This window comes from Gymnoscopelus microlampas (assembly GCF_963454915.1).
Source record: "Gymnoscopelus microlampas genome assembly, chromosome: 3".
Lineage (NCBI taxonomy): Eukaryota > Metazoa > Chordata > Actinopteri > Myctophiformes > Myctophidae > Gymnoscopelus > Gymnoscopelus microlampas.
Window position 1 is genome coordinate 24,869,648 of NC_139940.1, and position 52,190 is coordinate 24,921,837.

Consider the following 52,190-nt stretch of genomic DNA (forward strand, 5'->3'; position numbering starts at 1 on the left):
GCCAGCCCAGCCCAGCGCCACCGCCATTATAAGGCCAATGAGCCTCGGGTTCAAAGTAGGAGAAGTTCAATGCCTACCACAGACAGACAGACAGACAGCCATAGAGTCTTGTGATTGTCTGGGTGTCAAGTTCTCCTGACATTCCGTCTGGCTCAGCCTGCTGCATTTTGATCTGCCCTGCTGCTGAGCGGGAAGAAGTAAACTCAGGCGATCTTTCAACCAACATCACCACTCCCTCTCTCTTTTTTATGACCCCCTCCCTCCATTCCCCCACTTGTATTTCTTTCCCTACTCTCGGGCTTTGCCCCTACAGTTGCTCATGGTGAGCTAATGGCCAGCACATTGATCATGCTTGCTCAACCTCCAAATTGGGGTCAACCACAAAAGAGGCCCCCTTCTCCAGTGTCAGGAAACAACTGCCGATTTCAACCGTCATCTGTGCGTGTTTTCCTGAAAATAACAGAGATATGTCCTCGATTTGCTCCCGTGTGGACACTGACTACACTGAAGCCTGGTTTGCCTGTGTCCTTCAACTCACACAGGGAGGTCACCAAAAACGAGTACGGTCTCCCATTTTTCACCTTTCCTTTCTGCACGCAATTAACCTTTATGTAATTTCTTTAATTGTGGACGTTGACGTGGGGTAGACCCCCATCACCTTTGCATTCATTTCCCTGACACTTTCATTATCACAATAGGTATATGAAATAGACAGGTGCAAAATACATGGCAGCCTCTGTCCTCGCGCTCTGCGAGTTGCCATGGAAACGGCTGATAGAGTATGTTATCGATCGCTGTGTCCAGTCGGAATTGTGTAGCCCCCTGAACCGACTTTTTTTCTGCAGTGATGGGCGTGGATCAATAGCCCGATATTGTATGCTTTTCTCGCCTTCCGTCCTCTATAATAGCAAAAAGGAGAGAAAAAATAATTGGAAAATGTAAGTGATAGTATTTTTGCACTATTCTTGTTGTGAGATGGAAAAAAAATGGCTGGAATTTGATTATATTAAAGGCAGTAAAGCGTTTGTATTTTGAGCATTTGGGACTCCCTCTTCCATGAATGAGGCGCGCGCCTATTTAGCAAAAAAGCAGAATGAGCATGCAGGTGCACAACCCTTTCACCATTTCAACTGTCATTCTGTCACTCTCACTCCAAAATCACTCCTTTTCCTCTGGCACACTATTTACCTATAATGTCATGGTGCATTTACCCTTATTTTTTTTATCCATGTATCCAAATCTACACTTTGTATTCGAATAAATATTATAATCAACCGTTAGAGAGTCTTTTAAACGTGACGGTGAAAGAGGAGCCGCTGTAGACCTGGGGGAGCTCGTTTAAATCTCGCCTGAGGGAACCCTCCAGCTAGGGGTCATGGTTGAAGTCACGGAGCGGCGGATTTAAAGGTGGGCGCTCCTCAAGGTGTCTCTGTCGCCCCGAGGCACGGTCATCACAATTCCTAGAGAGGTGGATATAAAAGTACACGGAGGACAAAGGCTTTTGGACACTTCTATAGAAATTAGCTGAGGAGCTGGGTGATGGTCAACAACCTTGGCTGCCTACAAACAGCTCATGCCCTTTAAAGCATGAACCCATATATCATAATTCATCTCAACAATTCCATTCATTTCTCAATGCAGCTCATTGATATACAATGACAAATGGCTGGGTTTAAAAGAGATAGTTTTGAGTGAAGATAACAGTGGAGCACAGAGAGTAGTGTAAAAAGCAGGGAACCTGAAGAAATAGGATATTGCATACATTCTTACTCAAACATGCCAGGTTTTCCATACATGCACCATCTCAGCACTCAGTTTCACAGATTGTTTAGTCATATTTACAGAAAAGGGGGGGAAGCTATATATATATATATATATATATATATATATATATATATATATATATATATATATATATATATATATATATGTATATATATATATGTGTGTGTGTGTGTGTGTGTGTGTGTGTGTGTGTGTGTGTGTGTGTGTGTGTGTGTGTGTGTGTGTGTGTGTGTGTGTGTGTGTGTGTGTGTAATATACAGTCTCTCCCTCAACACACATGTCAATATGTTTGGTCTTCACTAGGAGGAATGTGCCCTGAGGCTCCCATATGAAATTAGCAGACCATTCCCATGTTGGCTCCCTTTCATGCCCCCACTCGCAATGCGGCCAACACCATTGTATCAATAATTCAGCCACAATTTAGTTGTAGTTGAGCCACATGTTACGGGTCAATTGTAACGGGCACTGTTGCCAGTGTATGCCTGTATGTCTGATCTGTTTGATAAGCTTTCATTCAGTTTGAAACTATTGTGGTTTGTCTAATGCACACATAGGCCGGCTGAGGTTTCAAATTATGTTTGAGGATGTACACTATGCTTAATAATTAAAGTTCCCATTGGGTTATGTTATAATTTTACTTAGCGACCAATGCAAAGTACTTTGCCTGAACAAAAGCTTGCAGCTATGCGTATGGACACACTATGAATGAGCTAAATATGAGGTAATCAACTGGAGAATATTGTGAAGTGACTAATATTGTCACTTCAAAAGGCAGTACATCTTACCAATACCTAATTAGCGGTTTGTCCTATGACCATGTTGTTCACTGAAAACAACAGATTTTGAGTTATTTTCGGTGAACAACGTGATCATACAATGTATACCTACATATAAGAATTCATCCATAGGATCTAGAGTGGGTTCAAACAAGTCTCAGGAGGCCTTCTCCCCCACATACATCCCACCAACACTGCTGGATATCCGCTATGTCTTAAGCCAGCCTAGGGGTGGTGTAACTGCTAAACTTGCACACTGTAGCAGAAATGGAAATCTGCTGTGTGTTTATGTGCATGTGGATGGGAGGAAAGGGCTGGGAGAAGTGCAAAGTGTCTGCCCTTGCACCTCAGTGAGATGAAAAGCCCTTGCAGCCTGGAGAGTAGGAAAACACTAACAGGGCAGAAGTCAAACTCCCCAGGCCTTAGAGAGAGAGAGACAGAGAGAGAGAGAGAGAGAGAGAGAGAGAGAGAGAGAGAGAGAGAGAGAGAGAGAGAGAGAGAGAGAGAGAGAGAGAGAGAGAGAGGGAGAGAATCTATAAAACTTTTTCTTCTCTCCCGCTGGCATAGTGTATGAGCATCTGGTCAAAGTGTGAACCTGGTGTGAAAACTTTACTTATTGAATGTGAACTGTGCATGGCAGTGCAGTGAACTTCCAGGCAGCTGGTGAAAGGCCAAACTGACTGATTGACTGACCAACTGACTGACTGACGAACCTGGTTGAGTGTATTGTACGCTCTGTATGCTCTTGTTGTCCTTTCCCTCTAATTAAATTGATTAATTTAATTTATTTCCCCATTGCAGTCATTAATATTTGTCTGCAATGTCCATCTGCAGACTTGTTTTCTGTGCCCTTTATCTATCTATTGCTATTGATAAAAGCATTCAACTTTTATGGAATGTCAAATATCTTCAAATGGTCAGAAAAGCAACAATAATCTTACATTACTTTTATTTCTGTATTTGAAGCACTACATACAACATGCAGAAATTGGGTTGTTTTCATAAAGCATTGCAAGTCAAAGTCTAATAGTTAACAACACACAATTAAAGATACTTTGATAGAACATTCATTCTATCACAAATATTTCTCTCACAAAAATGAATAAAATATTTACCTTTATCATCTTTTACACATACTTAATGGAAACGCTGTAACACAGAGGGAACAATTATTTTGGTAGAGCAGAAAATAAATGTGCTTATTTAACATGTTTAACATAACAAGTAAATGGTTATGCGGTTATGACAGCAGATCCCCTGGGGAGGACAAAGTAAAATCCTCAGTGTTCATCTATAGGTCCCTTTGGTTCCATTTTGTACACTCTCAGAGTTAAATTAACACTCAGGATTTTACAGTGTACAGTGTTGTGTGAGCAACTAAAGTGAAATATATCTTCAAGCACGACAGTGTGTTTGTGCTGGACCCTTGATGAGTTGTCAGTGTGGCTCTGTGGAAAAACAAGTCTAAGTGATGTGACTCAGGCACCTGACCATCAGCACTTGCGCTGGCTGCTGTGGACCCCTAGGCTGCGGGTCGGCATGGCGACGTATAGTATAGGTATACGGCAGTCAGTAGTTATTCATCATCCATAATGTTAACGATTACAGCATGTCGATAGCAAACCCAGGAGTTAAATGAGTTTGTGCACTCAGCTACGCCTGCGCCTTGCCGGTTCAAGGTCACTCCCTCTCGTCCCTGACAGGAGGGATGATTCCCGGGCCAGGCTGGAAGCACACACATCTTGCCTCAAGGTCAAGTGTGCCACTATTTAGAACAAATAGATACATAAAACACTCAATCTTGTGGGTAGGTAAAGTATGGGCCAGGACCTTGGGCTGGGATAAAGTCGGCTGGCAGCTCGTATATTTTGTCCTGTACTTGTATTTCAGCGTGACACTCTGTCACCCCCCCCCCCACACACACACACACACAGATCTCATGTGTCTCTGGATGACAAACTGTGTTTATCACTTGGCCCGATGGCCAGCTGAATTTCCACTGTGCGGCCCCCTTAAGCTCCTCTGACAAGCATACCATGACCAAACCTACTATTCACCTATGGATAGTACAAAATGCAGGGCTATTGTGTTCGAGCAAGAGCAGGACAAGGCTTGGGCGCGTGGCGAGAGGATACACTTGATTTGGAGTCAGTTAGTAGCTCATGCCTATCGTAATGGACAATGGAGCGAGGGCAAGTGTCTCCCTCCCCTCGCCTCTCTCTCTCCATGCTTCCCCCCAGAGACACGAGCCTGGGGGCCGGGCGCTCTGATGGCCAAGCGTGACATTTAAACCCCTGCCCTCCGGTGGCTTTAAGGGGCTTTGTCGAGGAAAAGGGAGGGGGGGTGCACATAGGTCCATCTGAGCACAGAGAAAGAAAAAAAAGAGGGTACGGTCAGAAGCTCACCCTACTAAACCCCTACTATGCCTCCTCCTCCCTACCCCACTCCGACCCTGGATGCACATGCACTACTCCCCCCCCCCACCCTTGCAGAAATCCTCAGTGTGTCAGTACTGCGGGGGCCCCATTGTGATCAGGCCTGCCACTGAAGAAAAGGGCCCTTTGGTGGTAAACAATTCAGCTGTCCACTCCGATCACAATGGGGCACATCCCATTGCTTTGAGCATCTGTTTTAACTAGGTATTGGTCGCCTCACCACTCAGCAGTGTTGGCCATATAATATGCCCGGTGAGTGACTAAATCCCTACATTTGCTAGCCCACTACCACCTGCTCTCGGCCTCTTTTCTTTTAACATTCCTAATTTGGATCAATACTGTGACTCCATGCTGGCGTCAGTCAAAGGACATGCTAAATAGTCTTGTGTTGGCTATTAGTAGAATTGTATGCTTTTTGGAATAGTGTACTCTGTATAGGCCAACTGTACAAACAAAGTAAATATTTGTAAGGGAGATGCTTCTCCATGAGGATATGAAGCAAGCTGAATTATCTAGACTAGATGGGGTCTAGTTGAGCAGCCATTCCATGGCCACTTACCACCCCTTTGTGGATAGTTTTGGTATTTCATCTAAGCAGCAAGTCTACTACAAGAATAAGGTTGCTGCTTCTTTGTACTAGATAACAATTGTGTGTTGCTATGTGGTGTAATTACATTAAACATATGATTTCTCCTATACATCTAAACATTTATATAAAAAAGAAAAAATCGGACCAATTTGATGACGTTTTAGATATATTTTTTTTAAACAATTTGAATGACACATCCCCTGGATTTCCTCATTCTCTCCCTCATGTTATCTGATTCCAAAGGGTTAACAGTGCGCAGTTCTATGCTGCGGAAACGCTAATCAGCCCTGAAACATTTGCTGCCCTTCTGGCAAGGTCAAAGAGGTCACGGTCCCTGGGCTGGATGTCCACTCCTACCTTCACCCCTCCCCCCTATTGCTGTAAAGCCCTACCCCCCCTTGGGGCCCATAGGCCCTGCAGGCACAATCACCGCAGCGTGACTATAGGCTCACAGAAGCTGGCTTTAATCTATATAGAGCCTAGGGATGGACTACGGCTGTCTGTCCATCAATCTGTCAGTCTCTCTGTCTGACAGAGGGCTTGCCCTGATCGAATGTGGACGGCCCTGGACCTGGGCTATTGACTCAGACAACCCGGATCTCCGGTTTGTGATTGGCCTGCAGAGGCGTCCAGCGGATCCGGCCTGGTGTTTGACCAGCTGATTGATCTGTTAACACTAGCGGCTAGCGTGTGTCCCTGAATTTAATTTCAGAATTCATTTCTGGGAGACGTGTGTGCACAGAAATGATGTAGAGTCCCAGGACCAGAGTGAAGGATTGAGGGTAAGGGAGAAATAAAATTGCAATTTAGATTGCCCGTTTCATTGCTAATGGTAGATATTGGAATGTGCTTGACATAAACTCAGACATTTTCTCATATTTGTCTGTGCTTCAAACCAGAAATATGATTTGAAAATGGTCTATATTGGTCAAAATCATTGCCTTGCAGTAGTCGATTTCCATTGGTTAAAATGCTTTGTGTGCTAGAATCTTCTGGAGCGCACAATTTGCAATAATTGTGTTGCTCAGTATATGGTTCTTTATTTTCCGTGCCAGTGGATATGTTTTGCCTTTTGGGTGTTCTTTGTCTTATATTTCATAAAAGTGACTCAATGATTTAGGGTTTCTATAATGTCTACAGCAAAGGCACTGATAACTAAAATGGCAAATACATGGCTAGGCCTACAAAGGGACCTTTACTGCCATTGCATTTCATCACTTATCAATACTCAGAGAACCCCTGCTGTCAAAATAGTAAGAAAATTGTTGAAAAATGCCACCAGTCAGGCTAAGATGTTAGGTAACCCTTATTCATTTCACAGCTCATAAACATTGTCAACGGGTGTGTGCGTATATTGTCCACCACAGGTTTTGACTGTTATCAGCAATACCCATAAAAACAGAGACAATGAAATAAATGCAGTTTGCCAAGACAATGCCTATGTTAGGATGTGAGGGCTGATTTGATGGAGTCTCTCTCCCCCCTCTGGCCTGCTGCAGACAGAGAGAGAGAGGCCTGCTTGGATATGCATCACAAAGGCTTCCTGCAGTATTGATCCGCAGTGGGTTAAGGCAGTCTATCAGCAAATGTCCCCCTCTCTGGGAAAAACAACAGGAGATTAAAAACACACAGCCTGCCGGGCGGGAGGCTGCTGATGGCCCCTTATCTGGGCCCAAAGGTCACTGTGTACAGATATAATCCACTTTCACTTAACAGCTTCATTTAAGGCACCTCACATGCAAATGGTTCCGCGTTAGGGCCCCTTCAGAAAGGAAAGCTGTTTTTCGAGGAGTCCAAAGCTACATTTCTGTCTGTTGTAAAGTGCAAGCAAGCTGTTAAAGCTTGAAAGCAGGAACCTGAGACTGTTTAAGCTGTGACAACATTTTCAATCTTGTTCAAGTAGTTTCCTGCTACTTACAGGTCAAAATCTTAGTCCGAATACTGAACATTAACCACACATGAAAGCTGGCATCCTATTTTGGGAAAATCTTCAAATGTAATTGTTTTTTTCCCCCCAAATTTTCTAAAATAGCAAAAACAGAAGATCTACAATCTCACAGCACTTTGCAATGTGACACACTGTGAGCTTGCAGATCAGCTATTTTTGTCATTTGTCGTACAATGAGGTACAGTATGTACTTAAGTGGTTTCTCTTTTCCAACCCTGAGATAAATGCAGGTGTGTGAGGGTTTTTAATCACTGATGAAAAAAGAATAGTCTTGGACAGAGCTACTCAGTTATGAGTTGATAGTGTGCTTTTATTTCTATTCCCCAAATGTAATATTAACCATTTCAAAAATGCAATATGAACACAATTATAATGCAAAAGTAAAACACGTTATGTAAAGAAAGGCAGGCAAATCCATGCAAAGTAAAATATCAATATTATTTTAAACAAGTAAACAATCTCATATGGACAGTTAAATCATAGCCCAAACAGAGCCTGAACATTTTCACCCTTTCCAAATAATCATGGCACTTGTTGAAATAAAAGTGGTATAATAATGCATTATATATATAAATGCAACTACATTACAATGTAACAGTACTGCGGGGTTGGGTGTCATCGATGGACAGTGAAATCATTGCTGAAACAGAGCCTGAACGTTTTCACACTGAATGTGGCATGCCCTTTCCAAATAATCACACCACTTGTTGAAATAAAAGTGGCATAAAAATGTAAAATAAAAAAAAATGAAGGAAAAAAAACATTACTGTACATTACAGTTCAACAGTACTGCGTGGTTGGGTTTCATAGGGTTCCTTGGGCTCACTGAATTTGCGTTTCTTTGAGGAGGGCAAGACCACCTCCTGGCTGTTGAGAAACCTGAACTGAGACATCTGAAAAGAGCAGAGGAAATACAGTAGGTGTAAGAGAAGCTGAAGTCAAATAATTGGTCACAAACAAAGGGTTCATGTGTGATATGATTAGTGAACATATTTAGTTCAGATGCACTTCCTTCTTGACTTGTAAATTAGCAAATGGAATTGATTTGTTTTACAGTCTGTGGCTACAGCAAATATGAAATGAAATCCTACTTAACCCATTAAGGCCTGAGGTTCCGATTCTACAAAATGTCTTCTAAATCCTAACAGTTTTCTGAAAAACTTATGTTACTATATCAGTGGTTCTCACACTTTTTCATGTCAAGGAACCCCAAAATGATATGCATTTGGCCGCTGACCCGCATCTCAAAATATTTTGCTCCAGGGACCTCCCCAGAAGATTTCAGTAAAAAATGTTCGCTTTAAAAAATATATATATTCAAAGATTTACAAAATAAATCATGAATTTTTCAAAAATAGCATAATTACAAGCTCATAGTGCAGCACTCGGTGCCGCGCTATGAGCTATGCTTGTATATCTGCTATTTTATCTGTCACGGTCATGATTAAATCACATAAGAATAAAGGTATTTCTGATAAGCGACAGTTCATTAGCATAGAGTACAACATGTATTTCTCACCTGTTTGTCCTGGATGGGAGGGAGCTTCTTGGCTGTCTTCTGTACCTCTTTGGTTTTCTTCTCCTGCACACACAACAATTGTGAGAGTCATCAGCTTTGTGTGAGATACTAACATGAACTGAGCTCATGAACAGTTCAAAATAACCCCAGAGCTAGGATCCTTCATTCATTTCAGACTAGTACTGAATTCTAGGAATCAAGGTTCAGATAACGGAGATACCGGAGGTGTCGCCAAAAACTAATATATAATAATAAAAATAAATCAAATGGATGACAAGACTTAAACATATAACATAGTGTTACTCAAAAAAGTATGAAACAATACTCAAAACGTTGACGATGAAATAAAGGGATGAAATCCATAAATATTATATGGTATATACCTTATTAATATTGATATATTGTATCAAAATAATGATCATATTATGCAGCTAATTCAATACTCGATGTTGAATACTACAGTATTGAATTAGTACATTGCAGTTTTTAAGTCCTTTTACTATCAACAGTATAATGTCGCTGTTCGGAAGGAACCTTGTGCCTGTTTCACATTTTTATGCCCCTCTGTAAAGTAATGCCCTACTTCATCATACAAGAGTGTCGCACTAAAGTAGTGAAAATAGCAGATCTACAAGCTCATAGCGCAGCACTCGGTCCCGCGCTATGAGCTTGTATATCTGCTATTTTATCTGTCTCTGTAGTACAGAGATGACACGGTCATGATAAATAACATAAGAATAAAGGTATTTCTGATAAGCGACAGTTCATTAGCATAGAGTACAACATGTATTTCTCACCTGTTTGTCCTTGATGGGAGGGAGCTTCCTGGCAGTCTTCTGTACCTCTTTGGTGGTTTTCTTCTCCTGCACACACAACAATGGTGAGAGTCATCAGCTTTGTGTGAGATACTAACAAAAATAAATGTTGTTAGGCCAAGTCCAACAACATTTCTAACGAGATTTGTGAAACAGCGTGAAAGGAGCCTCCCCACACACTAGCGCTGTGTTTCATAAACAATTATAACAATATGTAGAATTATGTTTTGGTAGCCATACAGCCAACAAGTTGAAGAAATTGCAGATTTGATGCTGAAGTGGGACGTACCAGCCCTGACAAAAAAAGGATAGTCATGTTGTATTTTAAAACAAAATGCCAGACAGTTAACCTTTGCTTTTATGAAATATCTGAGACCTTTAGGATTTTCTGGAAGATTGAACATGCATTCTATTGCTAGTTTGACCACTTCAAATACTTGAATAACTGAAAATAGGCTATCTACAAGCTTACAACACGTCGATGTGTTGTATTAGCTTGTAGATCTTCGGTGTGCGGCATGCTTTCATAGAAGACAGGCTGGCTTCTATGGAATCCAAATGACTGAAATCAGTTGTGGCGACTGAGAACTTTAATCCATTATTTTTTATACTAGGGCTGCCTATTGTTGGTGACTTGACATTGTTATCCACCACATGGACCATAGTGTGATAGTACTGTATTCCTAATATATTGAGATCCTCAACTTTGTATTGTGGGGGTCTTTTTATACCTGTTATATCACCTTTAGAAACAACATTTTATCATCATTGTCATCAAAACTCAGTTAAACATAAAGTCACACTGTGTACGTTCTTCAATTAAATAAAAGTTATTTTTGACTGGGATATTTTCATAATAACCATTCCACATAAATGTGTTTTTTTTTTTTTACAACTTTTCTAAACACAAAATGTAGTTACAAGTGTGTACCCCAGAAACTTGTGCCAAAATGACACAGGCTACTGCTATGTACCAGAAATGTATTGATCTATCTTATAGCGGTTTCACACTACGGCCCCGGGTGCGCACCCTGGGCCACTTGGCTGATGTTGTGGTAGTGTGAACGTTGCGTATCGTTCCCCGAAACGGATCCCCGTTCCGTTCCCGAAACCACCTCCGGAGGCAGTCTCGGATCCGAATCATGCGTCCTCGGAGACGGTACGCTGCAGTGTGAAAGCAAGCGTACTGTTTGACGGAAGTGGCCCGCTATTTGTAATAGGTGACGGTATATAAACTCGACAAAAACAGTCAACAAAAAGACGTCGCAGATCAATCCACAGGGGTTCAACCATGGCCGGATCCCGCGGGTTAATTTTATCATTAAATGACCAAATGAACCCGCGGGATGATGCGCTAAAACCCGCAATATTTATATATAAAACGTATTTATTTATTTATATAAAACATTACATACAGAAATAGAATGAGAGCGCGAGATAGAAAGAGAGGCCGTGTCATGGCCATATAATGACAGCAACAATATATATATATATATATATATATATATATATATATATATATATATATAATAGTATATCTTGTGGATATCTTGTGGAGTTTCAGCTACTATGCATCCCAGAAATATATAGCTTATAAGGCTTTGTAATTTGAAATTTGTAAGTAAATATAACTCATTTAGATGGTAGGTTTATGGTTTCCCATGGACTATAGCCGTTTCACTCATGATGCAATTTCTCTTTCATAACAGATACATACATGTGCCAGATAATCCCCACACAAAGAGAGTAAAAAAAGAAAAGACGTTACTTCACTGACTTCACTGTATGAAGTATAGGCTAGTTGCCTTTTCATAAATTATATATTTTTGTACTTAAGCTGTCGTGAAAGTTTATAATATTCAGAGAAATGTAAGGTTTCAAATACAAAAGTAGTAGTTGTTGTGAAGGTTAGCAAACTGGACATTTAGACTGAATGTTTCCTGTATCCTCATCTTGCGCAAATGCACACAAGTGTTTCACCAGGTTTTATTTGTGTTGTTTCTCATAAGCGTGCATCCGTTGTCTGTCAACAACACGCGCGCCAACAACACAGCAGTCTGTGCCTTGACTTCTGTGCGCTCAGTGCGCTCCTGACTCTCTCCAGGCGGCAACCTTATATTTATGCGCGACCAGCACAAACATTGTCGCATAGTTGATGACGTCTGTGTCCACTGGCGAAGCACTATGTGCATGCCGCCACCTATAGGATCGGGGGTATATATGCAAGTGTTCTCGGGCGCGTTAGAGCCTTGGCCAGTGTGAATGCGGGCCAGCCAAGCGCACTCGGAAACGGAGCGGTCTGGAGTGCGCACGCGGAACCATAGTGAGAAACGGCCCTTAAAGTCAAAAAGTTTCAAAATAACCCCAGAGCTAGGATCCTTCATTCATTTCAGAGTAGTACTGAATTCTAGGAATCAAAGTTCAGATAACGGAGATACCGGAGGTGTCGCCAAAAACAAAAAGAAATCAAATGGATATGACAAGACTTAAACATATAACATAGTGTTAATCAAAAAAGCATGAAACAATACTCAAAATGTTGACAATGAAATAAAGTTTCAAAAAGATAATTATCATATTATGCAGCTAATTCAATACTCGATGTTGAATACTACAGTATTGAATTAATACATTGCAGTTTTTAAGTCCTTTTACTATCAACAGTATAAGGTTGTTGCTGTTGGGAAGAAACCTTGTGCCTGTTCCACATTTTTATGCCCCTCCGTAAAGTAATGCCCTACTTCATCATACAAGAGTGTCGCACTAAAGTAGTGAAAATAGCAGATCTGCAAGCTCACAACGCATCGCATAGCTCTTGTAGGCTATTTTCACTATTTCAAAATGCTTTTCAAATAATAATAAATAAAGGAACTGTTTTGGACAAGGTTTCCACCCAACAAAGCTACAGTCAGCTCAGACAAAGCTACAGTCAGCTCAGAATAGACTGATCAGGGTCATCCTAGGGTTAGGACCCAGATCCCATATAGGTAGGAACCAGTTTAGAGAACTCAACTGGCTCCCGGTAGAATCCAGGGTAATCATGGCCAGATTGACCATGGTTCATAAGATAATATATGGAGAGGTCCCCATATTTTTAAAGACATGTTTTACTCAGAGAAGCGAAGTACACCATTTTTTCACCAGAGCCAGTGTAGCAGACGTGAGCCTTCCGGCTTTTAAAAGTAAAGTAGGCAGGGAATCATTTACTTACATAGGAGCCACACAGTGGAATGACCTCGAAAACAGTGTCAAACTGACAACAAATCTGAGGACTTTTAAATACAAAACTAAAGCATGTCTATTAGAAAAGGTTCCCCTATAGAGGGTCTTTAGACTAGGAAAGAAAAGGTAGCACCTGTTTGTGTACTGTGTATGTTACTTGTGTTCTTGTATTGTTTGTTTGTATGTACTGTGAATGTTATTTGTGTTTTGTATTGTTGTGTAATGTGTACTGTTTCTGTACTGTGTATGTCACTTGTGTTTATGTAGTGTTACGTTAGTTACATGTGTTGTATTGTAAAGTTTTTTTAAAGTATTGATTGTTAATTGTAAGAGGACCTCAACGGAAATAAGTCTCAGGACTTTCTTGTGTTATCCTCGAACTGCGGTGACCATGTGGTGATGGCTTTTCAAATAAATCAAATAAAAAATAAAAAAAAACAGCGACGATAACTAGTTATTGTTGAGTACTTATTGGTTAACAGACCATGGTGGACTTGATGACTCTGCCACTCCTGGTCTTGGTGATGCCCATCTCCATGTCAGAGGTCCTCTTCACCAAAGTATCCATCTGAGAGTAGGCCAGTCACAATTACTACATCATTCGCTTTCTCACAATTATTTGAGATAATTGCAGTTGTTTTCGCATAATCGTCAGAATCATTTACATTAATCTGTATAAATTCATCTGTTTCATACACTTTCAAACATCACATTTAAAACAAACCTACATTTTTGATTGATTGATTGAATACTTTATTATTAAATATGGCCTGTTTTGAATGTAGTACATTATTTAAGTTGATTCGATTTTTTTGTTTACAAACCATGAAAGATGTTTTTATATGTTACATTAAATTGTTAATCGCAATTATTTCTATGACAACTAGACCATACCCGGTCGACGCATCCGTGGGGGGATATACGCACATGATCTGGCAACCCGGGAGGCAGTTCGTCCCATAGCTGGGCAGCCGCAGCTATGGGACGACATTCTTTGACACAAAAACGCTAATAAGAAGCTGAGATTTGATTAAATTGAAAAACGGGCTTCACAGTTAAGTTCAGATGGTAATGGTCAATGGCTGTGTGCAAAATCAGAGCAATTGGTCCAGCCAGTGGGGAGAACCGGGTAGCTTCACCACCACCACCACCACTACAAACGCACAGAGGTTACTAGAATTATAGTAGGATAGTAGGATTATCGTCAGGTAAAATGTAATGATCGTGACAGCCATATCTGAGAGGGGACAGATGCTGAGTAATACCATGACAACTCTTGCCGCCCTCATATCCATGCTTACATAAGATCTGCCTGCACATCTTCAGGTTGTAACCATTTGTAATGTTTTGGTCACAGTCTGTTCTCTATCATCCATTATTAAAATAACTGATGCCAAATTATGACAAAATACCTAACATTTACGTTTACACACTGTGTTTCTACAAATTTTACATTTCCAAATACAATTTCCAGACCTTAACGTTTTGAATGGATTTTGAGGGTTGACTGTAATATGACTATTAGAGTGGAAATTGTACAAGATTTCATTGGTAATCAGTGGCTCAATAATAAAATAGACTGCACTGTGTATGAGTATCCATGCATGTTTGTGTGTGTGTGTGTGTGTGTGTGTGTGTGCAAATAAATAAATTATAACACCCACCTGTGAGTTCTCTGTGATTTCTTCACGGATCTGAATCGTCTCTTGACAGCTCAGCTGGACTTCTACCAAATGTAAAATAGCAATTTTTAAGGATTTATAAGGCCTTGACATCAACTTAAAGTAAAATAAATTATTACAAAGTGGTCTTCAATATTTTAATGGGTAGAGTTCTAACTTTTAACACTGCCAGAGTAAGCAGTTTGATTCCTCAGGAGTCATCCATGATTAAAAAAAATAACATTCGTAGTATTATAAGATACTTTTCTATAAGAAAAGGTTTAACAAGTATGCTAACCAGTTGGCAAAGAATCTCATTAAAGCCAAACCACAGTGATACAGATGAAAGGGAAATACATAGAACATTTACCAGTGTTGTCCAAGTACGAATTCACTTTGATGGTGTTCTCCACACCTTCACTCGTGTGATTCTAAAGATGCAATCATTAGTAGGTCAATACAGTACGGTAATAAAGTACAGTGACCACATCAACGTACCAGTTCAGATGTAATAGTACAAAACGATACAAATATTTACATTGCACTGACACAGCAATGGCTCATTTCAAATTGAAAGATTATAATGTATCACTATTTGCCCAACGGTTAAGCCAAAATTGAGCCCAAACAGAGACATGCCTCACTGCTATGGAAAGAGAAGGAGAAAGGCAGGCACCTTGTGTGTTGTAATCTGTGTCACAGCGCCATCAACCTCCAGAAGCCACTTGTCCCTCGCAGTCACAGCCTGCTCCTCCTCCACCTGTGAACAGCAGACGAATCAATGTCAATCAAAATAACGCCCAGGGGTCTTACTTGCATGACTTCTATTAATCAGAAATCTCTTGACACCCTTATGAAGCAACATGCAGTATATGAAACAAATGGCTGAGAAAAAATATGTTTTATTTGGTGGGAGAGACAGAATGTGTTAAATCTTCCTTTTGTGCCTTACATTTTTTTCATATCAATGTTGGCACACATACGTAGGCGAGGTGTATTGTATACAATAGGTGTGTGCTCCTTTAAGATGCGATGTCTAGTTTATGACATGTTCTAGTACTTCATTTTAGAGTATATGTCGACTTTTTTTCTTTAACATAATATTTCTCCTTCAATTAGTTTCTTCTTTTTTCGTTGCAATGTTTAACATTTTCGCTTATGTTTACTAAGAAGGATTTCCCTACTTGAAATAGCATAATGCTAAAATTATCCCCCTCAATCATTACTTGTGAGTGCGTTTCTGTAGTAGTCGCTAGTGCAGCAACAGAGATCGCCCTCGTTGCCTGGCTTCCCACCCACAAGCATTACATTAGTTGTAGCGCTTGGCCAAGCTGGATGCAGTGGTGGGCAGGAACACAACTCTTTGCCAGTTGTATTTACATGTAGAAAGTGGCTGAATGCTACTTACCTTTACAATACAGATCTGTTACAATACAGATAAATCGCGTTTATAATAATAAATCGTTTGGACCCAACAGCACACAATGTTGCTGTCCTTTTCACAGCAGCCATTTTGACAGAAAGACACAGCTCAAAATAATTATATCATTAATTGTTGTGGGTGTGTTGATTTACTGTAGGCATTACTGTGCAAGCATTGAAAGCTCACGTGATCAACTCTATGTCTCTCTGTGGTCACATCGACCTTCAGAGTGTGGAACGGGGTGACCACTTCGCCCATGGTCAGCTTGACTGCCTCCTTCTCAAACTCCATGGTGTCACTGTCACCCTCCTTGAAGCCCGGTGGCTGGTAGTCTGGTGGGGTGACTGGAAGAAAAGACAAACCATAATGTACAAGCGGACAATCAGCTTCACACAAATTCTCCCCAGAACAGGGGTAGTATGTGTAACTTTAACTTATTTTGATTTAAATGCCTGACCAATGTAACTCAGTGTAACAATTAATTCTTAAGACTCTGCTTTGGGGTATTATATTGCAAGAAAGTTGTGTGTACGTGTGTGTACTGTACATGTGTGTGTTGTACCATCATCATAGTAGGACAGCTTCATATTGAGACAGACGTTTTCTGGCAGGGGACCCAGGTTCTGCATCAAAGTGTAGAGCTTTCTCACAAGCAAGATGCTGGCCTTCATAGTGTTGGCGTATGGCATTGTCACCGTCTTGTCACTATTTTTGCTGAGGTTAAGGGGAAGCAGGGTAGTAAATTAACACCATCACCAACCACTAACTGATACTGGCACATTTCTTGCTTGAGAAGCTATCAAGAAGCTGCAACATTGGTAGGTAAACAAACGCAATGTGGTGGTCCTTTTTGTTATAAAAAATCATCTGATTAACAAGAGGTTAAGTCAACAATTGTTGCATGACAATGACATCACTTACGCTTGAAGCTTATAAGCAGCTTCAAGCGTATGCCCGCTATTCCGTCAAGTGTATGGTGTCGCATAACAGTGACGTCACCCACTAATCCTTGGTATCTTTATCCTAGTCTTCAACTAGCGAAGTAGCCGCGTAATTTCCAATCGCAATCACCATGGGTGGAGTGGAACACATTAACTTGGACAGCTACGGCCAAACCCCTCACGTGACCGTGTATAAGCGACGAGATTGGTTAAAAAACATTAACCTGGCTATAGACGACTAGTATGGTTGGCTAGTCTCGCCATGCGACCTACGGTCGCTAGGGGGGCGAGACAATAAAATACTGAACCAGAAGTCTCATTACAGTTCTTCACACTTTTGTATTAGCATTCCTATTCTCATATCAAAGCATATTGTATAATTGTACCTTTCAAAGTCCATCTTGGGTCCCTTTTCAGTGTATTGTATCTTAAACTGGTAGCATTCTGTCACCTTCTGAAAGTCAAAAAGAGAGACCAATGTAAAGATGGACATAAGCTTCAAGGTCCATGTAACCTGGATGTAAAGTTGGTGCAAAACATTAATAAATACAAGGACAGATGCTGTGGAAGTACCTGTGGGTTCTCTGGATCGGTGTAGATCTAGAATGTGATGAAAAGACAAAACATTAGCCCATTGTATATGTTTGAATTTCATAATGGCCTAACATATTGTCAATCATGATACTCACAGATAGGACAACTGCTCGCAGCTGGTCAAAAAGCAAGGGAAATGTGTGTTAATGGTTGCAAAAGCAAATCATTGAGAACATACTGTATTTCAAATGTTTTGGCAGTTTGAAGAACTTCTTCAAACTAAATAATCATAAAGAAAAGTTTACATCAAAATCGCCAAGATAATATTTAAAGGGGTAACTGGCTTACATATTTTCTCTGAAGGGCATCAAAGCTTCCCTGCAACCTGAAGAGATGAAACGCAACTAATCAACACTAAACGCATGCTGACATTCTCACACACACATATCCCTTTAGGATACAGTGAGTACTGGATCGTGATAATAAAGCAAAGTCTTATAGCATCCCTGTGTGTGTGTGTGTGTGTGTGTGTGTGTGTGTGTGTGTGTGTGTGTGTGTGTGTGTGTGTGTGTGTGTGTGTGTGTGTGTGTGTGTGTGTGCGCGCGCGCGTGTGTGTGTGTGTGTGCGTGTGTGTGTGTGTGTGTGAGAATAACAACTGGTGAACTTGTTAATTGTGTACAAATGAAATGAAGAGCAAAGTTTTGATCAATGTCAATCATTTGAGAACAGGTACTACAAAGGTACTACAAAGTTGATTCATCAACAAAACTAATTATAGCATGGTTTTAATTGTCTCCTTTACCTCCTACTGATATAGTATTTTGAGTGTAGGTTATAACAAACAATAATACACAAAGGCTGCCATTTCTTTACTGAAGGGTTATTCAGACATCCTCCAGCGCTAAATGCAATTTTCTGTAATCAAGTTCAAACTAAAAATCTTTATTTTGGTTAAACTGAATGAAGGTCATGACTCATCACTCCCAAACTACCCACTAATTGTAGAACATGAATAATAACATGAACTAATAAGAAGCTCTGTAGAAATGCTGGGTCCATTCCATATAAATAACTATTTATATCACTAACATAACAGAGAAAGAAATGTATAATTTTCCTGACAATATCATTCACTCGTGTCTAGGAACTGGCTATTAACATCAAGTGTATAATTGCTAAACAAAACCACTGGTCTAATCATTAGATAAGGACTTGTTGTGTGGAACTTTTTGGGATACTGACCATTGAACAATCTGACTAGCACCGGGAGAGCTTCGCTCCTCCCTGAGAATCATCACTTTCTGCTCTGTATGAGAGGAAAAGGGAAATAAGGAGCTTGTTAGAAACAATTTGAAGCATTTACACCCCCATTATATTGTAGGCCTATGAATCACCTACAGTAGATGAAACACTAAGAGGACCAGTATTAACCCATTAAGACTTGGAACGCATCTGTGTCATTTTTAGATTTGAGCTAAAAAGCATTATTTTACACTTTGGCTATTCAAAAATAGCAGACATACAAGCTCATAGCGCGGCACCGAGTGCCGCGCTATGAGCTGGTAGATCTGCTATTTTTGAAAAATCGAGAACATGTGTGCAAATCTTATTTATATTTTTAAAGCAAACATTTGTAACTCAAATCTTTGCTTCTGGGGGTCCCTGGGACCAAATCTTTTGAGATGGGGGTCCGCGGCCAAATACATATACATTTTTTTAAACTGTTAGGATTTAGAATACATTTATAGTATCGGAACCTCAGGCCTTAATGGGTTCATGCATACTGATATAACTGAGCTAATCATCAGGGCTGGGAGCACACATTTTGAAATATCTCAAAATATCACCAGCCACTTTCTAAACTTTCCCAACTACCATATATGTTATTATAATCGAACACAAACAGAATTTGGCTTGCGTTTGGCGGTCTCCTGCTAGTCATACAGCTTACCTCCAACATATTTGTTCCCATACGCTGTCTCTGGGAAGAGCCCCCTGAGGTAGGTTATGCTGGAGACTGCAATAGCCAGAAGTTTCTTAACAACAACCAAGGATTGCTGTTCTGTGGCAACCACATTTGGTATTTGCAGTGTTTCCTGGAGGAGTACAAATTATTCACAGATTGAATGGTAAGCTCAGGTCAAAATTGCAAAAAAAAATCCATGATCACACACTAACTTCATTAATCAGTTTAAACATGCTTGCTATTTGATTGTGGCTTGTGCTTACATAAGTTTTTTTTTTTATAATTTGAAGTGATAAATAGATACAAACCTGTTTCACTGCTGGTACCTGAGCAGATCTCACACGCTGCTGTGATGCCATGGTTATGATGAACACTAGGCTGTCAGTTGTCTCCAGTCAAGCACACACTGCCCAATGAAAAATGAAAAACTGCCCAAGTTACTACTGTAAACAGTGGTGTAAAGTAACTAGTACATTTACTCAAGTACTGTACTTAAGTACAATTTTGAGGTATTTTTTACTTTACCAGTTTTCCAATATTTCCAGTTTTCAGTACTTTTAATTCTACTCCACTACATCTCAGAGGCAAATGTTGTACTTTTACTCCACTACAATTATTTGAAAACTTAAAAAGAAAATTGAATTCCGGACTTTTACTTGTTTACTTTACTTCATCTTATATTGAATCAGCATTCAATCTGAATTAGTCCATTAATTAGCAAGCTAATTCAAGACACCAATGCTAGCTAATTTCACATTTAGCTAACACAGCTACGTTAACTTGACATCCCAGAGACTAGTTTAAATTGAGTGATATTAAGGTAAATTAATGTATCTTAATCGTTATATTAGCAATGGGAAATGTATCTCATACTTACAGGACAACTCTATGAGATTGTGTTTCATTGAATTAACGTATTAGACTTAATTTAGCGAGCATTTAAAGAAATAACCCTGCAGCTGCTGTTAAATGACGGCGAACTCGTTCCCGCTGTCTGCTTGATTGACATGAGTCAGCGACGTCCCTCTCAACAAAATACAGCCAATCAAAAGGCACGAGGCTCCACCTGGACCCGCCCACTACGCAATGTTAACCTACAGACGATCTACAACAAGCCCCCCTTCCCCCCAAGCTTGGCGATCTGCTATAGTAGATCTTGTAGGTCTGCTATTTTCGATGCGATGGGGTGGAGGCTGGAGGGTGAAGAAGAAGAAAAAAGAAAAAACGAACTTAAAATATCAAAAGTAAGTACTCATTATGCACAATGTCCCATTTCATGTCCCGTTTTGAAATGTATAACAATCATTTGAAAATAGCAGATCTACAAGCGACATTGTGAGCTTGTAGATCTGCTATTTTCAAATGGCCGAAATGTATATTGGGCGGAAGTGGTTAAAGTATGTTTTGTGATAATAATCAAAATCTACAAAGTAACTAGTTACTAAAGTTTTCAAATAATTGTAGTGGAGTAAAAAAAAAACTTGAGTACTTTTTCCACCACTGCTCTGATCACATTGGACCGTTTACTGTCAGTTTCCGTTCCTGGCATTTCATTGGCTGTTTTCAGGGGCTTCTTCCGTCGCCTCCGTGTTGCTATTGGCTACTGTAAATGTCAATCACACTCGGGAAATCCCTAGTGGTGATGTCACAGACCCTCTCGCCATTTTTGTTGAGGAGCAGTCAGCAGTGTTGCCATGTCCACTTATTATAAGTGACTTTGGGATGTTTTTTTCTGTAAAGTTGCTTGTAAATATTGGTATTTTTTGGGGGCTTGTTTCTAAAGTGTAGTTGCTTATTTTGGGCTTGCTTGCTTCCTAATGTTGTTTGAACAGTGGTTCTCAAACATTTTCATATCGAGGACCCCCAAATGAACATGAATTTGTCCACGGACTCTGATCTCAAAATATGTTGTCAGGGACCCCCCCCTAGCCCTGGTCCAAAGCGTTAGTGAGTTCTCTCTAACTACTAACGCTCTGGACCAGGGCTAGGGGGGGGTCCCATACCAACCAGATGTGTTTAATTTGTCACTTTTTTCAGATTTTTTTGAAAATACCAGACCTACAAGATCACAAGCTCACAACGCATCGGTTATTTTCAAATAGCCGATGTATTGTAGGTCTACTCTAAAGTGCTCATGATGTGACCTACGTTGCTTCTTATGGCCTTTTCCCCCCCTAGACCTGGTTGCTTATTTCTGTCCAAAACCTGGCAACACTGTCTGGGAGCAGTCAGTCGTGTGTTCATGAAAGGAGGGCTGGTGTATAACCACAGGTACAGGAGCTGAGCTGAGCTGAGCATTATCCATTTCCTTGCGGGTTCTTTTGTTTTTGTTGCAAGCCGGGACATCTTACTTGTCCACCACATTAATAACACAATGTCGTCAGAGAACCTGGACCCAGACACTCAGGTGGACTATGAGGACGAAAAACAGGTGGGTTTTGATGTCAGAGCAGAGGCAGTGTTGGTTAGCCCATATAGCCTCTGAGCATGTTAGCTGGAGGTTGCTAACCATGGTTGCCATGTCCACTTATTATAAGCGACTTTGGGCTTGTTTTTCTGTAAAGTAGCTTATATATATATTGGTTAGTTGCGGGTTGTTTTTTTTGGGGGATTGTTTATGAAGTGAAATTGCTTATTTGGTCTTGTTTCCTAATGTTGTTTAATTAAACCAGTGGATCTTAAACATTTTCATGTCAAGGAAAGGACCCCCAAATTAATATGTATTTGTCTGCGGACGCCCATCTGAAAACTGTACCAGCAGACCCCCATACAAGATTTGTGTTGTTAAAATGTTTCTAAAATATTCCATTAAAAAAATATATATATCTTCCAAGATTTTTTTGGGAAATAGCCTGCGACGCCTTGTGAGCTTGTAGATTGTCTATTTTCAAATAGGCAATGTATAATATCATGTTTAAAGGGCGAAGGGCTCGCTTCTTTTGGGCTTGTTTTCATAGACCTGGTTGGTTGTTTCTCTCTCTCAACCTGGCAACGCGGGTAGCTAACTAGCTAGCACAAGTGAAGTGTTTGCATTCTGTTGAGTGGTCATGCTCAGGGGCAGGGCTTGTTGCGAACCCTAGTAGTCTTGAATTTAATCCATTCAATAATCAGGGTTATTATGACATAATGACATAATAAGGGTATGTCATTCAAAGCATTTGTTTTGCCTCTGTGTTGCTCTGTTACACCATTGCCTCTTGGTGTGTCATTGGTTTCCACAGCAGGTTGGGCCTCATTGGTTGGTCCATCTAGCCTGTCAACAGCTGCATTGTAACTTACGCATTTCAACAACAGCTATGTTGCTTTAGATGATTACCATTTGAAATTAACCGGTACCTCAGCAACCAGTGGCATCAATCACAGTAATAAAATGCATGCCCCCATTTCGTTTCTTGCAGTTGCTTTTTAATGTCTTCATCACCCATGACCATGTCTACTGTCAAATAATATCGTTAGGTTTTCCCAATGAGGATATTGACTGGTTGCACTGTCACACCGGATGGATCAATTACTGTAGCACATATGGTTATCCTTTTGTGGGTACCTTCAAAGAACTACTTGAACACCAGTATCTGCGAAATGGGCAACATGGTGCATTTATATATATGAGACATTGTGAATGCACACAGCAATCTAGTATGGTCTGCTCCACAATTTCTCTGCTAGGGGCTGAGCATAGTAGCTCATATATTTCTCATCATGGATCCAAGGCAGCCCCTCCCAATGGGAATCTGACTATAGTGGTTTGGTTTCTGTGTCCTGATTCACATCATCCAAGCCCCAGCGACCTTTGTATAGTGGAATATATGTTTATGCATGCTGAAATGTATGTATGTTTATGCATGCTGAATGGTATTTGGTGTCTGTCTGCTCACTGAACTCCTGCGTGCAGTTTTCACACATTGTATGTGGGGAAATAGTTATGACTTCCACCGACAGGGGCTATTTAGACTGTGAACACCAACAAGGTGTGTCCCATTAACCTACTTTACCTCTGCTTTCCTATCCTGCTTTCAGATACTACGACAGTTGCCTGACCAGTTTGACTATGTTTCCATTCTGGCAACAATATAAAAATATGTATGTTAGACATGGAACACCACTTTAGGTGTATGTCAGAAACTGCAATAACCTAGCCTGGTTCCAGACCATAGACCCCGCCCACTCTCTGAGTGGACTGCGCAGCTTCAGTCTGATAATCAGGCTAGCAATAACCCCCAAATTGTGGTTTGATGTGCGCGCACACACACACACACACACACACACACACACACACACACACACACACACACACACACACACACACACACACACACACACACACACACACACACACACACACACACACACACACACACACACACACAGGCTTTTGCCATTTGTGTAACCTGTACACATATTTACAGATAATAAGTAGTAATCTTGAGATTTACTGGAAAAAAGAGCCAGCAGAGCCATTTATAGCACCCATAGCAGAGTTTACCCAGAGCTTATCACAATGAATGCGAAGTGAACCTGTTGGTTGTCATGCTTAACAGGGGGATGTTGTTGCATTTTGATGTGGTATGGCTCACAGCACACCATCATATTTAAGCCATTCATATTATGTCTATTAAGGAGACTAATATAAGTTTAAAACTAGAAAAAGTGCTCCTCGGAGCACAAGTCTCCGCCAGCAGACTTGTGTTGGGAATGTTCTAATTCTTATGTTCTAATTCTTACAAAAAATAGAACATGTTACTGTGTCATAGTAACATGACACAAGTGTCCTATCCGTCTGTATAAGTGTCCTATCCGTCCTGTCTGTATAAGTGTCCTATCCGTCCTGTCTGTATAAGTGTCCTATCCGTCCTGTCTGTATAAGTGTCCTATCCGTCCTGTCTATGTAAGTGTCCTATCCGTCCTGTCTGTGTAAGTGTCCTATCTGTCCTGTCTGTGTAAGTGTCCTATCCAATTGTTACAGTATCCGCCATTTCTCAGCCATTTCGTGATTATTCCTGTTTTTCCTCACTTTGAAAGAGGCACAGACTCTTTCAAAGTGACACATGTATTTATAGAACGCTATACGTCACTAGCCAATCAGATCACACTATTTCACCGTATTGTCACGTGTCACGTGAGGCTTGACCAATGTTAGCTTGTTTCACGGAAAGTGAAAACAATTGTCTCCTGGCGGAGACAACTAGGCCTTTAACCAATAGAAATGCCTGAAAGGACATGAATTAATTGTTTCATACTCCAGTGTGGATATTTGGAACCAAATCTATTGCTAGTACAGTAGGTTGTTGATGGATTATACGTAGCTCTGTCTGGTCCATAGCGTTAGAAGGAGTTCTCCTTAACGCTATGGTAGCCTACTTTCGATTCTTTCCCCTCGCACCGCGGTAGCGCAGCCTCTCGTCTGTAGTAAAAATAAAAAATACACTTTTGCTACTCGCCAAAACGAAGACGGTTTTATGGAGTTAAAAGCCTTCTACTAAGTGGGAACACTCTGAGCCCCCCACCTCACGTCTAAAATACACTTTTTGGCCAGAAAAGAAAATATTTCACCGGAAGGAAGAATCTGGTCAATTGGAAAATTCCATTGACCAGATCTGTAGAAGGCACTGTGGAGTAACCAAAAACATGTTTTAATTCCGGTGAATTATTTTCTTTTCTGGCCAAAAAGTGTATTTTAGACGTGAGGTGGGGGGCTCAGAGTGTTCCCACTTTGTAGAATAGGCTTTCAACTCCATAAACCCGTCTTTGTTTTGGTGAGTAGCTTTTTACTACAGGCGAGAGGTTGCACTACCGCGGTGCGAGGGGAAAGAATCGAAAGTACCATAAGTTAAGGAGAACTCCTTCTAACGCTATGGACCAGAGCTAGTTTATACGTAGCAAAAACCTAGTCTGATGTGGGGATTTCAGATCAATAAAGCAGAACTCTAGAAAATGCAGACCACCCCTTCAAAACTGTCTTTGTCCCTTGTGTTAAGAGAGAACTTTTCTTACTACAATGAGGCAATGACTCATTCAATGATGAAGAGGCCTCAACTCCCATAAGTCATTTTAACGGTTTTAATCCACTTCACAAGAGATTATTTCAAGTTGCAAAAGCAAATGTTGTTGAAGAGTGAAACCCCCAAAGTCTTTTATGTTTAGCTTAAGCTTGTTGTTGTGATAACTGGATTTTTGTAAAGGCTGCAGCGATGCTGCTATTTTGTGCTTACGTTTACAGGAGACAGTCATGAAATGGTCCAATTTATTAATAATTTATATCTAGTTTGGTTTACTCTTGTTTCTACAGGACTCTCAAGAGAAAAATGGTAACCCAGTCAAGACTGAGGAGGCCAAACTCAAGGCCAAGTACCCCAGCCTGGGCCAGAAGCCTGGAGGGTCTGACTTCCTTATGAAGAGACTACAAAAAGGGGTAGGTGACGATGACTTGCAAGGTTACATAGGCCTATCACAATTATTACATAATCGCAGAATCACAATTATGAGATAATTGTCATAATCATATTCATGTTGAATCTTTTAAATACATTTTCAAACAATTACGTAAATAGCAGATCTATGTGTTGTGAGCTTGTAGATTGGCTTTACTTTGTGTTGATCCATCTGGAAATGATTGCACTACTCAAAGTGTTTGCACTAGTGCACTTCATTAAATTTCCAGGAATGTATTTGTCTACAGTCAAATGGTGACATAAAATGTAGTAACTGAGGCCCAAGTTAATGAGCTGGGGAAAATGTGAACTAAATGATATCCTAAATGGAGGTACTGTAGACCATAAAGAATATTTACAAAAATTGGCATGGCAAGTGTATTTGTATAGCACATTTCTACAGCAACATGCCAAAAAGGTGCAAGGTCAGACTCACCGGTCAGAAAAATATGGTGTACAAAGACAGCACAGAGCACACATACTCTCATCAAATTTCTGTTGGACTAATAGGAACATCTATCCCGGTCGCATGAATCTGTGTCTGGCAATCACAGGGCCCTAAGCGCAGACGCTGATTGGCTCTTCCACTTTTTGGTTTCTGCATTCCGCCCAACCAGCGTTTGGGGCCAGACCGGTCTGCAGAAGACACATTGTTAATTCACGAGAGCGGGACGGTTTACCAGGCTAAGGACCATCTGTGGTTCTCAACCTTTTTACACAGTACTTTGATTTGATTTATTAGACGTCATGGTTAAAAGAACAACACTTGTTACATACTTCTCAGGGACCACAATGGTCATACCAGCTCAAAGAATATGTGGCTCTCCAAGTACCAGCTTTATGACCGATGTTAGAACACAGTAGTGTAGACCTATCCCATCCTATTCAGCTATGCACAGTTCACACAGGAGGCACATTTATTCCTAATATAATAAGAATGTGTTATTCACAGCTGTCAGCCAACTTTACCGGCTTTTGCAATGTGGAGGCCACAGGTGTAACATGGGTTTTAATAGGGGACTTGGCCTGATTCAGTTTGTATCGTTAAGAAATCAATTGGTTTGTCTTTCAGCACTTTGTGTTTGGTTATGCGCTAAACAGAAAAACACTGTGAAAAGCAAAACATAGTCTGGACATTATAAAATGCTTCTATTCGGTGGTTTTACATAATGCCTTGCAGCTCTTCATAGTAATGCTTGCTGGAAATATGGTCCGTAGCTGAATCTGGTTTTAGAACTAACCTGTTTCTCATTCAAAAAGTACCCACAAAACTAATTTAATTAATTAAAAAATAATATTTTCATGTGTGTTTACTAGATTATTACCTTTTCGGTGTGTATCATCTTTTGTCTTCTTTCTTCTCCCAATGTGTTAATTAACTTCATGCTAAACTGGATTGCAAGGCATTATGGTCTATGTAAAACCACCAGAGCATTGATGTATAGAACTGCTTGATCATTCCATAAAGGTGTTCCTTGAGGTTTTGCATTCTCTAGATTGTCTGAAAACACACCTGCCCTGGTTTATGACAGAAACAACTTCTTCAGGTCTTTTTTTAAGGATATGAGTTTGCCTTGTCTCTCTTCCTATCCAGCAAAAGTACTTTGACTCAGGTGACTACAACATGGCTAAGGCTAAGATGAAGAACAAGCAGCTGCCTGTGGCGGGGCCCGACAAGAACAACTTGGTGACTGGGGACCACATTCCCACCCCTCAAGATCTGCCTCAGAGGAAGTCATCCTTGGTAACCAGCAAGCTAGCCGGCTAGCCTCAGTCATCTCGTGAACGACTCCCCCACCCCCGGGGCTCCCAGAGAACGTCCCCCCCCACCTGTTTCCCCAAGATGTCCACTTTCATCTAACCCTTCCTTGTTCATCTTCAGACAACACTTGGCTTTAACATATCAGACAGAGCTGTATAAGTTAAACTCCATTTGCTTGTATATGGGTGAGGTGGGGTGGGAGGGTTGGAGGTTTAGTGGCTCCCATGGCTGCAACGTCCTCTGCCTTCTCACCGCACACATCTCTGCCCTCCCTTGCACACTCTGTTCTGCCACCTCCTTTATGTCTTGGGTTTTCGGTGTTCCAAGATGCATCCTGGTAGATGTGTGTCATCAGGCAGCGGGTTGGATGGGGTGAGTTAATGCACTTTGTATCATGTAAAATAATGTTTTTGCATCCTAAATGACACCAAAATGTGTGTATATGTTAAGGGAGTTAGGAACCATGATCGCACCATTTTCTTCAGCAGTCGTGTTAACCCCTCCATTATTGCTGGTGGTGGGATAGATGTTTGTGAACAATTGCTTGCATACCAAATCTTTTAGGAAGGATTCACTGAAATTGAATCGGATAAATGTGGAAAACTGAATTGAGGCTTCATCTTATCCTGTCTTTTGGTTATTTTGTTGAAGAAATCCTGGGGTAGTCTGCTACAGCTCAACCAAAAGGGATTTAAAACTGCAAAAAATGTTTGTTCATGTTGCTTTCATTCTTGACTCCCATTGCTCATTTTCTCTATAAATATGCTGCATGATCGTAACATATGACAAACAAAACAAAAGGGAGTGGAGTGGGTGCACTAAGTTATAGGATATATTAAAGCAACCACCCAAACCCCTGGAAAGCTCATGGTCACACTTACTTCCTTCACTCTTGCTGTCTTGACAATCCACATACACACTCTTCTGTATGTTGCCCTGGACAAGAGCCAGCTGAATATATCCTTGTATCAATTTAAAGGCTAGGAATTATGCCAATCTCTGTGTTAAGTCTTAGTTTAGTGGTTGAGTTGCATCACAGGGTGAGTTTACCACAAGCCTAAAAGATTTGTAGGGAGATTCATGCACCATGCATTAAGTCTAAGTTTGTGTAAATATATATTTTTAAATTGCTCATCCATTTCTTATCTGCTTCACCAGGCTGTTTAGTTGGCTTCTGGTTAGCCGTAGCATCACTATCAAGATATATCACAACCATTAAGCCGTTTCCATGCTGCTGATAGATAACTAGTAATGGCTCTCAGTTGGTTCCCTGTTACACTAGCTAGACTTGTGTCTCTTTGGATCACGTCGGATGCCTCTAGTGTCCTGCTAAACAGCACATCATTCTCCCATAATGACAGGCTAAACAAACACCAATCTATGATCTCACTGGTGTCATAGAGTAAATGGCAGGCAACCTGATAACGTCAGGTGTCAACACAGCTCCTAAGATCATCACTGGGCTTAAATTGGGGCTCTGCATGCTTGCAGGATGTGCTTACTCCTAGACTTGGCAAAGGGGAAAGAGATATCATGGCATGAGGAGAGGGCAAAGTGTGAGAGTGTGGTCTCAGCTAACTTCACACCTGTTGTCGTGGTTCACCCTCTGAAAGAGGTAGGAAGCACACTTAATGAATTTGTGCATTCTGATTAGAGCTGAACTAGAATGCAAAGATAATGACAATTATCCTCCTTATATGTTAGTGCTTCAGGGAATGATCAAAAACGCACACTCCTCCACCATGTAGTCTAGGCAATAGGATGCATGCATCCTCCTGGTTGACAAATTAAACATTTTTTTCTCATTTGTGTCAAATTGTCAGAGAAATTGGCATTCGAGTGTGCTTGTGCTGGAGTCGTATGAATGCACTGTTTTCCCTGTTTTAGCCATTGTAAATAGACTTTAAGGGGAGAGAGATTTGTGTTTCACTTCTTTGTCACCTGCTTTCCACTCATTTCATGGCCTGAGGTATTTCTCTGTGATTCAGTGGTTCCTCTCTCCTTTTAGTTGAACACTACTTCTGCTCTATCTATATGTACTGCAGAGGCTCTGTGAATCTGTATAATATGGATATATATGTAAATGCTGCTGATTCAGTCGATGACAAATCTAAAAGAGACAACGCTCTGTAAAGAACACCTGTCCTGAATGATGCTAACAATCTGACCCTCTTCTCTGAATATCTCTGTCAATTAAATTTCATCTCAAGATATTGTAAAACAGGAATGGAAATTCTATCCATATTTTGAAGTTTCACACTTGAAATTGAATTCATTGTTGAACAAAACTTAATAGCAAGCTCTAAGTAAAGCTTTAAGCTTAAATGAAAAAATATCAGTAGATGAGGAGGGTTATGTAACACACACACACAAAGGACAGGAGTTCTTGAAAAATACTGCACTGGCTTTGTACAGAGCAATTCAATGAGAGGGATATAGCAGGGTATGTTTAAATACCATGACACAGTGTGTCTCCTGTTCAAACATGTGCCAGAATGTATAAAAAAATTAAATGACAGGCTGTGTGCTCTAAAGTACTTTGTGCTGCTTTTACCTTAACTGTTTTCTTGTTGTTTTGCCTATAAAAGTAAAGTTTTTTTTTTTTCATGTGTTCTCTTATTGCGTAATTACTATATTTCATCCTAGCCCAAGACAACTGCAGGGATATCAGGGGCACCCTTGCTTCACAAAGGGGGTTTACATGATAGGATGTCTGTGTGGAGAACACAAGATTGATTTTTAAGACATCAGAAAGTACCAAGAGTACTTGGAATGTTTTGGTTGTGTGGCAGTAGGTGAGAGGATTTTTGTCAGTATTTGAAATAAACTTTTACATTAATAAGAATTATTTAGTTTCTGTTTTTTTGTTTGTTTGAGTGACAATCCTATGTTATATAGGTTGGCATCAAAATCACCCTCCAGTCAGCCTTTTCCATCAAATGTTTGGGTTCAGTCAGTCCATAATGAACCTGCTCCCTTGTATTGGAAACGGGCTCTGCATTTGGCAGACATAATAGTGGCATACCATACAATTCAATTCAAAGGGCTTTATTGGCATGAGAAAACATACGTTTACAATGCCAAAGCAGAAAGCACAATACAGCAATACAATCAAAACAAAAAATATGTACATTTGAAAGTCAGAATCTTCAATAGATCAATTCTATGTACCAAGATCACTGGGTGCAGGTATAGTGCAGGAATATACACAATGATGTATTTAGGGTGGTTGTGTTCCGTTTGATATCCTTCTCCTATCACAGCAACTCACAAATCTTGCTGCTGTGTTTGCACATTGTTGTACTTCGCCCAGCAGATATGGGAGTTTTTTGTCATTGGTCATGTTTTAAAAATCTCCGTGTGTGGTTGTAATCTGTGGGAAGTATGTGTCTCTGATGTCTTGGTACAATGGACAGACGGTTAGGAAGTGTAGCTCGGTTTCCACTGCATACATGGTGCATACATGGTGCATACTTGTATAATTACCACTAGGGGGTAGCAAAGTCATATTGGCGAGATTGGATTCCTGAACTTTGGTGGTGTGGGCCCTCAAATTCCTGTGATCCCACCATTTAAATCATGTCAAACTTCACATTGTACTGATGTGTAGTGTATGCCTATGTAATAAAAACAGTTTTGCTGTTTAGGGTGACAAAATGTTGGTTTTACACATTGTGTACAAAGTACAAAGTATGGTGTCTGTGTGTATGTGTAATGTGTATGACACAAATACAATATAATACAAACGTATGACTTCCTCTTAAGTGCAACTGAATTAGATACGTATTTAGAAGGTATTTCTGTTTTAGGGCATTTAAGCTTCTCCGCTGCAGTGTTTTACAACGGGACTGGGAGGCAGGCCTGATTGATTGAACAGTTTGACAAAAAGGCACAAAGTACAGTTATGTCTTCAAGGTCTGCTGAAAGGATTAAAACCCAAGAAAGCACTATGGCTTGTTTCCATTGGGGTCCTGTGTATTCAATTCACCGAAACATTTAATGACAGACAAATATACAATATTATGCAAAAACATCATATAAGCGAGTAATCAAAAAGATAAATATGTACAGTAAACAGTTATTATTTAACATCACTATTTCAACAACAATAAGGAGTAAATAAAAGTATAATCTCAAATGTAGACATTTGAGAATAAAAAAATAAAAAAAAGACAAAAACAAATGAATTAAACCTCAGTAGCCATACATAGCATATTGCAGCGAATAGTTCAACGATGCAATTTATTTTTTACATCCGGTTTGTTGAAATGTACTATGAAGTGTTAGTATTATTGTTAATGACGCTATTTTGCACAGTAATGACACATTGGTTTCACAGAAAGTGAAAAGAAAATGTATGCCTGGGGGGGAGTCGTTTAATGGCAGTTACAAGTTACACATAAAAACAAAGATTTTTAAAAAACTACCAAAAGTAATGTATAAATGTCCACTTTTTTTTGTTTAGCAAGAATCCAAACAACTTAGTAATGGTAAATATAATCAAATAAATGATAACACAACAAATAAATGAAAAATATCGTTTAATGCACAGGAATCCGCTACACTCTTGACTGTGACAATATTTATGTACATACATTCAGATATCAATTAAGTAATTTAGACAATCTCAACATGTGACAAATCTTCATAATATTTTGTAAAAGTAAAGTAACTAAGTGACTGTACTCAACAATTTTGAGGTATTTTTTACTTTAGTGGAGTATTTCCAATTTTCAGTAGCCTACTTTTACTTCTACTTCACTACATCTCAGAAGCAAACATTGTACTTTTACTCCACTACAATTATTTGACAACGTTAGTTACTAGTTACTTTGCAGATTTTGATCATTATTACAAAACATACATTACCCTCTTCAGCCCTAAATATATATATTTGGCCATTTGAAAATAGCAGATCTCCAAGCTCACAATGTGTCAAGATGCGACGCATTATGAGATCTGCTATTTTCAAAAGATTTTTATACATTTATAAATTTGAAAACTTGCTAAATGGGACATTCTGCATAAGTACTTTCTACTTTTGGTACTTTAAGTACGTTTTGATACCAATACTTTTGTATTTTTACTAGTACATTTTGAGTTCCAGACTTTTACTTATAACCGAGTATTTCTGCATTGCAGTATTGATACTTTTACTTGTGAAAAAAAAAATTAGTACTTTTTACACCACAGATGTTATCATTTTTATTTTATTTACCAATTTCACAGCGGAAGAGGCATGGCGCTGAAGGAGGAGCTCAATGACGTCAGTGCGTACGCCTCTGGTTCCGCCCATACCTAATACTATTAACACTACGTCAAACGGCTTCATTTCCGTTGCAGTTCTGTCCGCCATGGGATACAGCTCAGCCTAAGCTTTTTTTTTCTTTCTCACAAGCTAGCAACAAAGCCCCGTCGTACTTTAGTTTCACTTTTAGTTTAAGCTAAACCCTCGTAGTTTTCGACACCATGATGAATTTCTCGGCGAAGTGGTCCAAACGGGCCTCAATCGTCGAGCATCTTTTCATTCCTGCTCAAAATGGAGTCGTTAGCGGAGTCGTAGAAGGGCCCATGCACTATCATGGCCAAGGAGGAAATGGCTCGTTCCAGATGGCCAGAGACACGCAGCACGGGACCGTTGGCACCGGCAGCGAGACGCCGCCACAACGGCCCAAGATGTTGTCCGTTAACGACTCACCGAAACTATCACATCTTAGTGGCTTTCACTCGAAAAACGACCTCGGCGACGACGACGACGGCTCTCTGCCGTGCACTCCGGAGCTAGATAGCGAGGTCGACCTGTCTAGTTGTTCGGCGGGGGACGAGGTCCTGGAACACGACACTAGACATCTTATCGGCTGTTTCCTTGTGGACTTCGTAGGGGTTTCTTCTCCTTCGCGCAGAAAGCAAAGCGAGGCTCATTCGACCATGAAGAGAGTCGTGGAGGACGTCATTGAAAAGCATCGATACTTATATAATGGTAGGTAGTTATTAACCCAGACGGTAGAGACTGAGGCCTTAAGTGTTGCCATGTCGGCTTATTATAAGCGACTTTTTCTGTAAACTTGCTTGTAAATGTTGGTAGTTGGTGTTTTTTCGGATTGTTTCTAAAGTTTAGTTGCTAATTTAGGCTTACTTAAAAAAAAAAAACTAGTGTTTCTCAAACATTTTCCTAAATGCTTTGTGCCAGGGAGCATTTATGTTGTTAGACGTTTAAAAAAAACCTCCTCATTTTATTGCAAGAGTTTAGAAAAAAATAGCCAATGCATAATGGGTTCAAAGTGCTCATGTAGGTGCTTCTTTTGGGCTTGCTTTCCTATACCTGGTTACTTATTTCTCTCATTAAACATGGCAACACTGACAAGGCCTTGTCAATTCCGCTGAGAAGTTGGAATATGCAGCTAATAGTTACTGAATATAGTCGTAGATTGATTAATGATGACTTGTATGCATAACTATGGGTGATGTCTGTCTGACGTGTGTTGTTTTCTTTTTAAGGCATGATAAACAAACTGGAGCTGGATGAACGGGGAGAAGACATGAGTTTCATGAGTTCGGTAGCAAAGAGCCTCTTCAGTGATGGCACCACAAATTGGGGTCGCATCGCCAGCCTGGTGGCCTTCGGGACAGTTGTGTGTCAGTACCTGAAGAAGAAGGACAGGGAACAGTGCGTTCGATTGGTGGGCCACGAAATCTCCACATATCTCCTTAATGACCAACGGGAGTGGCTGATCAAGAATAATTCATGGGTGAGTCATAATACTATGTTATGTGACATGGTATGAGTAAGAAAAGGGGGTATACTCTGTTACATAATCGATCGATTGTGCAACAAAGGGTGCATGCTCAGTCCTGTCTAAATCTAACTTTTTTTCCCCTCTTCTTCTTAGGATGGTTTTGTGGATTTCTTTCGGGTAACAGACCCAGAGTCCACAGTGAGGAACACACTGATGGCAGTTGCTGGATTTGCTGGGATCGGGGCGACCCTGGCCCTGTTAATCAGGTGAAATTGTTGGACTCAAGAGACTTTGTTTATCCTGAACCAAGTAAAATGGGACACATGCTCAAAGATTCCATTGTTTCCATATTGGACCGTCAGATGGCAATGGGCAATGTGAGGAAATACATGGGAAATTGGAGGAGAGGAAACTTTCCATAGAGTGAAAGAGTTTGAATATTTTGATTTTTTTTTTCCTACAGCAATTTCCCCTCCATTTGGAAATTGCGTCAGAGGACGTTTAAGTTTGTGCAGTATGCATCTTCATGCATCATCAACTTTTATTTAATGTACAAAATACATATTTTATTTTTTCTAATAAATCTATTCAAAATGCACATTGTTTCTATGCACTGTAAATCTAAACTTGTAGGCCATGTTCTAGACATGGTTCCCTGTGCTGCATGTTAATTCCACACAGGCATTAAACCTATTTCCCAACTGTTGGATCCTGCACTTAGTATGGATAGTCCACGCATGCCCAGTGACGGACTGTAATTTGCATCAGTCTAGCTTAATTTCCTTGTTAGGAAAATGTATGTTTAGATCTGTACAAGGCCTGAAGAATGAGCACATTGAGGATTACTGGCAGAGCAATGGCCAGTAAGGCTAGATAATAGGAGGGCATGAAACATAGATGGAAATTGGCTTTGGCATATATTTAAAGTAGATGATGAAAAACGCACCAAGACTCCCAGTCCTCATATGATCTACATACCTTAAGTGCCTGAGTTATTTTGTGTGCATGACTTCCAATACTAAAATTGATTTAGCAGTTTGTTTTCACTAGTCAAAGCAGAAGCTGTTCAACTGGTCTGAACTTTGAAACTGTCCTCAGATAATAAAAAAGCAGATGTCAGCAGTTGCTGCAACCACACTATTTGATTGTGCTGAAAACAAACCACCCCCGCTCTAAACTGATATTTCCCCTCTGTATAACTCGGTCTATATGTTTATTCACACCACACCTGTAGAGAAAGCAGTGGCTGCTATTTCCTAGAAATTGCCTTGTCTAGTACGTCACATGCCTCACAGTTGGCCACAGCTTTGTGAGTTGTACCGCCTCAAGTTCACGTCTCTCTTCACATATCTGCAAGAGCTTGCACACACTATATTTGACAATAGAGCTGCTGTAGTGAGCTTCTCAAACTGGGGTGAAGACTAGTTCAATTATGGAGAGATGCATGCATATTAAAAGGAAGGTAATGGACACAGTTTGAGAAAAGCATGCACAGTCTGCACAACAATACTCTTCAAGACGAATCTGACATTATTTGAAACTAATGCAGATCTTGCGGTTGCATAAATGCTACGTCCATTTATACTGGAGAAAAAAAAACATTTGCATTGTAATAAAAGGGAACAAATTTCTTGAGCAGTATATATTTGGAAGTGATATGCTAGCCCGTTGCAGTGGTACAATAACCTAAAGTAGGAAATATCTTTTTTTGGGACCATCATTTCGATGTATTCAAATTGAAGTAGGCATTCTTAATATCTTCTCATTGCGCTCATGAAGTTACTGATCAAGATTCATCTAACTAACTTGGACTGGTGAAGGGGTGGAAACATCACAGCTCTTTTTGCGTGCATGTCTGACACTGGTCAGCCCCTGTGGTCATCTCACAGACTGTCACATCCAGGTAGACTTCCCTGGAAGCTCTCTGGAAGATGTGGGCTATTGACAGAAATGAAGTATGGGCCAGTGAAGTAAAATCTTATCTTATCAAACCAACACTGCCAGTCAGCGGGGAAAACCACCTACTGTCTGATTTGTGACTCCCACAGTTGGACGTCGTGAGGGAAGTTGAATAGGTCATAGAAGTTTATATGGGAAGTTGAACAAATATTTTGATGTGAAACAACCAGGCCATGTTTCCTCATGCCTAATGTTGCCTATCAAAGATTGAAGACTATCACCTTCTATCAAAGAGTAAAATGATGGATAAAAATGTCTGGGTACCAGGCTACATGATCTTAGAAGCTCCTTTCAGTGGGATGGGTGTTGATCTCTGAGTTTATGTATCTACATCTGATCTCATTTTATGTAGCTTCAGATCAAAGTTTTTAATGGTATAAGAAAATATAAATCTGGACCATCTGTAAGACGCCCCTCAGGACGGGAATCCTTTCCAAATGTTACTTCTGCTCTTAGCACTGGAAAGTGAGTGTCGGCGTCCTTGTTTGTTCAGATCCTCCCCGTTGTCTTGGGTTACAGGACAAACACTCATTGAGGTCTTGGGAGGAAACGGAGATGGCTCTCTATGGAGATTGCTCACACCAGACCTCACCTAATCCTCTCCAGCAGCTACTGACGTTAGCTGCCACCGTGGTTACCATTCTACAAGTTCATTGTGAGGAACAGGTTGCGCTACAGTGGGGAATTGGAGCTGAGGCAATCTTGTAGAATGTTTGCGCCATACACCAGTGGATTGGGGGTGTAGAAAACAGGCATTAATGTAGTGTCTTGGGGCAGATATGCAAAGTGTGCTAATTCTCTAAGCAACCTTGAAGTTAGTAGCTGGCTAATTGGACTGATATAATATTCAAGCCCATGCATACATATTTTCTTCTCTTGTACCTGGAGTGAATCTTCATGATATGTTAAGCTGTCAACCCGAGGCATGACATAATGGCTGCACAAAATGGACTAATTGTATTTAGCTGAATTAAGCGGAATATGTGTGTTATGCCACAGATTTTGAATTATCATGAATCTTTCTATATAATTTAAGGATTTTATGTTCTTGACTTCATCTACAACACTAAACTACCTAATAGTAAACTAGCTTACTGTACCTTATCTCAGAGCAGATAATAGCTCAAGCAGGTTAGTTGCATTCTTTTCATGGGTTGGTTGAAGGAGTGGCAGTCTACCAGATACTACATTGGACAAAAGCTCTCTACTACACCACCCATTCAGTAATCATTGGTGTTTTGATTTGAATCCTTGGTCACACAAATAAACCAGAAACAAAATATAGTCAACTTCAAATCACGAAAAAAACAGTAAATCTCTTAATGCAAACATTCTGGAGCTGAACCATTTTGCAAGAACTTTGGCTTGCCAGAAGCAAAAGCTCATTGTTGAGCTTTTCTGACTTGAACACCGAAAAGTTTGTCAAACTCCTCACAGCACCTAGATAGAAGTCTCTTCTCAACTGGGGTAACTTGAGCTGGGCTGACTTCCATAGCCGTTTAATGAGTTGAAAGCTCTTCAACTTCCCCATAGCAACAGCCCGCCCCTTAATTTAAAAAAAGCAACAGTTTCTGGGAAGTCAGCTGACGCACAAGTTTATCTTTGACAGAAGGGTTACTCACAGTGTTACTTCTAACTAAATTACGTGCTTGTGAATTCTTGGAATTTAAATGCCAGAAGGACAAAATGCTCTATAAACAAAGTAATTCAAAATGTATCAAATTGTTAGCAGAATAGCAGATCTACAAGCTCACAACACATCACGATGCGACTCATGAGCTTGTAGATTGGCTATTGCTGAATAGCCAACATATAAAATAGGGCTTAAAATGGTTAAAAGACACTTTAAGACACCTACTAACAATAAATGTATTGGTGCAGAGACAGCTGCACATATTGGCAACTTAACAGTGCACACAGACGTAGCACACCGATTTCACATGCAGTGCAAAGGGCCTAACATGGACAGTGAATTCAAAATGCAGATTCCATGTGACCCATCTTGAGGACTCCAACAGCACAGCTGACTTTACAGACTGAGACTGTTATTTTAAACAATTTTAATGTAAATAAAAGACATTAAGAAAGTATTGCTTGATAACATAGGCTAAAGTCTCAACCCTCTTTATTCTACTTTGAGGGAAAAGTAAATGGTTAGGGAAGCAGACTGCTGAAAAACTACTCAGCTTTATGGGTAAATGTGTGTAGGGACTATAATGACAGCATTTCATCACTATTGTACCTAACGGGGAACCAATGTCTGTAGCTGTTTCATTCATTGCTGATAAAACATTTGGTCATCAACACTGCCCTGTTTAAATAAAGGTTTAAAAATAGTGCAAGATCATAGGACTGCTGCCATACATACTACTTTAGCCTGACCACTGAACCATAAGCTCTAGGTGGTATGAGGTTGCGGTTCAGAGATCACACTTAATCCACTGGGTGATGTGTCATGTCCTCTAGTTTGGTGTAGTCATCCCCTATGTCTCTTGAAACCTTATTCTTGGACTGATGACCATAGTGCAATATTAATAGACACGTCCACACTCAAGATCTTCAAAAGCTTGATAGGCTTACCCACAGAACAGCTCACATCTCTAGACCTTTAGCAAAACATGTTTTATACTGTCTCTGTCTGTGAACACAGGGTTCATCTACTGTGCCAAAAGCCAAAAGCAAAATAATGATATGCTTTTTACTTTTACTTTAACTTGATGTTACTGTAGTCCATATCACAAATGTAACACATTTCATTTAGTAGTCTGTTATCAGGCACATGCAGTACTGTCTGTTGCGCAGGCTACTGTACCAGACTGAAGCCACTGTAAAGTGTTACTAAATGTTGTGGGTTTAACATAATAGTTTCTTTTTTGCTCAACCAGCAGCTGTTGTAACCGTCTGCTCTGTCTCTGTACGGCATGAACCACAGGACAGTCACCCTGCATGACAACACTGAAGGCTCTCTGTTTTCAGCTGGTCAGACTGAGAATAACAGTTTAGGCCTTAAACTAGATTGACCCTCAGGAGGGAGGGGGGGGGGGGGGGGGGGGGGGGTAAATGTGTTCCCGACAAAATTCCCAGCTCATTATAGACCGGAAGGAGGTGGAGGGAGATTTCTAAGAATAAGCACTAGACCAGAACAATGTGTCCATGGTGCTGTCTGTCAGGGACCATGACGTACTGTACTCGGGGCATTGTTCATTTTATTTTCTTATTTTTTACTGCAGATGACAGGCAAGAAACAATCAAACCAGCTGATGTCTGGAAAAAAACGCCCATCTACCGCTTAGAGTAGATCAAAATAGACATTTATTAGCGCTGCTAATTTGTTGCAGCAGTGTACAATGAAAGGTATACAGTATATTTACCATGATCTTTCATTCTATGAGTAAGGCAACTGCTTATCCATCCATCTTGCTACCATAATTGACGGCCACAGTCATGGAGTGTACACGAGTGTATGTGCTCAATTGCCAAGCAGACACATGGCCCAGCTAACTCCACATTTTCCCCCAAAATTCCTCAATATTCTGCTTGTGACACCAGCTGCTTCGCATCCCATCACTGTACTTGCAGGATGTACAATTAATATCAAACGCATTATGCTCCAATACTTATGCAAATCACTTCGCCAACACAAAATTCACGTCCGGGTGTTTCTTTTCACCAGCCAATCACCTTTCACGTTGCCACGTCCGTTGCCACGTCGCGCTGACGTACGCTAAACAAGCGCTGCCTTGCGCACAATGCAAACGAGCCCAAAGGCGCGCAAAAATAAGCCGACCATTGCTTAGACACAAAGTCAGACCTGGCAACGCAGCCTACGCCAATCATGTGTGAGAGATCTACAAGCTATGGGGCAGAGACGCCACCGTATCTTAGCAACAACTACAGCGCTCACTCTCATTGGTCGTGTCACGCTAAGAGCAGTCTCCAGACAATGGCATCGCAGACAGCTTGCTGTTACTGCTGTAGCCATCACAGGCAGTTGCAGCACGACGGACAGGGCGCTGTGATAGCTGCCATGTCGCTAACGCTAACGTGGTTGTCATGCCTGCAGCGGCTGTGCAATCACTTTGTCAACAATGCACGTTCGTGTGGTGAATGTCAATATTGCTGCTCAGTTCGTCCATTGTAGATGGTGTATGTTTGTGTGTGTCTTCTGGAGAACTATGTAGCTCCACAGCAACTACAGTAACTAACGTAATGGCAGGACCGCCCCGTGCAACGCATGTTAGGCTGCATTATGGTCATGTAGTAATTTCAGATAATTTCGCTCCGATTAGAGCAGTGCTTATCAACCCTTTCACGCCCCCCCCCCCTCAAATACACGTACTTGATCTGGGACCCCCCCATTCTGTTTGACTCCGTTCCACAAGTAAATATTGTGAAAATAGCCGATCTACAAGCTCGAAACGCCTCACGTTGAGAGGCTTTGTAAGCTTGTAGATCGGCTATTTTCTACATGATTGCCTCTTTCTTACATTCTTTGCCAATGTGGCCCATGTTTTCATAGTATAGTTTGTTGACTACTTCTGTTGCAGAAATGGCCATTTCCTTTACTTTCCTTTTTTTATTGTCTCCGCCAGGCCGAAAGGCATGGCGCAAGACTATGTTTCACCCCCTGTCCGTCCGTCTGTGATAGCTAATCTCTCACATCGTTGACTTGATCGCAGCAAAATAACAGCCCGATGTGGAGAGTCAGTGAGAGCTGGATAAACGAGGTAAAATGTGTCAAAAGGAGTCTGTACGGCTGTCGATAAATGAACACATGACGTCGGTGGGAGAGGAGATATTGTGTCTTTTGGACAAACAGCAGCGTGGTGCTGATGTTTGTTGTGTGAAGCAGCTTAATGTCAGAGTGTTTGTGTTGGAGCGCCTCAGTGCGGCTGCAGAGTTCATGTGCAACCTCTTCCAGAGAGACACAGAGACACTAGAAACTCTGCTGGGGAAAAAAAACACTGCTGGGCATTGACTTTCATATGGACATTGATCTACACACTGCAGGTATATCTGCTACACACACAACATCAAACTACACACTGCAGGTATGATGCAGCGTTTGCATTACAGCCAGCATGCCAGTGTAGTTCCCATATGGTTTCAAGGTGGGCTAAACCATATGGACCCCATGTCAGCAATGTCAGCGGCATCCACTTCAGTCCCAACTGCGATGCCCATGCAGGCTATAAGTAGCTTCTACCTGGCCCTTAGGTGGGCCCCAACTAGCCATGTTTATGTGGGACCAAGGCGGGTCCTAACCAGAGCATGTGAGCGGAGCGGAGCGCGAGCGGAGCGGTGAGCGGAGCGACGCGATTTTGACGTGAGCGCGGAGCGGGTTATAAAAAGGTTGGAGCGCTACTCAGAGCGAGGACCGCCTCCCGCTCCAGGCCGCCCTCGCGGGGGCCGCGCACCGAATGTTTGAGCATGCCCGGTCGCACGGACTCAGAGACACACAGACATCCGCAGTGCACAGCGCGCCGAGATTTCATTAGAATTTCTACTTTCTTTTTCTTTTCTTTTCTTTACTGTTGAGCGACCCGGTTTGAGCGGAGCGTGGAGCGAGATTTGCGCAAATCAACGTGAGCGAGGAGCGACGGGGAGCGGAGCGCGGGGGGGTTTAACATGAGCGAATAGCGAGCGGCATTTCAGCCCCCTGGAGCGCGGAGCGGCATTTTCACCCGCTCCGCTCCGCTCACATGCTCTGGTCCTAACTGGGTTTGCCCATGCAGGCTTTAACTGGGTTCTACCTGGGCCCTAGGTGTACCCTAACCAACCACAGTGCAGTGCCCATCGCTCCAATTGTTGTGACGTCAGGGCTCTCAATACTGCACATTGGTGGAGGAGGAGGGGCCGCAGGGCGACCGCACACATCGCTGAACCAATGGTAGCCCACGGATGTTTCCTCTGGGGATTTACAATCTGCCCCTCTATGCCACATATCATCCGCACTACAGGGTCTTCACTGACCGAGCCACGGCCCCACTGACCCTCATGACGCTACGCCACTTATATGAGTTGCCAAGTGGCCGCGGGCGCAACGTGGGCGTGGCCGCGGGCTAGACGCGAGCCCCCGCGTAGCGGGGGCGAGCTTCTAGTAATAGTAATCAATAATGTACAGTACGGAACAGGTATCTACTGTACATCGATTTGGACAATCTGGGAACCCATGGAAATACAAAATATGCCTTGATAGATTAAGGTTTGGGTAACACTTTTCGGTAAGGGTATGGTAAAGCATGAAATTAATTAGACTGATCTGCACTGATCACATATATTAAAGGGATATTTCACTTTAAAAAAAAGGGCGTCATTTTATCAGCTTTTTAAGTTGCTTGATTCAGTATTTAGATATTTGATATTCATTTTATCAGACACGCCCCCTTCCTATACAAACCCATTATAACTTCATGTTAGATTAATCAAAAACACCCGTCCTTGGTTCTGGTGACTCATCCTGCCCTCCTAATACGTGAGGGGGGGCGTGTTTTTTCGATTATTTTTTGCATTTAATTTCTTTATTGTATTTTTTTTTTTTCATTTTCCAAGAACAATATTAAAAATAAATGAAAAAAGTAATTGAAAAAACACAGTCTCCTCACCAGACATGTCACTTTTCAGCTACAGTCACCTTTTTGAACCCAAATAGGGCAATTGTGTGACACCTGACCCGAAAGAAAACAACATGTTGTCACCTTTTTCACCTCGGGGCTGTTTGCATGCCTGCCTCACGTATTAGAAGGACAATATCAGTCACCAGAACCAAGGACGGGTGTTTCCAATGAATCTAACATGGTTAAAATGGAGTTTGACGTTACAATGGGTTTGTATTGGAAGGGGGCGTGTCTGATAAAATTAATATCAAATATCTAAATACTGAATCAAGCAACTTAAAAAGTGTCCGGGGTGCTCCAAAAAGCCTGAGTAGACGATAAAATGACCCAACATTTTTTTTTTACAACATTTAGTATTATAATCACCACAGCTACACTGCGTTCTTCGTGTTTGTGGCCCTCAAGATAAAGTGGTGAATTATTCTTCCCTCAGTATAATGTCAGATGTTCACTTATTTAATTGTTCTGAACATCTGATAGTAAACGTCAAATAGTTCAATCACCACTTTGGAGGGCCACATGATGAATTCATGAGTAGACAATTCTTATCAACTAATGATAATAAATACTTAATCATTAACATAACATAAATGAATCTAAAATGAAGAACAATTCTGATAACCACTTTATTTCAAGGGTCACAGTCTCATAAGTAGCTAATGCTTATCAATGATCATTACAATTTGTAATACACAAGCGGTGGCAGATTGCTTTTGGTTCAGTAGTCCATTTAGTGCATGAGGACATGGATGAGGCACGGTGAAGTCTGGACTAATGTTAACTCTTGATTATTCATTAGGTATTGATGAAGTTGTGCATTTTCAGTCTTCATAGCATTCATGCTAATCAACGTACCCTAATGTAAGGTGTTACCTGTATACACAGCATGTTTAATTCTACCCTGAATCATGGTCATTTGCCAGATACCAGATATTGTACAAATTATGTTTTTTATTAACCAATACGTTCCCAAATTTGTCATGATCAAACATACGGTGCAACACTCCAAAATAATATGGACAAAATAATAATAATATTATGTACATTTTTCATACAATAATACATATACACTTGAAAGACAATTAATGTACTGTTTGGAATTGTGAAACCGTAAAACTGGGTGAAAAGTCTGTAGAAAAGTAGGTCACCCATTTCCTTTTAAGTGCTTGTCCAAACATGATGAACTCATATGAACTGTGAAAACATATTAGTAATTTTGCCCCCTGTGTTGTGTTTGCAGAGACATTGTAGCTGTGACCCCATTGGGTTTGCTTTCTCTTTTCCATTGACTTCTGGTATCTCTGGGTCAGATTTTAACAGGCCTGGGCTTGTTTGGCCTGAAAGCACCAAGGTGTGATGTTGTTATGTCTGGAAAAACTATCAGGTCAGATGGGTGTGGGAATCAAATGGCCAGAGTCAGTTAACACCTCACCTTTTGTTTGACTTTGTTTGAGTTTGAGTGTTTGCAGACCAGTCAAGCATTGTGTCCAACCAATGGAGAACTGTTGATGTCTGTGGCCTCCAACATTCTCGGCCACAAACTGTGGATCTTACCAGCCCTAAACCATACAACACAACTGAATGGAGGGCATTATGGTTCAAAAAACAACAACAACAGTGCTGTCCATAATCAGCTGTAAACGTGCTAATTTGGGGAAGCTTAGCATGTGGTCGACGCATAATTCATATGACCACCCTTCTTTTAGCTATGTGGCGTCATATCTCTTTGTATCACATGTTTGTCACTGTGACCCAGTATAAATAGCAGAATGTGTTGCAATCCTTTTTCTGAATCAAGGACAAAGGATGATGACTTGATGAGCCAATATGTCCAAGAGGTGACCTCATAATCGGCTCCACCATCAATGTCACCCGCTCTTAAATTTAGGGGTATCTAGCCTGCCGGTGGAGAAGAGTGAAACTTCTGAAGACATTTCAGAGGCAGTGTTAGTGAAATGTAATGTAATTAAACATTACATTTCAAATGAAATATAATGTTTGGAGTGGTCATACAATACAGGAGTAAGGGCAGAACAGCAGGGACCACCCCCCAAAAATATTGGTGCACACAAGCCATAGGCTACAGCCATAAATGCTCTGGGCTCAGCCCTGGTCTTTATCAACGCCTAGGCCTGCCCTGACAGAACTCACCTAATCTGATGACTTCATTGGTGAGCAATTTGCTATCCCCACTGCCCAGTGTATTTTCGACAGCCAAGCCGGGATTGTAATACACATTCTCTGCAAAATGCATAGACTGGTGCTGTCCTCAGTAATTGGCTTGGGATTAAGATGCACATCCCCGGTGGGGGCGTGTCTTCTCCTCCGCGTCATCAGCGCCCATACCTTAGGTGGGGTTGGCGAAAGGGCCCACTCTGTGTGGAGTTTGCATGTTCTCCCCGTGTCTCCTAGGGTAGTTAATACCCTCACAAAAACATGTAGTAATCCTGGTCACTATACTGCCTCCCCCTGGTCAGCCGGGGCGCCTGATGGAGGGGAAGGGAACTGGTTGGAATAACGTGTTCCTTCCACGCGCTACGTCCAACCAGGGAAACTCCCCCCTGTCGGGTGACAAGAAGGTCAGTTGGCTCTCATGCATTGAAGGAGGCATGAGCTCGGCCCTGGCCTCCCTAGGCTGGTGGGGGGAGTGTAGTGCCCAGGATCACTTAGCAAATTGGCACCGGGTGAAAAAAGGGTTAAAAAAATCGCGGGACAAAAATTATTAAAAAAAAAAAAAGATGCACATCCCCCTCAAGTAGGAGTGTGAACAACTGGTATCCAGAAAGTTTGCACAGCAAATATAAGACTTAAGTTTGAGCCATTTGTCGTTAGAAGGCCTATGCCTGTATACGGGAAGCAGTGTTTCTTTGGAACAGGTGTTTTCGTTCCCCATGTATTGAGCTTGGTTATATAGTGTTATCCTTTCACAGCCACACTGAATTCACAACAAGTGCCACAAAATACATGGTAATCGTTATAGTAATCTGAAAATGATTACATTACTACTACGTTTGGCGTTGCATTTGCATAAAAGGACGTTGGAAAACTGGATGGCGTCATGGCAACGAGACTACATCCCATAGCTCTGTGGTCCAACTAAAGACAAGACAGTGATTTACAGTTACCTCCAACAAAAAACTAAAACAAACGGCTCAATTGGTGCATTTGAATGAATCCCACCAAGCTTTGATCAGTCCATAGTACCACTTGGTGCAGTGGGTGCACGTTTTCAATCCAGCTTCAATAGCTGTAGCATGTCCAGTGCTACTGGAAATTTGTTTACTAGCTGTATTCATTCTGTGGCTGATACTGTTGTAACAGAGATAGGTCCTCTGTAACTTATGTTTGCACATTTAACCCTTATTGAATGACATTTGCACAGCACATTTGCACTTTTATTAATTTGCACAGTTTATACCTTATAAACAAGCAATATGGAGAGTGCAATATATTTGTAGTGTGACGTTTTATTGTTGAGTTGATTGAATGCTTAACATTACCCAGTGTGTTTCAGTAGAGATTAGTGGCTTAGAGATTTGCAATCTAGTTTTAAATATAAAGTTAAATGTGTAGGTATTAATGTATTTATAATGTTTTAGAGTTAGAATACACCCCTTGGAATGGAGCAGTCCAGGCTCATTAGCTTCAGCTGTGTATAAAATGCTGCCAGTTGTTAGATGAAGCTGAGGATGAGAAGCTGGACACCACCATGATTGGATGCTTCAACTCATGTCTTTGTCATGTGTTGGTGAATAAATACGCCATTGGTTACACTATACAAGTGCCTCTGTACTGTTTCCAGATGCTAAGACAGTCCTTCTCGCACCCGTATTCAAATGGAACGGACATGCAGTTGCGGTGCTATATAATAGGACAGCTATTGGGAGCTTTATTTAGAGCCAATTCAGCAACCAATATTTCCATACTGTACTCCATACCTCTTCAGCAGTGGCAGTTAACTTAGATAACCTACTGTACTGAGTCAGGAGGGTTGCGTGCCTTATAAATATTTTAAAACCGTAAGAACTGTAGGAATGTGCTTGTCTCAGCATGTGTTCTCCCCTGTTGCGTGTTTTTAAGTGGATCTTACACTCTGAGAAAACATAATTAGGGGCTAGCTCCTCTTTATGCTTTGCTATTGTTTTGTCTCTCAAGGTCTATATGTGAATTTGGGTCAGGGCTGAAGTCTTTCATCCTCCCCCATAGATGAGACGAGGATTACAACACAGTCAAAATAAGAGCTTTGCTGATAGGGCTTGCACAAAGGGCCCTGCCAGCCCCAGTCTGTCCTTTCCATAAAGGGCTCAGGTGGTATAGCGGCTTCTTGGGAATTGGAAGGTTCCCGGTTCGATGATCTCTGGTTCTCCCTGGGTTAGTGTCAAAGTGACCGTGAGCAAGAAAGACACTTTTATACCCTAACTGCTTCCGATAAGCAGGTGGGTGCCTTGCATGGTTTCCTTCACCTTCGGTGTGTGAACATGTGTGTGAATGGGTTAATCTAATGCACATTGTATGCACACCCTTGGATAAAGGTGCTATATAAAGACATCATTTACCATTTAAAGTAAGGAGTTGCATACTTTCAAAATCTGTGCTGTATGTTGATTAAATGACCCAAAAACATTTTTAGGAATTATAATCTGGCGCTAATTCACATTTGGGGGTGTGCATGCCCTACTATGTACAGCTTAAACCTCTTAAATTTCTCAAGGCAAATTCTAAATCATTCCCTCATCTCAATGCCAATAACTTTTCAAATAAACATTCTCCTATTTTTGGTAGTTTCCAATGTCTACTAAGACCATAGTCACCATGTAACAATATCCCCGCCAGCGTGCATTGATCTGCACCAAAGCATGAAAAACCTTGATATAATCGCCATTTAATCCCCTCTCCTGATTTCTGAGATCCTGATGTTTCCCTGACCAACAACCAATAAAACCATGGCATGACTGTTCATCCAGGGTACCACCACAACTTTTCCAAGCAGCACCAACGTCGCACGCCAATCCGACCAATATGCCCATAGATGGAGATCTTTGTATCTGTCAGTCTGTGACCCTTTTATGCCCATATATGGAGATCGCTGATGTCATCAGTATATGCCCATATACCCTTTAGTGCCCATGTATGGAGCTCGCTGACTGATTTGTTTACGCCTGATGCCATGATGATACATGGAGGTTAGACAACACACTCCATATTGGGCGTAGCTGCATTTGGAACTCCTTATATGGTTATGGCTGAGTCATAGTGTCATGAGCATGACGACGTGGTCCGCCAGCCGGACGGTCCTCCCTTAAGCCAATTTTAATATACTAGAGGTTCGGGCCGCTACGGCATGCATGCAATACTTTTCATTGGTTCAATATTTATAAAACCAACAGACACACTGAACCACTTTCAATTTCACTTCCAAAATAGCAAAAATAGAAGATCTACAAGCTCACAACGTGTAACGAGGCGACGCATTGTGAACTTGTAGATTGGCTATTTTTGCTACTTTTGTGTCAGTTAACCCTTAATGATACGCTGCATGTATACTTGTTTGTCTACACTTTGACCTAGCATGCCTGATGATGTGGTATAATGAAAAGGAGGTGAACAGTTTGTTTCACTCACCCTAAAGCCTTAAAGGATCAGCTGATCTCCTGCATGTGATGCCAGGTTAAGAAGAATATTAAAATAGATGAATTCATCATGTGAATATGTCACCTGATGTGAAAGAATGTGTTTGTGAAGGATTTCGCATAATGATGTGTATATTTGCTCATCTTAAACAGTGAGCTACTGTAAGGCATGCTCAAACACGTGATATTTATTTTACTACAGGGTAATCGACTTTTACTGCCCTTAAATCAAGCGTATACCATCTCAAGTGTCTTCCATAATTACTAACAGAAACGGAAGTCGTAAATCAACTGTATTAACTGCAAGTCCTTTATTTAACACCATCTGCAAGTCCGATACACACAGGCAGTTTTGTCATCAACATACCCTGTTTTCCCCAGAAGGCACAGAAATAATTTGAGGAAAAAGACAAACAACCATCTCATGACTGCATGAGTTCCAGTAACGGAAATAGAAGTGTCACTGACACCCTGTTTAGCCCAAGGACACAGGAAAAGGATCATCCCTCCACTGAGTTGGCCTATTTAAACTTTTATGAACAGATCAGGCATTCAGAGCATGATGACTCCGGAAGCAATATCCAATAGCTTTTTAGGTGATAATAATTATGGATTTTCAAAGCATAAACATTTAAATTAAATTCCCTTTGAACATGATAAGATTGCTATTTCTGATTTCTTCTTTATTCCTACTTATATTTGCATGACCACCTTTGCAGCTCAAAGAAGTTTATACATGTAAAGAAGTGACAGTTGTTGCATAAGCTCAATCATTTTGTTGTTTTCGAGAAAGGGAGAAGAAGAAAGGGGGTGGGGCCAGGGAGAAAGAAAAAAAATCAAACATTCAATAAACATGTCAAAGAGAACCTAAAAAAGATAAGATACAGTATGTACATATACACCTTCATACGCATAGCATAAAGGATAACACCATTGATTTTTCCACATTTGCATCCATAGATAAACAATGCAAAGAAAAACAATGCAATGGTGCAGCATACACAGTATACTGCTGTTTACACACAGTTTTGACCTGAGGTCATTTGTCGTTTTGGGGAGCATTGTGTGCTAGTCATTGCTAGATGGGTCACAGGTTGGATCAGGTATGTGTTCTGTGCCGTCCTATGCACATTTTGCTGGTGAGTTCTGGTGACTGCAGTGCAGTCACTCATCAATATGTTCAGAGCTCGTCGTTAGCCACGTGAATGGCACTTACAAAGATGATGATAACATCTTGATGACATTAGCCCACCTTCTTTTGATAACGGTTCCAGCAATGTGTCAGCAGATAGATGTGTTGTAGCCTCTGGAACACATCATTAGACTAGAGTCAATGATTTCCCTGGAGCAATCAGGCCAACTGATGTGTACAGAGTCCATGCTTCAAGGCATGTACTAATTCAACCCATGCAGTTAAAGTTACAGTCCAGGACCCATTTTAATGAATAACATTTTATTTTAACCGATCTGTATGGTAGAGCAGTGGTTCTCAAACTTTTTCATGTCAAGGACCCCTACATTTATATGTATTTGGCCACGGATCCCCATTTGAAAAGGTTTTGTGCCAAGGACCCCCTAGAAGAGAACATTCATGTCAAGATAAAATATGGATAAAGTGGTTAAAATGATTGTGATGCTGTATTAACACATTTAGCTGGGAACCCCTCAAGGACCCCTGGTTACCACTTTGGTAACTAGATAACCACTGTGGTAACTAGATGGTGGTCTTCAAGAGACAAGAAGGTGGCCGCACACACGGGTAGCCAATGTGTGAGCCAAAGTGCCAATACTCTATTTTTAGATGCAGAGTAAAAAGAAACCAACGCTTCGGCAGGTAACTGCCTTCTTCACGGTATCACGTATCGGGGTATCACGTGCACATTATCACTAACTAGCACATATTCATCTTGATCCTGGAGTCGGGTAGGGCTGATTGATAGATGGATTGTATTGAAATAGGTATAAATACAATAAAATATGTAAACACAAACAAATCAAAAAGATAAACACAATGAAGCTGAAGGCTTATTTCCATTGTGACACAATGGCCGCTGTTGCGGAGAAAGAGACAACATACATAAAACTTAAAGATTGTAGCTTTTTAACACCATACCAGTTACTTTTAGGTGTGCGACTCGTCGTGCTACAAAGTATAAATATATAAAATGGTTTCCTAATTAAGGGAAGAGTAAAGACTACTTTACTCTTCCCTTAATTAGGAAACCATTGAGATACAGCTGGAAATAACAGCACCACCAAAACCATATCAGATTCCCTTGTGGATACTGTAGAAAACACTCACACGTGGTGATGACATAGAACTCATTAATAATAGAGATGAAATCCCTAGACCAATAGCCTCAAAGAAACCCATTCAAGGTCAAGTAGGAAGACTCCCAGCGATCTGGTGGCTCAACCAGTTGTTGTGTTTACCACATAATCTTCAACATCCTGGGTGGAATGTGGTTCAAGAACTGTGTGGCTCTTCCCTGTCTCTCTTCACAGTAAACAACGCAGGAATTCAAAAATCAAGGCCCTTATGCAGCTCAAGGACTGATGATGATAACTGGTACCTCACCTTGAATCATACAGGCCTCTCTTCCTGATAACATTTCTGGTATTTTTTGTCTTTCTTATTTTATTTTATTTTCTCCATCCTGATGTACCATATATTCATCTCCGCCACTAGGCTGGAATGGTGGGAGATTATATTTTTGCCTGTCTGTGTGTGTGTGTCTGTGTGTTTGTCCATGCGCAGCTAATCTTTCAAACTGCTCGGCCAATCATAATCAAACTTTGCATGCATGCAGCCAGTTGGCCAAGGAAGACACTCCACCCCAAATTTTCAAATTGGCCTCATGGTGGTGCTATACCAAACACGCCCCCAAAGCTTTTTGTTTTATCCTTTGTAGCTTGTTAAATTGTAGTTAACTTACTGTTTGCAACGTGTTAATAAGGTATCTAATCAATCAGAAACCAGGCCACTTTACATTTTGGCCTATAACTCTATTGTACTGTAGTACAATAAAAAATAAAATTCCCTTGCATTCCTTGGATCATGATGCAACTGTCTCCACATGTAGACTACACCCATTTCCACCCAACTATTGTACATTTCAGGGGCGTAGCCATGGGTGGCCACGCCCACATAGAAAGCTGGCCCACCCAATCAATTTTGTAAAAAGATTATTTTTTTGGAAATGTTTTTTTTATAATAAATTTTTTGATAATAAATCGGTAAAATCAGGCACAAATAACATAACCCTAACCTAACCCTAAACCTAACCCTAAAACCGAAATAAAGTAACCAAAAACCGGAAAAAATCTTTGCATGCTCCGTGCGCGCACGCGTGCTGGCGACGCATGCACGTACGCCCACTCGCTCTCGCCTATAGGCCTATACTAGCGTTCTGGCTACGCCACTGGTACATTTTCTTATCTTA

At 41.0% G+C, this 52,190-nt stretch overlaps 3 protein-coding genes across 3 annotated transcripts; 2 read left to right on the forward strand and 1 right to left on the reverse strand.

Annotated features, from left to right (window-relative positions):
• Positions 1–8,306: 8,306 nt before the first annotated feature.
• Positions 8,307–19,992, reverse strand: hormad1 (HORMA domain containing 1; the record flags this gene model as incomplete). The annotated part of the gene is made up of 17 exons (XM_084052273.1): positions 19,923–19,992; positions 19,600–19,744; positions 18,891–18,954; positions 17,997–18,033; positions 17,804–17,824; positions 17,688–17,714; positions 17,501–17,568; positions 16,736–16,887; positions 16,360–16,517; positions 15,427–15,510; positions 15,121–15,181; positions 14,754–14,815; positions 13,574–13,657; positions 9,834–9,915; positions 9,230–9,234; positions 9,053–9,115; positions 8,307–8,426 (listed from the first exon to the last, which is right to left on the reverse strand). Exons 1-17 carry the CDS (start codon positions 19,971–19,973, stop codon positions 8,307–8,309), a joined length of 1,284 nt encoding a protein of 427 aa, XP_083908399.1. The 5' UTR covers positions 19,974–19,992.
• Positions 19,993–21,833: 1,841 nt separating this feature from the next.
• ensab (endosulfine alpha b) lies at positions 21,834–30,652 on the forward strand. The gene is made up of 3 exons (XM_084050412.1): positions 21,834–22,045; positions 25,901–26,023; positions 27,637–30,652. Exons 1-3 carry the CDS (start codon positions 21,989–21,991, stop codon positions 27,808–27,810), a joined length of 354 nt encoding a protein of 117 aa, XP_083906538.1. The 5' UTR covers positions 21,834–21,988; the 3' UTR covers positions 27,811–30,652.
• Positions 30,653–33,131: 2,479 nt separating this feature from the next.
• mcl1b (MCL1 apoptosis regulator, BCL2 family member b) lies at positions 33,132–35,663 on the forward strand. The gene is made up of 3 exons (XM_084052112.1): positions 33,132–33,784; positions 34,303–34,553; positions 34,695–35,663. The coding sequence occupies exons 1-3, from the start codon at positions 33,274–33,276 to the stop codon at positions 34,809–34,811; spliced, it is 879 nt and encodes a 292-aa protein (XP_083908238.1). The 5' UTR covers positions 33,132–33,273; the 3' UTR covers positions 34,812–35,663.
• The last annotated feature ends 16,527 nt before the right edge of the window (positions 35,664–52,190 follow it).

Bases quoted from the DNA above. Each gene is read 5' to 3' on its own strand.
- ensab (XM_084050412.1), top strand. From the start codon at position 21,989: ATGTCGTCAGAGAACCTGGACCCAGACACTCAGGTGGACTATGAGGAC. The intron at 22,046-25,900 runs GTGGGTTTTGAT...TTGTTTCTACAG, and splicing joins ACTATGAGGACGAAAAACAG to GACTCTCAAGAGAAAAATGG. The intron at 26,024-27,636 runs GTAGGTGACGAT...CTTCCTATCCAG, and splicing joins TGAAGAGACTACAAAAAGGG to CAAAAGTACTTTGACTCAGG.
- mcl1b (XM_084052112.1), top strand. From the start codon at position 33,274: ATGATGAATTTCTCGGCGAAGTGGTCCAAACGGGCCTCAATCGTCGAG. The intron at 33,785-34,302 runs GTAGGTAGTTAT...TTTCTTTTTAAG, and splicing joins GCATCGATACTTATATAATG to GCATGATAAACAAACTGGAG. The intron at 34,554-34,694 runs GTGAGTCATAAT...TCTTCTTCTTAG, and splicing joins TGATCAAGAATAATTCATGG to GATGGTTTTGTGGATTTCTT.